The sequence below is a fragment of the Rhinolophus ferrumequinum genome, chromosome 9 (genome assembly GCF_004115265.2).
Source record: "Rhinolophus ferrumequinum isolate MPI-CBG mRhiFer1 chromosome 9, mRhiFer1_v1.p, whole genome shotgun sequence".
Taxonomy (NCBI): Eukaryota; Metazoa; Chordata; class Mammalia; order Chiroptera; family Rhinolophidae; genus Rhinolophus; species Rhinolophus ferrumequinum.
The window spans coordinates 50,413,773-50,485,861 of record NC_046292.1 but is presented as its reverse complement, the minus strand read 5'-3'; the positions used below and the strand labels follow the sequence as shown (position 1 = coordinate 50,485,861).

Genomic DNA, 72,089 nt, shown 5'->3' with positions numbered 1-72,089 from the left:
TCACGTTAGATTTTGTATACCCAGTGCCTTGTAAAATGCCTGGCATGTAGTATGCACCAATTAATACTTGTTAAAAGAAAGAGGGAAGGAGAGAAAAGGAGAGGAAAGAAGAGAGACAAAAGAAGGAGCAGAGGAGAAGACCCGCCCTGCCACTCAATATTCAACAATTTTTGGTAAAGTCATAAAGTATAAACAGTTAAAGATAAATTTTAATAAGTAAAAAACATATAAATATAAAATGAACACATTTACCAAAGATTTTTATCTAACTCATTAAATGAGGGAAGCAATAAGATGTTACAAATGGCACAAAAGGGAACTAAAATAACCACACACACATAGGTAGACCAAAAAGAATGCTGAGATGAATTTGCTTAATAGACACAAAACTGGTTAATGCCCACAGAGCAATAATCAACTGCATTTTCAGGGGATGCAATTTGCATGTCTATGGACAAGAATCATTTGCATTATTATTTCTATTATGCAACTTTATAGAATTGTTAAAATAGCTCAAATAGATGAAAAGCAGAGATAACCCAAAAGGATACACTGAACAGAAGACTCAATATTCTTTTTTTGACCATTTCAGTCCTTTACAATTTTTCGTATGATCACCTTAGAGCCTAAGATTGAGAACCACTTAACTCTTAAAGTTCATTGCCACTAGTTACTGATCGTTTTCATATAGTATCCTTTGTGGATGGTGCATTGATCTCCCTACTCATAGATATATCCTTGTCTGACAGTGAATATTATATACTGTATATAGTGTATTACATCATTCAAAACTACTTAGCAATTTATTGTCTGAGAATGATTAACAAACATCAGAAAATACCTCCCCTGGTTTCAGGAGATATTTGACAGACAGAGAACCTGCCTAACTATGAAATGGCACTTGCCTACTGAGCATGAATGTTCCTGCTCTGGCAGGTCTCGTCCTGCCTCCTACTTGAGATGCAGGAATTATGTAGGTGGTGGAGAATCCCAGAATGATGGAAAGGCCTTCTGTTCATCTGCAGCTTATTTCGCAGTCTGGAAAGGGGAAACCATGGCCAGCACATGTCAGCATAACACTAAAAGTTATGTATGAGTAGCAATTGAGGGGTTTTTCTATAGCAGCTGCTAGAGAGCTGCCCATCTAGGATTTTGCTATGCTGGTTTTGAAAAGACACTACGAAACTTTATGCCAGCAATCACATTAGGCTATTGGCAGCTTAGGGATTATTCTGTTGTCCTAGAAAATAATAGGAACACAATGGAAAAAAGCTCTTCCTATTTTACCACAGTGGCCTCCTCAGCACAACAGAACACTCTGGCTGTGTTTGTTGAAGTGTGTCCAGATCTTTAGGAGAAAGATACTTCAAGAGTGTTTTAATTATGCATAGAAACAAAGGTACTTTGAAAAATTGAAAGTCTGGATGATAATAAATAACAGTTACTGTAACGTTATTTTTATTACCACACAATTTCTATCCAAATATGTCCAAAAAGGATTTAAGATGTTTTTAAATTAATTCAACTAGCATTGCGCTGAATATAAATATGGTGTGGTCTTCCTTTGAGGAATTTGGAAGAGAGAGTCATAAACAAACTAGATAAAGTACCAAGGGAAGGCAGAGAAGACAGAGATTAAAGCTGCGCAGAGATAGTCCAGGAGGGCTTCACACAACTGATCTGAACGTGTAGGATGAATACAGGTGGAACAAAGAGGAAGGAAGGCTTCTCCAGACATCTCCAAAGTGAAGGGTGCATTGAGGGAACACAAGTGTAATAGTCGCATCAATTAAAAGTAGTCAGGGTATCTGATCACAGAACAGGGAGCTGGAATGGAAAGGGGGATATAATGCCCAAAATCAATCGGGCATTAATATAAAGGGCACTGAATGCCATGTTAAATATTTTAAACCTAGGCTATTGGTAATAAGGAGACACCAAGATTAGAAAACCAGAAGAGGTATCTAGAAGCTGATAAAGAAAAGATTTAAGAAGGGAGTGGATAATGGTACCAAAGGCCACAGTGTTCATGGAGGGAACATACGTATTTTGCTACTCAACACCTAAAGCACGTTTTTTATTTGGGGGGAAAATTCAGCTTTATGTGAAGGGCAAAGGGCCATGTCTCCACTAGAGAAGGTAACGTACTGCCAGGGTTTACTGAGACAAGTGACCCAGGTTCAGGCAAGTGGATATTCCAGGACTTTCCATCTCAAGTGAGGATGAGAATGTATAGTGACAGCTCATAATTCACACTTAATGGCTGTGAAAGTGTCCAGTTTCCCCCAGTATTTAACTGCAGTGTGACGTGGCCATGCGACCTTTAACTCAGTTTCCTTTGCTTCTTGTCAGTTGTCTAGTCCTCATTCTCCAGCATTCCTATTGGTTCTGTGAGCTACCCAAAATCCTTCTCGGAAGTTTCATTTTGGTTTATGTCAGCAAGAGATTGTTTCTAATGCTTAGGTCTACAAACACATAGCAATACCCAAGACTGAAAGTAGACTTTGGTTGTGATAGTTAGAAAAGCATCGATTTCTTTACTGATAGCTGTTGCAGTAAGTCATGGGACACTAACCAGACTCAATTGGAGTAAGAATTTAACAGTCAATGGAGGAAAATGGGTGCACAAGGGTAGACCACTTTTTCATGTAATTTGACAGTGAATGGAGAAAGGTAAATACGAAAAGCCAAAGTTGAAGGACACTTTTCTCCCCCTCTTTTTTTCCAATAAAAAGGTTTCAGCATTTTCATAGGCTGAATGTAGTTAGAAGATACTGATTTTAGAAGAGAGGCAATATCTGATTACACGAAATTCCAAAGGAAGAGTTGGAAAATGAATGGTTAGAAGGCTCTTATGGAAATGTTACTCTTCAAAAAGTTAGAAGGATAAATGAAGATAAAGAAAACTTAGTAGTTCAATGAGGTAGACTTAAGAGAGTTTTCACACCTGATTGAATCTATTTTATCTGTGAAGAAGTGAGATAAAAAAGGAAGTGCATATATCTCAATTAAGGAAAGTAGTAAAAGGTTAAAACCGATTAAGACCAAAAAAAATAATAATAATATTTGCTAAACACCACTCATATTGAAAAATCAACATGTGATACTGACCACAAACATTTTACAAATAATGCAGCTATATTCCTCATATAGTCATTTCTTAAGAAAACCTATGACCATAATACTGAAACAATCCAGTGAAGGCATTTTTTTTTTTTCAGGAAATTAAGATCATGCAGTCTAAGCAGATTTCTAGACATCTAACTTACTAAAAGATAGAACTTAAAATGAAAAGAATAAAGGAATCATATGAAATTTGCCTCATAACATTTTCTCCTCTCAAAATGTCTTCACGCTGAGCACCTACAAAATTCCTATTCATTCTTCAAGAATCAGTACAAGTGTGGCCTCTTCTCTATAGAGACTTTTTCTGTCCATGAACGACAGTATTTGTCTTTCCTCTCTAGTGTCTTTGTGGCACTGTGCTCAAGAAATAATTATAATACTCATTACATGACAGATCATTACTAAGTCTCCATCCCATCACACAGTAAAAAACTCCCCGAAGATAGGGACGTCAAGGAAACTCAGTATCTACTGTAGCACCCAGCACAGAAGAGCAGCACAACAAGTGCCATTGGGGTGGGTTAAAATGTAGATGAAATTTTATTGACTATCATTTATGCTAATCAAGAGATTGACAGCATCTGTCTAAAGAAGGCGATACCTTATGACAGGGATTTAGAGCACAGATTCTCTGCAACTCACGGACGAAGGATCCATACTGGCTCAGTGGTTTTGTCCTCTGAAGCTCTGGAAGGTGCAATAGAATGTGTTCTGTTAGTGCATATTAAGGGTATTAAAATGCTGTAGCTTCAGTAAGGAATATAACTGTGACTCTAACATCTTGGATACAAACTCTATATATCATACAGAAATAGCATGTATTCTACTTTTGCTACAGTGAGTCCAGCTTTATATCATAAATAGACATCTATACAGTAGCCGGTTCTGCATTTCTGCATGGGAGGAGCTTTGGAGCAGCACTCTAGTTGGGTGACTGCATGTATGTGGTGAACAGAGGGTAGGCTCGAAGGGACTTGCCGGAAACTGCCTGCACTCCACACATGCTGCTTTCATACAGATTGTATGTTTATGTAAGGTGGTTTGGGTGAGATATTGACAATCTGGAAGATACTGTCACATCCCCATGCAAATGGTAAAAAAAAAAAAGTCACCTTTTGGGGATCATTACATCTATAATCAAGACCTTGATTACACTCATATGCTAATATATATATAATAAGTGTATCTCATCTTTATGAACAATTATCTATTTTATTTTAAATCTTTTAGACGAAAAGGACGACTACGGGAAAGGATAAAAATATGCTTTCCCTGTATTAATGATAAATGTAATAGAGAGCTTGGTTAGTAACGTTGTGTATTTGTAGCACCTTGTACTTCTTTACACCTTACACCTTTACACCTTACTTGCTTAATTTCTCATTTACTTGTTAGCCTCTCCTACTAGGTTTTGAGCATCTTGAAACAGAGACTATGTCATATCTATCTTTGTCTCCTTCATGCTCAACACAGTCCTTGGCACTTAGTAAGTATTAAGTAATTTTTTTGAGTGATCAAATATATATGGTAGATGTCTTTCATCAAGTAAAAAAAAAAAATGGCCAGCATTGATTTTTTTAAAGATGTGTGTTATTTGAATCTTTACTTGGCCTTCCATTTGAACACTAAATTCATTGTTATCTAACTCTGTTTGCTCACATTATTGTTTTATCTTTTCATTCTTTACATCTTATTTAACCAGAGTGTCTGCCATGTCTAATCAAAATATAAGGAAATCCAATGTTTTTTTTTCTCTTCCCTCTCTTGATAAAAACGCTATGTTAGTAATAGAAAAATCATTACAAATGGCATGCATTTGAAAAATAAATAAATTATTTAATTTCTAAATTTAGACATCAAAAAATTGATAATCATGTAAGTCTATGCAGTCGTCACACAGAGGTTGCTTCAGGACCCAAACAAGAATTTGAGGTCACGGTCACAAACATCACCTCTGAAATTATAACCAACAAGAACAAATACAAAATGGAAGTGATTAGGCATCCGCAGAAATAGCATATCCCATAAGGTTCTGATTCATCTGCATACTTGGAATAGTGCCCCTCGGGCGGCTGATAAAAAACCCACTAAAATGGTACAACATGGGCAATGACCACTGTAGACTATCTGCCAGGTGAACTTCTCATGGGAAATGTAACAAAGAAGGACTCAGGTTTATATTTCATTCTCTTCTGAGAACAGTTAGTGGGGTGGGTTCCCCCAGAGTATAATCAGCCCCTCGCTGAATTGATAAGAGGACATTTCTAAAATTGAGGAATGCATCGTGCACCCATAGCAACCCCACTGCCATTCAGACTCCTGTAAGCTCAGTCTACATCTTTCCACACTCTCTCTTACCATTTTACCTTCAATAGATTATTAAGTCACGGAACAACTGGGTGCAGAGAAAAGTGTTCCCTGAGAAAACAGCAAAGGCCCTGCCGAGAAAGGTGGGCCTTCTCATCACACCACCACCCCATTTGAGAAGGTGACAAAGGAATTTATTTCCTCCACTAAGCCTGTTTATTGTAAAACTTAATATTAATGGAAACTGTACTTTGAACAGGCAACCAAAAAATCTTAATTGCCTAAATATTTCAGTAAATCCACGAAGGTCATGAGGAAACTAAATAATTTCTGACATGTTAAACCCAGATCTCTCAGAGTACAAAATGTAGCTTGTTATATTCCTTCAATATTTTTTGATCCATGGGACAGATTGCGACTGACTACAGTATGCGTCAAACTGCATTTCATAATTTTATCCTATGACTCATCCTCTCAACAAGATGGTTGCCTCCAGACAAATGAAATGGTTTTGAATTCAAGGAAACACACGATTCACAGCTTCCAAGCAACACCACATTTTGTTGAGCATAACAGAAAATCCGTTCCTTTGCTAGGGGTCCTACAGTGAATAGAGGCTGCCTTGATGGACATCCTTAGAGACACTGGAGAAACGGCATGGCCATCTGTTCTGGATGAGGCAGAAGAAATTACTGCATGCAAATAGAGGGTCACATTAGACAACTTCCAAGTTGGCTTCTAACTTGAAATCCGCTAGAAAAGGTTACATAGAACATAATCAATGTAAGTGCAATTTAAAAGGTCTCTGCTTCAAGATAAATATCTATATCAACTTATGAGGAAACAAATTACATGGGTCAACCCAGTTAAAAGGGACAGTAGTTTGAAAGACAATATCTAAAACAAGATTCCCTTAAGAAGGGAGATGAGAATGTTTCTGCCTTGCAAAGATCTGTTTCCTAAAGAAGAAATGGCACTTCTCCTCAGGAAACACTGGCACTGATGTTTCCTGCTCTTTAAAAATAACATAAATGTGTAGGAGTCTTTTTTCTTTATGAAACTAATGTTTTATTGTTAGGTCTCCTTGGAGAAATATAATTTTTTACGATTTCAACTGGCATCTGAAATCTACTTTTGTGGCTTAACAAGAGAAGCAACACTACCATCATGTGGCTAAAGAGATCAATTAAAAAAAAAAAAGTTCCAGTTAGACATGAAATTTAAATCCACAAATAAAAGTTCTACCCGATGCATATTCACTTTTGTATCATTTGGATAACATTCCTGTCTCTCATGAAATAATTTGAAACTTGTAATAAAGGCAAAATGTATACAAAAAAAGGAAATTGTGATTAATTTTTCTCATTTAAGTTAGACTGTTAAGAGTGGCTTCCTGTTTCCGTGGGCATTATCAGTAAAACAAAACATAAAATTGAAAGGACAGAGAAATATCACTGATTTTACTGCAACAATGCAGTAATAGATGCTTAAACAAGCAAGCAACCAAGCAAAGAACTCTAGAAAGATAATCAAGCAAAGAACAAAAGATAGATAGACACATAGGTAGGTAGATAGATAGATAGATAGATATAGATATAGATAGAGAGGTACTTTCACATCAATTATCTTAATTGATCCCAACAACAACACTCTGATGTCATTATTAATATCCCCATTTTACTCATGGAGAACCTAAGATGCAAAGATAGTAATTTACTCCTTCTGGAACAACAGCTGTCACAGGGTGATGCTGTGGCAACAGAGGCCTCAGCACATCCTAGAAGGAGCTCTGGAGCCAGGATGGCCCTTCAGTGCTGTCCCACATTGAGATCTGAGACGCTGTGTCTCTGTATATACCACTGGGTGCAGGCTGTCCCCAGGGAGAGGTGTAATCGAGGGCAAGACAACTCCCTTCTGCAAAGGGTAATTCCTAGAGAGGGTACGTGTACCACCATCAGACAACACTCACAACAGCTGGGGAAAGGAGAGATTTGGTCCAGCAGAGGAGATCTGGGCAGTGTATCTCTGCATCAGCACTGATCAGTTCTTTTGTTATGAGAACTAATTATATATGTGGAGAGACATTCTCACCGTTATTTGTACTTTGTACTTTGCTTAATACTTAATGTATTGAACCCATATCTCCATTAACCAAATGCTGAAAACCAATGTGTCAAGAATTTAAACAGTAACTACGTATTTTACTCAATAACTCCTCTCAACAATTTCAACTGCTAGTATTAGGCTGAGTCACCAAATACTGTTCTTCAAACAATTAGACAAACAAGCACAAATACAAAGATTACAAACTCAGCTTTGCACAGTATGCCTAACAACGTAAAACGTCAACAGCATAGATATAAATTATGTCTTTATTATTCCCATACCTCCCAGAGGTATTGCTTTATTTATATTGATAGTTCTCTAGGATTTCTGAATCATTATCGTTCTTTAAGTTTCTGTCATTTGGTTTTAATTTTTGAAAGTTGGTGTCTTTCCCAAAATGATGTGTTCTTTTAATTTTGCATAACTGACAGTCCCTAACTCAGTGTCCTTTTATTATAATTATCAATACAAAATAATTTTGTATTTTTGAATACCTGCATTTACTATTAGTGTTTTATTGTGATTAGCAGAGACATTTAGAGATTTCATCTTATAGGACATAAGGAATTGAATCCCTGTAGTGAGCTCTCCTAGCAGGATACTTGACTAATTTGTCATTTTGGAGCATCATATTGAACTTTCTTTATAGTACTGAGTTTTCAACCCGCAAACGTGGTATATCTTTTTATGTATTTAGGTATTATTTAATAACGTCTTTCAATAAGTTGTGTTTTTCCATAGTAATCTTAAACTTTTTTGTTACAATCAAAAACATTGTGTTGCTATTTCAAATGACATCATCTTAAATTACACTTTCCAGTTAGTTGTGATGGAATATAAAAGTAAAATTGACTTAAATATCAATATTATATATTACATTCTTGATAAACTCTCACTAATTTTAATGATTTTTCTGTAGATTCCTTTTGCTCTTTCAAGTATACAATTATATTTGCTGAAAACAATAATTCAGTTTTTTCTATGTATTCTAAATGTTGTTCTTTTAATTGACTTATTGTAAGGCTGGCAACTAGAAAAATGTTGAATTAAAGTGATAATACCTGGCATCCAAGTCTTGTTTCCAAATTTTAAGGAAATTCTCTTGGGAGTGATATTTGGTGTGAATTTTTGTGGATATATTTATCGGGCTAATGAAGTTCTGTTCTATAATTTGCTTTCTAAGAGGTTTGTTGTTTTTTTAATACTGAATACGTGTTACAATTTTTCAATTACAAGGTGTGATCAAAAGATACAGTGAATGTTTAAATTAAACAATTCGTTATGGTAAAAGACACATTGTCATTAGTTACCCTCAAAATACTCCCTCTCACTTTGAACACACTTATCCAATTGTTCTTGTCACTTTCTGAAGCAGTTCTGGAAGTCCTCTTTCGTGTCTTTACTTCATCCTCAATCATGACAACACTTTGTGTCACACATCACTTCTGGTATATGACAATTTCTATCAAATAAAAACATTACATTGTGTCCTCATGCACCTTATTCACTGGATCTGGCACCATGCAACTTCTGGCTCTTCCCCAAAGTCAAAATGACCATGAAAGGAAAACGTTTTGAACTAATTCAGGATATCGAGGCAGCCGTGACAGTGCAACTAAAGACACTCACGAAAGACGACTTCCAGAACTGCTTCAGAAAGTGGCAAGAACGATGGTATAAGTGTGTTCAAAGCGAGGGGGAATGTTTTGAGGGGGATTAATGGCAATGTGTCTTTTACTGTAACAATTCTTTTTATTTAAATATTCACCATACTGTTTGATCACCCCTCGTGTATTTTGTATCTTGAGATGGATGCTTGTATCATTCTTGTCATTTAAATGGTTATTAGAGTGAAATACATTGATTTTATAATTCTGAACCAATACTGTATTCCTAGAATAAATCCAATTTCATAATGAGGTATTAGCTTTTGATAAATTTTATTCATTAATATTTCCTTATTTATGTTTTGTGTGTTCCTGTGTGAAACAGGTCTATAATATTTTTGTTATGTTTTTCTCATTTGGTTTGGTAACAAAAGATATTGCCAAGTTTACAATTTTATATTTTCATGGTAAATAGAAATCTATATCAAGGTATGCTATTTTTCCCCAGTAATGATTTGTATTCAATTTTATCTTGTCTGATATTTAAGTAGCAGGCAGTTTGTATGAAGAAAGCTCTTAGTGTGGCATCAAAACATAATAGATATGAAATTCCAAAGTCAAGAGAACATCAAGACTAGATGAATCTGAAAACTAGTTTCACATATTTAAAAATCATTTGCTCACAAGTAGGATCAAAGCATATCAAAAGTGACACATAGGTAGGATTTAAAGAAGATAATTTTGAAATTACAGTATTCATTGTACTGCTATCACAGTATTCATTGTACTCCCACTATCACCATAGGCAAAAAAACAAACAAAAAAATAAACAGAAAAAAACACCCAATGTTAGAAACAATTCTCTATGTATCTTTTCAGTTCTATTCTTCCATCAAAATAATTATGGGTAATTTGAATCTCCCTGCTCTTCAAAAGCCAAGCTTTCAGAGTTGTTATTTAAGAGACATGCTTTAAGGAATGTTGTTTCGCTTTTTTTAAGATTCTTCAAAGTTCCTCTATGTATGAAGGCAAAGCTTCATTAAAAGTAGTGTTCCTGAACCACTACTTTCTCTAGTTTCCTCTTGCCCCATCCATTCACCAGCCACTAATCACTTCTGCACAGATCTGCGATTTCTCACTATTTCATTGCCTTTCACTGAAAGTCACGCTAAAGAGCAGTAAGTGGAAAAACACCATTGCACATCTTTTAAAGTTGTCCTCAAATTCATTTTCTCTTATGCTACTTATGTTCCATACCGCAAAGACCTTTAATGATAAATTTATCTTAGGATTCAAGGCCAATGAGGGGGATTTTATGATCTACTAATATATAATTTACTAGTAAATGAGAACTACATAGTTGAGTTTCTAACAATGAGATCCACTGTGCGTATCTTTAGTGTCAGAGTACATTAGTGCCATATAAAAAGGAAGGTTTAATGGTAGAGGTACTAGAAAAAAAATGATGGAAGAATTGAATCTTCACCGGAGAGAAATTAGTAAAAGATTCCTCTGTTTATTAAAACTGTTATTCCAGAATAGTGTTACTTGCAAGAATGCATAGCCCCTTTCTCAATTAACGTTGTTTTGTAATAAGAACAATATGAAACATTAGTTCCAAATCTATGTAGCATACTTCTTGCTCCCCCATATCATTTTGAGATTGCACAATTGTAATCTCAAATTGTTGGAATGCACAATTGTAGTCCTAACATTAAGTATTATCATACAAAACTTTAGGTAAGTCTTTCCACTTAGTGTCTTTTCATCTTATGCCCTAGTCTCTATTTGTATAACAGTGCTATCAAATAAAAGTTTCTAAAATGATGAAAATGTTCTATATTTGCACTGTCCAATATGATAACCACTAGCCACAAATGGCGACTGAGCATGTGAAATATGGCTAGTGAGACTCAGGAACCGAATTTTTAACTGCATTTTATATTAATAAATTTAAACAGCCATATCTATCCAATGACAACAATACTGGACTGCACAGTCACGACTTATATTTACGTATTTCCCCCATAAGATGTGATCTTCTTGTGGAATTTTATATATTTTACATAATGACTTAAACACACCAAGGCACATTCATGAAAGTTTAAACAAAAAGTAAGAAAATAATATATATTCTCTGCAATGGACTGAATGTTTATGTCCCCCAAAATTCACGTTTAAATTTTAACCCACAATGTGCTAATATGAGGAGATGGGGGCTTTGAGGGTCATTAGGTCATGAGGGTGGAGCCCTCATGCATGAGGGCTGTGACCTTATAAAAGTGACTCTACAGAGCTCCCTTGTTCCTTCTGCCATATGAGGACACAGCAGAAAGACGGCTGTCTGTGAATGAGGAAGAGGGCTTTTCCCAGACATCAAACCTGCCAGTGCCTTGATCTTGGATTTCCCAGCCTCTACAACCGTGAGACATACTTATTGTGTCAGCCACCCAGTTCAGCAGCCCAAACATACCAAGACATTCTTGTTCTATGAAAGACCATTAAACCATGAAACATTATGAGTTATTTTTACACTTAATGCAAATCAATACACCACTATGAGTTCTTCATCTATAAAGTCCAGATTTAACGTGATACCTACCATTTTTCACAAAGGTACGTTAAGAGGTGATACTGCATTTTATTACTATGTTGGAGTTAGGACAAAAAGTAATATTCAGACAGTAACATTATTATTGTGCTATGACCTCCCTTTTATGGTTTGAGTAATGAGTTATTTAATTACCATAATATTACACAATTTAAATAAAACTTCTGGAGATGGCTAAATTAAATGGTTTGATGGCATAATACTTAGAGTTAAGCAATTGAATAAAACTGTAGGGAGCATCTGTAATCAAGCCAGATTTAAGTAACATCTGATGCACATTTATGGAATAATAGCCTTGATGATAAGCTAATTTGAGAAAAGTAGGTCCAGCTGTATATCCATTAGAAAGAAAGAAAACGCTCCAGCTAAAACATAAAGCAACACACAAGAGGCAATCTAATAAAATATCCATTAGCTTAAGGGTATGTATGATTCCAACAGCAGTCTTAGCACCATCATCAACTAAGCAAGTTCATTTCAGTTCCTTCTTTTACGTTATTGCACCTCAGAAAAAGAGAAGGGAACAATATCCCCACATTTCTCTTGCATATTTCATGACTACATTGTGATTATAAGCTTACTGATATAGAAACAAGGAATAAGGCATATTGAATATTGTAGGCAATGCGTTACTTCAATTTATTAGGACAGGAACTTTGAAACTTTTCAAGCCATACGTACTGCAAAAAGCAATATGTTATCATTAAAGATGATATCTCTAAGCAGTTCAAACTTATGTGCCCTTACTGACTGTAATAAGTACCTGAAAAATTCTTTTAACACTGTAACAACTTCATTCTATGTTTTCAGAATGCAGTTTTTTAAATGTTTACAAATCTGTAGTGAGGTATGTGGAATTCTTCACTCTATTCTATACAGGATCACAATGTGGTATATTACAAAGATGGGTTTTACATACCACATAAACTTGAGTTTGAACTCAACAAATAGTTCAAGTTACTTAGTAATGTTACCTATTCATGCATGTTTTGTCATCTCTAAAATGAGTGTTATAAACCTACCAGTGCGGTTTGGAGGATTAAGTGAAGAGTGTATTTATTTAATATCTGGCATGACATAGATACTTATAGATATCTTCTTTATTATTAATTCTAAAGTCATTTACCAATTTGTTGTCCCTTATTTCCATTGCTCTGCATGTTTCATTCTCTTTCTACACCACAATCTGATCATATGATTTGATCACATAAGGGTGTTTGAAAATTCGCAAGAAGTGGCAACAGGCCTTGGGGTGTCCCGGCTTTTTGTGGAGCTACCCTAGGCCCGATACTGGTGGCAGCTGTCCTCGGTTCACAACGTGGGCTCTCTCATGTGCCTCCATGTTTAGCACTGGTAGCAACTAACCACATATCACTTTGTAGCTCCTACCATATAGTCCCACAGGGCCACAGGCAGTGGCTGACCTGGCCTGAACAGGAGCCCCCTCCCAAAAGACCCCAGAGGGAACAAACCTGTTGAACCACAACAGAACACAACCCAGTTAGCCCCACAGCAGTACACCCAAAGAGCAGTCTCACTAGATACAAGAGCCCACTGGGGCAAATCCCACTCTGTGCGGTAGGATGTGGATGTGGCCAAACCCGACAGCCAGTCATCCTGAGAGTCATCCCACCCACCGACATGCCAAGAGCAATCAAAGTTCAACTATAACGAGAGGGCACACACAACCCACACAAGGGACACTCCTGAAGCACCCAGTGCAAGTGACCAGAAAGACTGTGCCACTGGGCCCCACAGGGCACCTACTACATAAGGCCATCTGGCAAGATTGGGAGATGTAGCAGATCTACCTAATACATAGAAACAAACACAAAGAGGCAGCCAAAAAAAAGACACACACAAAAAAAATACATCCTCCAAAAAAAGAAAACAGGAGAAAACTCCAGAAAAAGAACTAAATGAAATGGAGGGAAGCAACCTACCAGAGACAGAGTTCAAAACAATAATTATAAGGATGTTCAAAGAACTCAGTGAGAAGTTCAACAAAGAGATAGCAAGCATAAAAAAAAAAAAAAGACAGAGAAACCATAAAAAAAGAACCAGTCAGAAGTGAAGAATACAACAACTGAAATGAAGAATGCACTAGAAGGAACCACCAGCAGACTAGATGAAGCAGAAGATCAAATCAGTGATTTAGAAGACAAAGTAGCATAAAACACCCAATCAGAACAGCAAAAAGAAGACAGAATCCAAAAAAAATGAGGACAGTTTGAGAGACCTCTGGGACAACATCAAGCATAACAATATTCACATCATAGAGGTACCAGAAGGAGAAGAGAGAAAGCAAGGGATTGAGAATGTATTTGAAGAAATAATGACTGAAAACTTTCCTAACCAGGCAAATGAAATAAACATACAAGCCCAGGAAGTGCAGAGAGCCCCAAACAAGATGACCCAAACACACCCATACATCATAATTAAAATGCCAAAGGTGAAACACAAAGAGAGAATCTCAAAAGCAGCAAGAGTAAAGCAACTAGTTACTTATAAGGGAGCTCCCATAAGATTCTCAGCTGATTTCTCAACAGAAACTTTACAGGCCAGAGGGATTGACACAAAATACTCAAAGTGATGAAAAGCAATGTTCTACAGCCAAGAATACTCTACCCAGTAAGGCTATCGTTTAAAATTAAAGGACAGAAAGCTTCCCAGACAAGAAAAAGCGAAAGGAGTTCATCACTACCAAGCCAGCATTACAAAGAATATTACAGGGACTTAAGATGAAAATAAATAAATAAATAAATAAATAAATAAATAAATAAATAAACAAACAAATATAAAAAATATGAATGATAAAATGGCAATAACTACATATCTGTCAACAATCACTTTCAATGTAAATGGATTAAATGCTCTAATCAAAAGATAAGACAACAAAGTCCTTACATATGCTGGATAAGAACACAAAACCCTTACATATGCTGCCTACAAGAGACTCACTTCAGAGCAAAAGACACACACAGACTGAAAGTAAAGGGATTGTAAAAGATATTTCATGAAAATGGAAATGAAAAAAAAAAAAAATCTGGGGTAGCAATACTTATACCAGACAAAAATAGACTTTACAACAAAAGATAATGAAGGACCCAGTAATCCCACTTCTGGGTATTTACCTGAAGAAACCCAAAATGCTACTTCGAGGGGACATGTATATCCATCCATATGTTCATTGCAGCATTGTTTACAATGGCCAAAATGTGGAGGCAGCCAGGGTGTTCGTCGATGGAAGAATGGATAAAGAGAAAGTGGTACATACATACAGTGGAATATTGCTTGGCCATGGAAGTGAATGGTTCTTTGCCATCTATGATGGCATGGATGGACTTGGAGGGTGTTTTGCTGAGTGAAGTATGTCAGAGAAAAACAGATGCAATGTGATTTTGCTTATATGTGGAATCTAAAGAACAAAATAAACAAACAGAAACAAAATCATAAAGAGAACATTTTAATGGCTGGCAGATGAGAGGGGCTGGGTAAAAAAGAGGAAGGGATTAAGAAGTGCAAATTTGTTGTTACAAAGTAGTCATGGGAATGGAGGCTATAGCATAAGGAACATAATCAATAATATTGTAATAACTATGTATGGTGTCAGACAGGTACTAGATTCATGGGGTGATAAATCGGAGGAGGTTTGGGGGGAGGGGTGAAAAAGTGAAGGGATTAAGAAGTACAAGTTAGTAGTTACAAAATAGTCAGGGGGATGTAAAATAAAGCATAGGAAATATAGTCAATGATATGATAATAACTACGTATAGTGCCAGGTGAGTACTAGACTAGTCAGGGGGATCACTTTTTAAATTATATAAATGTCTAACCACCCTGCTGTACACCTGACATTAATATAAAAGGAAAAATGGAGTTAATAACATCCCATCTTTCATTAGCTTCAATGCAGTCCTCATTCCAGCTGTTAGACTGATTTCTGAGAAGGAAGGTAAATTCAATGATGGGATCCTGTCTCTATCTTTTTATTATTTTGAGACCAGCAGTCCACTACTACTGGAGCCCTCTCCCCAAAAGAAAGGAAGGAAGGAATAAAAGAAGGGAGGGAGGGACGAAAAGAGGGAGGACAGAGGAGAGAAGGGAGGAGAAAGGGGAGGGAAGGGAAGGAAAGAGAAGGGAAAGGAAGGGAAAGCAAAAGGAGAGAAGAGAAGTATATCTTCTCCCATTTGGTTGGTTGCATCTTTATTTTGTCGATGGTTTCTTTTGCTGTGCAGAAGCTTTTTAGTTTGATATAGTCCCATTCATTTATTTTAGCTTTTAGTTCCCTTGCCTTTGAAATCAAATCATAAAATCCTCTTTGAACCCAAAGTCCATAAGTTTAGTACCTATGTTTTCTTCTATGCAGTTTATTGTTTCAGGTCTTATATTTATTTAGGTCTTTGAGCCATTTTTAGTAAATTTTGATTGTGACAGATAGCAGTCTAGTTTCATTCTTTTGCACGTGGCTTTCCAATTCTCCCAGCACCATTTATTGAAGAGGCTCTTTTCTCCATTGTATGTTTTTGGCTCCTCTGTCAAATTATCTGTCCATATTTATGTGAATTTATTTCTGGGTTTTCAATTCTATTCCATTGGTCTGTGTGTCTGTTTTTCTGCTGGAAAAAAAAAAAGAAAAAAAAGAAATTCACAAGAGAGTTTGAAGAGAAAAAATTAAGTCACTTTCAGGTTCCTTTTTGGATTACACCCATGGTTTGGAAAAGCTCATGGGCCAAACTCACCCTGAAGCTTGTTTTCGTATGGCTTATGAGCTAAGAATAGGTTACAAAGATAAAGGAAGAGGACAAGGAGCAAAAGAAATAAACGCAAGAGGAGGAAAATGGGGTGGAAGAGGAAGGTGAGAGGAAGACCGGGAGGAGAAGCAGATGTGACAGACTACATGTGGCCCATGCCTAAAATAGTTACTCTTTGGCCCCTAAATGAAAACATTTGCCAACTTCTGGATGATATCCTAAAGTCTTTATGATTAAAAGTACCCTCTTATTGTGTAGCACTGGGAATTCAGCAAAATTAGCTTTAAGGAAATAATAAACAAAAATTTGGATGTGGAAATAACTGTGTTTATTAACAAAGAGAAAAACAAAAGAAGATTAAACCTGCGATTATAACAAACCTGTGATTATTTTTAGATATTAGTAAAAGTAACTCTTAGTTACCTAGAGTCTGAGTTAAGATTAAATTCATTGGAAATATTGTTTAAATTATTGGAGGGCTTCCAGTTTTGCAACCAAAAAGGCTCACTGCATCATATATTATTTGAATATCATGGTAATGAAAGTGAGAGATGCTTAATTAAAATGCCTGAACGGCAATATTAGTAGTATGTATTGAACCATTTCAGAGCTTTGGAGGAAATACACTTTCTGTCGTAAGCAGGCGATAAAAACCCCAGCATGGAAGTCAAACTTCCAACTACCTCTTGCTCCAGCAGAAGCTTAACTTTCTTGCCAAACCCATTTGATTTTCATATATCCAGGCATATGGAAATGAGCACAAGACTTAAAGTACAACAGAATCAAACTGTGGGCAAGAAATGTTTAGAAAATGAGAAAGGTAACCTGTAATATTAGTGCTCTTCAGTCTTAGGGATCCTGGTGTGCACCGTGAGCCCCTTTCCTGGAAACTGACTGACCACACACAGTGTGACCCCCTTACAGCCCTGCTTGTCCTATACGATCCTGTCAGCCTGGCCGTAACTCACCCAAATAGAGTCAATCAAATCCTTCTCCTAAAATGGAGTTTCAGATTCATTCATCAATCTCTGCTAACTGAGCTCCTGTAGAGCTAAGAGAAGGTCACTTTTCAGCAGTATGTATAGAGAAGCAAGGAAACAAATGCTTCAAACAAGGAAAAGTTCAGAATATTTACAGAGCAAAGCCAGGACACACCATGCCATCCCATATCTAGAGAGGGTCTCATCATTGCCCCTCTCTCCTGATGGCTTTTCTGTTTCTGTTTCCCATCCTTTAGGAGGCCCAGCTGACTTTCCTGTTCCCCACTTGTGTGAAACACTATGGATCCATACATAGTATATCTACATTTGTTCTGTGGCACTACTCCCTAGAGTTTCTGATTAGTAGGCCTGAGAATTTGTATTTCTAAAATGTCTACAGGTGATCCTTAAATGTGGAAAGAGGACCACATTTTGAGAATTACTACCCTAGGGTTATAGGTACAAAAGTCTTGGATTAGAGTGATGGGATGGGGTGGTTTCCTAGTTCAATGAATTAGAGAAAAGGGACTACAGTCTTTAGTTAGAGATGTGATATGAATTGTCTGATCATCCAAATACCCGTTTACAGAGTACTGTTTTTACCCACTCTGTAATAACCTAGGACTCCAGAAACTACTGCTAGATGTCTCAAGCAATGACTTCTAGTGCCACAATCCACTCAGCCTTACAGAAAAATCATGACTTCCAAGAACTAGAGAAATGGAGGGAACAAGATGCTGGTCCGTATTCCTCCCAAAAGCCTGCCATCATGTGTGACACCCAAACTCAAGGCCTCTAACATTGCCTTTCACAGCCTGGACCACTTCCATTGGAATCCTTCCCAGCACAAAACAATTTCCATTACCCCGATGGCCAAAGTTTTCAAAAACAAAGGTTCTGTTTCACGTTCTGTGAAGGCAAGAGGCTGAGTTGCTGGAGGAGGAGGGAAAATCTCTGAACATAAAATGCAGGTAGTAAGTTTAGACAGAAACTAAAGTAGATGTACAATAAATCTGTATGAAGCACAAGCTTCATAAAGTACAGCGTCTGTCTCCCAAGCTTGAAGAGAAAACCCACCCACAACTCCTTCAAATCACAACTTTACTGTATCAAGTCGTCTTGGCCTCAAAACCAATTCCTGAAGATGTTTATTTATTTAAGAAATATTTGCTGGGCATACATATTGCAGTGGAGGATCCAGGTTTTATGAAGTTTTCATCTATACAAGTTGGGAGAAAAGGGGTCTCTTTAAAAATACAGACACACACACACACGCACGCGCAATTATAAATACAAAATCATCTAGAAGAGTATTTATTTGGAATGAGAAAATAAATCACAACAAATTACAAATGTTATCAAGTTGCAATACCAAAAACACAAAATCAAAAACATAATGCCCTATTTCTATTAATTAGCTTCCTTTACTAAATTAACTTTCAGTTTCATAATTTGTCACTGCTAACACCATGCAACCTGTGAGTATTGTTGTCATAGCTGGGAAATTCTCAGTCAGGAAGAGAAGACTTTTGAATGGGTGTTACTGAGCATCCATTTCTCTACTTACATTCCATTCAAATTAGCTTCTGGCTGTGAACATTTCCAACTTGGCTCTCTTCTTCCTACGTACTTTACATACTGAAGCTATAGGATGAATTCATATTATAAATAACTGCCTATGATGCACTTTTATGTCTCAACCCTGCTGAAGTCAACCCAGCAGGCTATAGTAATATTCCTAGAAAACATCTCTGCATCACCATGGCTAGCAGGAATTTAACAATATGGGGGAGTGAATTCAAACCACATAAATAAATTTCATTAAATCAAGTGTACTGTCAAATAAGTATCCTTTAAATCAGATCGCAAAGCTGCCCACAACTACTGGTATGCCAAAATCAATACAAGGGGAAGTAAGAGGTGAAGATGCCGTGGAAAGATTGATTATAAACAAAACAAACAAACAAAAAAACTTGCTTTAAAAAAATATTGCAAAATTTATCAAAAATATTTGAAGACTGTTAGGGCCTCTTCCAAGACTTTGGAATGAGACCATGCAAAGTGAGGGGTCCCGAAACTATGCTTTCTTTAATACACGCTAAACCTACCTCTGCATCTTATTACAAGCAAGACCAGGAGTTAGCTTTACTTTAGAAAAACAGGTGATGTGTAAAGCACAAATACTCTGGAATCAAGGAGACTGAGAACAACTTACAGATTCCTACTAAACCCTGTTGGCCACGGGTCATGCACTTGACTAAAGTTTCCTTATTTCTAAGATAAGGTTGGTGACAATATTGTCTCCCAAAAGACATAATTTAGATGAGTGCAGTTTTAAACTATAGAGTCCTTGATAAATATTTATAATCATTTTTAGTAACAGTATCGGTACTACTGTCAGCGATATTGTTAGTATGAATAATCAACTTAAGATTATAAATTTGCTTTTGCCCTTCTGCATTCTTAGCATCCAGTTTCTACAATCTTTGCTCCTCTCTGGCTAACCTAGATGAAATGAAAACAAAGCAAGATTACAGCCTTTCTACGTATGGACTCCTAGTACACAATTTTCCTCTTCCAATGAGGAAAAGGTTTCCCTGGTAACTTGCATTACCAACCCCACTCCCCATTGGTACCAGAAATAGCCGAGGAACTGGCTGAGAATACAATTTACTTCTTTAGCAATCTCTGTAAATTCCTAGCAATTTTTTTGAAAATGACATTGTAAAAAGGTTGTATCTTTTTCCCTCTTCTTAAACATTGTTTAAATGCATTGGTACAGAACCTTACGATTACTATTTGTGTTTTTAACAAAGTTTATAAAGGGATGTGCTCAGCTCAAGTGACCAAGCTAACATAACTCTAGATAACTCATGGTTGATCTTTCAGGTAAATCTACTTGGGAACCCAGTAATATTCCCAAAATTTCTAAGGCATTATAAAACATACCATTCAGTATTTTTCATCAAATTTTATTCATATTTATCTAACACACTAAATTTAGATTTAAATTTTCTCTTGAATACTTTGCTTGGAAATCAAGTTTTGAGAAAAGAAATTTTAAAAGCTAAGAAAAGAATCTGCCATTTCAAAGTGAGTATAAAACTCTTACAAAATAAAGTGAGTATAAAACTTTTACAAAATCACATAAGTGCAAAAGGGTCCATTTTAATGTGATTTGGAAAAGAAGGAACAAAAATAAAAATACTTATTGGACTGTGCCTTTTAATAATCATGAGTAGATTTTAGATAACTTAATAATCACTATATTACAGCAGAACTCACTGCAGAAACACAGTAAAGATTTAAATATATTCCCACAGTTCTCATAAAGTAATTATTTAATAAGTAGAGAGTGAAACCAAACCATAAAAGTATAGAAATCCACACAATAAACACAATGGTATCAAAGGGACCAATTTAAGAACTTTAGGTGTTATAAAGTAGTAAGATGATGACATGAATTTCTGTATTTCCCTATTTCCAGGATCGTGCCTTTTCTATCTATTGTGTGCCACAGAGCTTAGGATCAGCTTTTCTATGTATTATCTTTTGCTTTTCATTCAATAAATATTTATGGAGTATCTACTATATTGCAGATGCTATGTTAGATACTGAGGATATAAAACGAGAACAGAACAATGATGGTCCCAGATCTGTAGTACTGACAATTTTTAATGGAATGTAACAGAGGTCCATCTGAGATTTTTGTCCTGTTTTCCAGGAATTGCTGCAGATGCTCAAAATTATACACAAAACATGCAAAGCTCTTGCATTCTGAGCTCAGAGATTCGCCAGCAGTTGCGGCCAGACACTTACTTGTCTTTAAGACCTAATGAGAGGCAAGAATCCAAGCATCTTCTCTATGACACCCAATACCCATCAGTGCTGATAGCCGAAACACATAGAAGACTGAAGGTAAGAGAATGAACTGTCTTTTCAGAAGCGCAGTATCCAAGGAGAAAGACCATTTTCTTTCTTTCCCAACACAAGTCTACAGGAATGCCCCTCTTTCCAAAAGCTACTAGATATGGGGAGCTTCATGAAAATCACTTATACCATAGTGGGATTTCTACAAGAAAAGGAGAAAAGCATTTTCTTCCCCAGTTATATGCTTGTATAACCAGCAGACTCACTAATCTGCCCTGGTGAGTCTGAGAAGGAGATAGGGCTAAAAGAGCGGGAAGCGGTGGAACTACACTTACGAGTATTCCGTTATGGCTGAAGCAGTAAACACCTCAGAAGGTAGCTGGGTTTGAGCTATCTTGCAGGAGCTTCTCCTAAGAGGAACACCAGAAGCGAGATGCTGTGGGACTAGCCAGGAGCTAAGGGTGCAGGAAATGGAAAATACCAAGCCAGAGCCAGATCTCCCATATTGAGGAATCAATAGGAAATCTGAACAGGGCCCTCCCTTTTCCCCTGACAGAAATGACCAATGTAAGCCAAAGACCTCTCATCAATTCACAAGTCACTGCTTCCACTTTTTTCCTCTCCTTCCTCTCTACCAGAATCTAACATAGAAGCTAGCACCTAGCAGATGGGGAAACTCTGCTCCAAGCTACTGAAGACAGATAGTCCCAGCTATGTTTTAAAGAGAAGAGAGAGCTTTGAATAGAGTTTAAGACAGAAGTCTTAACATATACAAAAGTGGAAGATAAATGCTGAAATAGAACTATTCTAATAACCGCAAGTGCCTGGAATATTAAAGAGTCTATTCACAATTCCATCAGGCAAAGTGAATGGCCTGGCTCTCCCCAGAGTTTGGCCCAAGTCACGAGCAAATCTATCAGCAACAGAAATGGACTTAAGCAGATGAGTCACTGAAAGCTACATGTGGGGTTTAAACAGGCTGAGTCCCAGAAAAGATATCTGAACTGAAGGTACAGATTTGGAAGCTCTCAGCACTTTAAAATGATAGTACCGATAAGTAATAATATTAACAAAAATAGGTATTAACAATAACATTTATTAATAATAATTCATATTTATTGACCTCTTACTATTTGCCAGGCACTATACTGAGAATTTTATATGGGTTATATAATTTAATCCTTAGGACATCTTAATGTACCTAAGGGTACCACTTGTGTGCCCATTTAACACAGAATGAAAATGAAAATTTATAGAATTTAAGGAACTTGCCCTGGTTTCTTGCTAGCAAACAACAGAACAGGTATCTAAACTAAAGTAATTCTGACTCCAATGGTCACTTACTTAATTTAATTCATGAAACTGCCTTCTCAACATTTTCAACAGGATGACAGTAGATGTTATCATTTTGAGAGACATAAAGTGAGAGTGAAGGAGAGCTCTGAAAAACACTTAGAGCAGAGAAGTCAGAAAATGGATAAAAAGTAAGAGAGATTTAGATCTTTTGTAAGATGACGATGGTGAAATGATTACAGAAATATGAAAGGTTTGTTTTTAACCCCACCCACCCAGTACTGAAAGCCAATTTAGGATGGAGAACATAAAATTAAAATAGCACCTGCTTGGCTGTCGATATGTCCTCACAGGTAAAATGCTTGTTTTCTTTAAGAAATAACACTTCATCTCTCAAAACCATTCTCTCTCTATTCCTTGATAACAGCAGCACAGAATAAGGTACGTAATTAATAACTTTGTTTTACACACACACACACACACACACACACACCCCCCTATATGGTAAAGGCACAACTAGTGAATGGGCATACACATTTTTTAAAAATAAAAATATATTATGTGAATCACATTCTTTTAACACCATTCATTTCATAGGTTACAGAACATTCTGTAATTCCAGTAAAATGCAGGAAACTGAACTAAGACTGTTGAGGTCCATTTTGTAGCTAAATACCCAAAACTATTACCTTCACTATCCTTCTTATTTTACATAGCCATACCTCATTTCACTGGCACTGCTCGGGAATGCCGCGTGCAACATAAATCAATTTCCCAGGTAGCTGAAGCTTACCCAGTGTAGTATCAAACTGTTTCTATGTTACTGGATTTAATAGAAAAATAAAAATGTTACATACTTTCAGTCCTTCCTACAGAAGGGACATTACATAAAATTTATCCTTTTCTTGATGGTCTAGAACAGGGGTGTCCAAACTGCGGCCCGCGAGCCAACGGCGGCCCACGATCCATTGTTAATTGGCCCGCAGCAAATTCCAAAAATATATTTAGTTTACTTAAATAAACCAGGTGAGGCAATACGTACTTCACCTTGAGTGAGTGGCCCGGCTGTTTGTGTATTTTACCGAATATGGCCCTTGGTAAAAAACGGTGAAAAAAGTTTGGACACCCCTGGTCTAGAATCACTCTTAAAAACATCAGTGTTGGTGCTGAATTATAACATAGCAATGCCCTGAGGAATTATTCAGGTAGTTTTCCTTTTGACCAAGACCACTTCAGAGTTGGCATCATTATTCTGAATAAAACAAAAGCACAACAAAAAAAACACCATCTGCCTTGGATCCATCCATAAAAGGATTAAAATCTTGGCTCTCCCATTTAAGAGTTGGATTACTCGTTAGGTAAGTGATGGATCACTTATGAGTCTTTGTTTCCCCATTAGCAAAATAGAGGTAAAATAAGAGGTGATGCTGAGTTTACAAAAAGCGCTGGCCACTGTGCTATCTCTGGTCTTGACTCCAGAATGAAATGCAGTATGTATAGTACAGGCATTAAAAACACAGAGTCTGGAGCTGAACCATTTCCCTGCTCTATGACATCTGGCACACTACTTAACCTCTCCATGCCTTAGTTTCCTCATGCATAAAAATGAGATCATAAAAATACTTTTATGGAGTTACTGTGAAAGTGAATATATTCAAAACAGAGGAGTGGCTGAATCCTAGTAAGCACTGAGTAAATTATGATAATGACAGCTCATTTAATCCTTATAGCAATCCTGAGAATTAATATTATGATTCCTTATTTTGAAGATGAGGAAACTGAGGCTCAGAGACCTTACATTACTTGTCAAAGTCACACACCATTAGTAAGGAAATGCTAACTCCAGATGCCAGGACGTACCCGCTGAACATGGCCACTATGTGCACATTCCAACACGTGCTGCTCGCCCTGTCAGCGACAGCCCAGACGTCATGCCGGACACAACCTCACAGCTCTGTGAAACAGCCCTGCCACTAAGTCTGTCTCCCTATTTCATACAACGCATTGTGAAAGTTAAGTGCGAGTCCAGAGGCACCCAATACAGTATCTTGCACACAGCCTTTCAATAAATTACAAGTGCTTGTCGCTCTCCATGCTTCCGTTTCTGTCAGGCCTTTTGGCTACATCCAATCTTGTACACCCTGAACCTAATGAGAAATGAGGTAACTTGTCAATTCAATAATTAATGCTAAGCCACTTTCTGGCCTGAAGGATACACTTTTATCTCCTACTAGGAAAAGTTCATGACTTTTTGACAGATATTTTATTCTGGGTGTTGTAGGCAGTTTCTAACATGGTCCCCAATAATCCCCACCTCCTACTCTTTATGCCTTTGGGTATCTCTTTCCCTTGAATGTGGGGTCAAGCTAGTGACTTGCTTCTAACAAACAGAATAGGGCAAAAACGATGGGTGTCACTTCTGAGACTGTGACTCCTATCTTGCTTGCACTCCCCTCTTGCCCTCTCACTTCCTCCCTCTGATGAAGCCAGAGGGCATACTGTGTGGGCTGCCCTATGGAGTGGTCCACCTGGTGAGGAACTGAAGGTGGCCTCCAGGCAATAGCAGTAAAGAACTGAGGCCCTCAGTGCAACAACTCACAAGGAACTAAATCCTGCCAACAACCAGTGTGCCTAGCAGCAGATCCACCCCCTGGCAAACCTTGTGGTAACTACAGCCCAACCTTAATCGCAGACTTGTGAGAAACCCTGAGTCCCAGGACCCTCTGGGCCAGGCCCATGCTCCTGCTCCCAGAAACTTCCAGATAATAAATGTTGTTTTAAGCCATTAAGTTCTGGGATCACTTGTTACATAGTAATAGAAAAATAATATACCAGGGCTTTTTCTATTTAGGTTCAATGCCCTGTTTGTGTTTCACATGACTGACCAAGACCACACTACTAAAAATAATCTCTGACATAACTTTTGCTACACAGTATTGTAATAATCTGATTCTTTTTTGCCTATCATACTGGACTATGAGCTCCTTGAGAGCTAAAACTGTATCTTTTGCCTTTATTTTCCAAAAGCAGGAGGCTCATTATTTTATACTGAAAATATCTGGAGCAAGGTCAAAAGCCAAAGATGAAGTGCAAGCTCAGGAAATATCGGAAGGTATGGGAAAGAGAAAGAGAAGGCTTTGATCAAAGAGGGATGTCAGACTTTGAAATCCTACAAAGGGAACAATGGGAATGATGATAACATGTGAAATGTGACAGCACTCTGCTGGGCACACAAGTCCTTTTTAACTAGCCCAATGAGTAGTAGCTTGTCAAAGGCAACAGCCACGTGAGGAAAAATTAGTGGTGAGCCACGCTTTCTCCATTTTGAGAAAGCAATCTAGAGCTAATGCTGACATCCCAACGCCCCTCTAACATTTCTTGCCCTCAGGAATGAGAGTTTAGGACCAGAACATTACACCCAGGTCCATTTCCAGACACAGCATGACGCAAGGATTGGGGGGCAAAAACCTTGACACGTCACTTAGAGCAGTGACACATCACTGATTAAAAACAACAAAAAAAAGTCTATACAAAGTCTCATGAGAACTTTGAATGGTTAATATTACGTTGCATGAAGTAAACCAAACTGTTCAGCGTATTTTATCTGCCCAAGTTGGCCTGATCTTTGATGAGAATTCATTTTCCCTAACTTTTTGGGACTAAATCAGAAATGTCATAAGCAGTTTTTAATAAATATTCTACTTTTAACAGCTTAACTAATTCCTTGCTTTGTTGCCCTTGTATTTTTGCACTTTCAATTGAATAGTCAGCAAAAATATCAGAATATCTATGATTTTCTATTTTATTATTTGTTACTTCTATAAATAAGGGATAAAGTTGGAAAGAGACTATATTCTATGAATATAAGGCAGATCAGAGCCCAGGGGATTTGGATTCAAGTCTGTCAACCCATGGTCGTTGCCAATTCAACGCCAACAGGAATCCCCAATTTGGAGTGTGGTGAAGAAGTAAACTTTATTCAGTGCAAACAGGTCAACTGTGATACAGCACGGCTGTGAGAACAACATGGCTGCAGAAGAGCTCAACAGTGTTACAGCTCAATTATGTGACAGCATGGCTGTGGAACAGCACAGCCGTGAGGCAGCCCTGGGTGAGGAGGCCCTGGGGCAAGGCGGCCCTGATCTGCTCTGGTCCACTCCGCCTGCTCTGCTCTGCTCCTGCGAGACTTCCTTGGTGTTTCGGCTCCAGCCAGGAAATGCAGTGTTCTGTCTTCAGTGGAAAGGGAAAGTGCACTCTCTGAGCCTGAGGGGAGCTGACTTATGTAGTCAGAAGTCCCTTCCCCTAGTACCTGACTGGCCTGTCCTCATGTAAATGAGGACTCCAAATCCTTGCAGTTTGATTAGTCCATAAAAGCACTGTCCTAATTGTTCAGAATGGAGCTGCTCTGATTGGTCAGTGAAGATGCTAATATGATATAGCTGCGCAGCTCCGATTGGATGGGGAAAGTCTCAGTCTTATTAATTGAAATACAATTCCAAAAACTCCTTTATAAAGGCTGGCTCATACAGCAGGAACACAGTGCAGCAAGGCAGTTCAGTGCAGGAGGAAGGAAGGCAGCTTAGTGCAGGCTTCTCCCTGAAGTGCAGTTTATAAGAGAGGCCCTTGTTTAGAAAAGGTGCTAGGCTCTCCTTTTAAATTTGAGCCCCATTAGCCGCCAGGAGCCCTTCTTAGTGGACTGTTTTTTCTCCTCAGAGTCCATAAGTCTCAGATATTTAGTCAACAAAATGTGTCCTTAGACAGTACTTGACTTCTTTATGGCCTAGTTTCCTTTAATTACTTCAATTGGTATGATAACTGATACAAAATTTTTGTCTGGATAATGTGAGATGATAAATGTGAAAAGCCTTTGATAAAGGATAAATGAGTTGTTCAATGCAAATTGTAACATAGATACCAATCTGCTTCTATGACCTCCTTCAAGAAAGAACTAACTCATCGTATTGAAGAAACGTTCTCTAAACTCCAACTTTACCGGCAATTCATCGCCACTAGAGTTCTTCTCCTTCTTGTGTGGTTTATGTCATCATGTGCTCATTTATAATAATTTTCACTCATGATGAAGATACAAATGTAGAAAAGGTTTTACGTAAATATCAAAGTGGAGTTTCACCTTCCCATAAGTAAACGTGTGCCCCGTGTAATTTGTTAAACTCTCCAATAACCTGATACGGTGTTATACCTTTGGATATTGCACAACACCATCTCTCACCACCAGCAACAATTGGCCAACACTTTCAGAATCATATTTTCCAGCATGCGCAATAGCATTATTTCCAGGGAGCTAGAGTTTATGGGAAAGCAAAACCTCCAAGTTTCAGGAAAATCCCTACAAGAGACAAGACCGCATGAAATGATAAAATGTAAAGCAATGTCTCATTCTGGCTCCAAGAACCCCAGGTCCTTCTATCCAACTATACCTAACACCTGATTGGTACTGGGCCGTGGTATAAGATTCCAACACACAAGTCTACCCTGCCTAGAAGTCCAGGCAACTGTGAGTACATCATGCTGGACACTTTTGAGTGTCACCCACAAACATCCCAGTAAGGTAAACTTTGCCGACTAGAGAGCCCAACATTAGCAGGTCTTTTTCCTCTGCTGTGGTGGCATGAGCTCCTCTCACTATTTTCTCCAAAACTCTTCTCCCTTGTATCCAGGGAGTCTCTCTACATTCAGCACAGGTAAAAATGATTAGAAACATTTCTTAGCTTAAGTAAAACTCAGTTGATGGAGATTTCATCTCTACTCTTTCTTAGGGCTTCTACTCCCACTACTTCATTGTCCTGGATTCACTTTCCCATCTTTTGGTGACTGGTGTGGTAAGAGACAAGGTAAAAAGGAAAAAACTGTATATAGCCCACCATCTCCACAAGGATACCTATCTGAGGATCCTACCTCACCAGGAACATTACAGAGACACTAAATCACTAGGTCCTCAGCATTGCAGCCCCGCAATTATAATCCTTGATTACTTCTCTGGCATAAAATCATCTGCCAATGCTTTCCAAGTCACCCAATCTTCTAGTGTAGGTACTCTTACCCCAGGATACACCAGTCAGACCCCACTATTATTCCAGCTTCTAGAGAGCATATAGTCAAGACCCCAAAATCTGTGCTCTTTCACAAGACAGGACACTATTCCGAGGAAAACAGCACATTCCAGCTGAGGTTAAGTCTCTCTTATGATCACCTACAGTGCACCGTGAATGCCCTTAGTAAAGCTGCTATTATGGTATTTTATTGAAATTATCCCAGTTTTCCCCTTTAAAGTGTAAACTCTCTGAAGAAAGGTACCAGATATTAGCATTGTTTTTTCAGAGTTATACATCTGTTCATGCCTTTTGAACTGAATTGAACTAAGTGAAAGTAATGTTCTGGAAGGTTATAAATCTCTGGGTTACACTTGCTGTATTTCACATGATCCAAATAGAAAATGCTCCTAAAAACTTCTTTGTAATGAAAATGTTAAGCAATTTTCAAACATGAATGCTCTAGGATATTGAATTTATAAATGTAAAACTGTCTTATGCTTTAGTATTGCTCTCATTAAAATTTTCAAAAATATGTACATATCTTAATATCAATGTACACTCGGATTGTAATTATTTGACCTAACTCAACTTTGTTTAACTTTCATAACAAGATTCTCTCACTAAAACAGAAAACCTAATACTTCGCATGAAACAAATACGATAATAGTACAAAATTAGATTATAAAAGATTGTGAGTGCTTGGATAAGCAGTGATTACGAAGCATTATATTTTCTATATTAATTATGATTTAAAGAGAAAATATTGAAACAAACCAACTGAGTAACATAACAGAAATTACTTTAAGTGAAAAGCTAGTCATCTCATTTTTTGTTTTAGACCATTAATCATAGGCTATTCTTATGTGTTGATTTATATTAATAGAACTTCTCATAATAATAAAACAACACAAATTCAACCCTTTGTAGTGATTGCTGATGGCCCCTTGTTTTCAGAGTAGACAAACTTCCTTAAATTATGTCTGTAAAACTGACCATGCTCATAAAGACCAAATGTTATCCAAGTGTGTTTCTCTCTCCAGCATTGCTCCAAACTACCCACCCAACCACAAATATACATAGAGAACTTCCGGGACACAACTTTTATTTCACATGAGTACAAACTAGTTCTCTCTAAAGAGACAGACAAGGTTACCTTTTGAGCAACTATTGCAATTCATGCCATGTTCCTTAATTCAGTACACAACATTTATTGAATAACCACAAAATGTCAGCCAACTCCTTCATAGAATCCAGTCCAATAAGCACATCCCAACATTTGAGCTCACTGCATGCTTGAGACTGTGGCCATTCAAGCAGAACCTAAGCAACTTCTTGTATTCTTCACTAAGCGTTCCACTTAGTAGAAGCCCATCTACTCGTACCTTTTGTAATACCCAAGTTCTCCATCACCGTATCTAGGTCCTCATGTGCTGTCACTATTCCAGAGGTCTGGAGTTCACCTGCAAATAACCTAGAAATAAATTATAATATCTTGACCTCCCAAAGCCCTCTTGTCCATGAAGATAGAAATACTCATTTCTACCATCACCTTTCAGTCACACTCTTTCTTTCCTGAAGGCTTTGGACTCTGCAGCCTATTCTCTTCTCCATTTATTCGTGTTGTTCAGCCAAACAAAAGTGTTTATTTTTCTCTCACTATTCTGCAAGAATGTGTTTAGGAACCAACTTGAAGGAATAAATTCAGAAATGAAACACCCAGTGACAAGGAGAAAAGAAAGCAAAAGATATATGAGGACAAGCTAGTACTAGAGACATTAAATTAATATATCATGTACTTGAAGGCCATGCTGATTTGTCTGGGAAACTGAGGATAAAAATCAGTAATGAATCTAACAAAAATGGGACTGAATTTCACAACGGCATTTCACAACTGATATTTCTTATCCTTTATTCATAAGGTATAAGAAAAATGGAAGGGCTCTGGAAATAACACTGCAAGACAAGCAAATATATATGGGTATCCACTATCAGATGAGAAAACAGTAAAGGAAAGCTGCCAACAGATACCATCAAGAATCATTATAGAAAACTATGCAACAGCCATCATTGAGAATCACCTGAAGTCTAGCTGAACTGAAGCCCCATAACTACTGACATACAGAAGAGGTCACCACAATACTGGTAGGAGGGGCAGAGACATGGAACAAGCTGGTCCCACACCTGCGTGTGATCATACAAGGGACATACCTGGAACACCCGATTCTGGTGACCAGGGAGACTGCACCACTGGGTCCCACAGAACACCAAATACATAAGGCCACTTTACTAAGACCAGGAGACATAGAAGCCCTACCTAATATGAAACAAACACAGGGAGGCAGCCAAAATGGGGAGACAATGAGACATGTCCCAAATAAAAGAACAAAGCTCCAGAAAAAGAACTAAACTAAATGGAGACAGGCAACCTATCGGATGCAGAGTTCAAAACACTGGATAGCTGGATGCTCAATGATCTCAGAAAGAATTTCAGCATAGAGATAAGATATATAAAAATGGAGATAGAAAACATTTTTCAAAACCAGTCAGAAATAAAGACAACAATAACAGAAATGAAGACTACATTAGAGGCAACCAACAGATTAGATGAAGCAGAGAACTGAACCAGTGATGTAGAAGATAAGGTAGCAGAAATCACCCAATCAGAATAGAAAAAGAAGAAAAAAGAATCCAAAACAAAAATGAGGAGAGTTTAAGGGGCCTCTGGGACAACTTCAAGCATACCAACATGCTCATCATAGGGGTAGCAGAAGAGAAAGAGAAAGGAATTGAGAACCTATTTGAAGAAATGACAGAAAACTTCCCTAACCTGGCAAAGGAAATAGACATACAAGCCCAGGAAGTGCAGAGTCCCAAGCAAGATGAACCAAACAGGTCCACACCAAGACACATCATAATTAAAATGGCAAAGGTTAAAAACAAAGAGAGAATCTTAAAAGCAGCAAGAGAAAAGCAGTTAGTTACCTACAAGGGAGCTTCCATAAGACTGTCAGCTTATTTCTCAACCGAAAGAGATTTGCAGGCCAGAAGGAATTGGTTGCAAATATTCAAAGTGATGAAAAGCAAGAACCTACAACCAAGATTACTCTACCCAGCAAAACTATCATTTAGAATCAGATACATAAAGAGCTTCCTAGACAAGAAAAAGCTAAAGGAGTTCATCACCACCAAACCAGTATTACAAGAAATGTTAGAGGGACTTCTTTAAGAAGAAGAAGAAAACAAAGATCAAAAATATGAAAAATAAAATGGGGATAACTACATATCTATCAATAATTACTTTAAATGTAAATTGATTCAATGCTCCAATCAAAAGACATAGTGTGGGTAAACGGATAAGAAAACAAGACCCTTACTTACATATGCTGCCTACAAGAGACTCACTTCAGATCAAACGACACACAGAGGCTTGAAGGGATGGAAACAGATATTTCATGAAAATGAAAGCAAACAAAAAAATATCTGCGGTAGCAACACTTATACCAGATAAAATAGACTCTGAAACAAAGGCTATAACAAGAGACAAAGAAGGACCCAGTAATCCCACTTCTGGGTATTTATCTGAAGAAACCCAAAATGTTACTTTGACGGGACATGTGCATCCATATGTTCACTAAAGCATTGTTTACAATGGCCAAGATGTGGAGACAGTCTGGGTGTCCATCGATGGGTGAATGGATAAAGATATACACATATAGTGGAATTTTGCTTAGCCATGAATGGAAATGGGTCCTTGTCTTCTGCGGCAGCATGGATGGACCTGGAGAATATTGTGCTGAGTGCAGTATATCAAACAGAAAAAAACAGATGCAATATGATTTTGCTTATATGTGGAATTTAAAGAATAAAAAAACAAAACAGAAACAAACTCAGATACAGAGCACATTTTGATGGTTGCCAGATGAGAGGCGGGTTGGAAGTAAGTAAGAAAGGGGAAGGAATTAAGAAGTACAAATTGGTTGTTGTACAGTAGTCATGAGGATGTAGGGTATAGCATAAGGAATATAGTCAATAATATTGTACTAACTATGTATGGTGTCAGATGGTTACTAGCTTATTGGAGTGATAGATGGGAAGAGGGTTGAGGGTCAGGGTGAAAAAAGTGAAGGGATTAAAAAGTAAAAATTGGTAGTTACAAAATAGTCACAGGGATGTAAAGTAAAGCATAGAGAGTATAGTCAATAATATGGTAATAACTATGCATACTGCCAGGTGGGTACTGGACTAGTCAGAGGGATCACTTCTTAAACTATATAAATGTCTAACCAGTATACTGTACACCTGAAATTAATATAAAATAATATTGAATGTCAAAATAAAATTTAAAAAAAAAATAAAAAGCAAAAAGCAACATAAAAAAGAATCATTATAATAAGTTGGGTTTATGAGGATGTATACATACAAAATTATTTATTAGTAATTGGTAATGATGCATGATAACATTTATTTATGATCAATCACTCTTTACTCATTTATATTTGATCAGAATTATATATCAATTAGGTTATTGACATCACTGAGAGTAGAGAAAAAGTATATAAACTTTGCCAGGCATTCAGTCTTTAGAAGATATAAAATAACATTGAAGCCGAATAATAAAACATCACTATTTACAGGCTACAGGTCTCAGGAGATCACCTTATACAGAGTTACCCACGAGTCGAAGAAAGCTTCTATCGTAGCTTCATTTGGATTTTTCTCTCTGAACATTCAGTGCTTTCCTGGGCCTTCTTTGAGTTAGCTGTCCTTCTCAGGTACACCTGCAATATCTAATACTTATCCTACACAATACCAATTAAACCTTATTTTATTAGCTTGTATTTCCTGCTAGATTTTAAATAATTTTCAGTGAAATTGTTACACTGACTCTTATAGCCCCAGATCTAGCCAAGGCCATAGTAGGCAGACAATAAATATTTTGAAGCAGAGTCCAGTAGTTCCTTTCACAGTGTGCATAACACCTTATTTCCTATATTTAGAATTCCTTCTAATGACTCCAAGCCCAATAAGACTCAAGGAGTCTCTATGTACAGTTAAGATGGAACAATATGTATTCAATGTTCATGAACTTTAAAGTACCAGCTACAACAATCCCCTTACAATTGCTTGTAACTGCTCCTTGTAAATGTTTTACAAAGGAACAACCAGAACTAAGTTAGAGTTTTGGTCATTTTGATACATATGAACACATTGTATTTCCCCCTCTAGTCCTTAATAATACCCAAGTAGTGGATTTATAGTTATAAATCCTTTCATTTAATATAAGATTAAAGAGTGATTTTTACTCCTTATGTCCATCATACAAGAATTTCATTTTAAATCTATTTTTTAAGTTATAAGAATTAATCTATCAATTTTACGGAAAAGGGAAGCAAGTATAGTAACATACAAAATGTTATTTTATTGCATCGTAAATTTTTAAAGAACAAATGTTACTGAAATGGTTAGAACTAATAGATAGGATATTTTGTACTATGGTGGTTGGTTTTATCTAGTTTAAGATTTTGACTATTTCTCCAGAAACACTGAAGTCTTTGTTTCATTTTGAATTATTAGAACACATAAAAATCTACAAACAAAAATGTACACTTTAAAACACTAATCAGACTAAAGAGACACATAAAACAGAATTTTTTAAAAAAATCAATCACATACTAAACCTGTAGCAAATTCTTTGAGGAGTAAACAATAATGTAAAGAATATTATTTCTTTCAGGATAACAAAGAACAAATTAGTTAATATCTAGAAAAGGACTTTCATAAGAGAGAAATTAAATTTCCCTTCCTAAAAGAAAATTAATTTCCAAAAAAGATTTCATTCAAAAATTCCTAAATTGAGAAGCTATGATAAGCTCTCATCCATAATCAATCAACCAATTATTTATTAGTAATTCACTACTACACCAAATACAGCTATAAACCTGAACAGAGTTTATGGGGCAGATACTTGAAGACTGTGAAAGTTAAATTATAGCAAACAGATTGGGAAAGAAAACCAGAAATCAAAGCACCACTGAACTGGCAGTAAGTTTACAATAGAATGCCGTTGCCTAGACTCAATTCAGCCTGAAACTCAGAAATGGAATTTGGTCAAGAACAGAGAGACTGCCAAGAGAATCCCTGCTGTTCTAGTTCTAGGAGCTCAAGGAACAGGAAAGAGGTCTCCTAATACTCGGAAAGAAAGAGCAAGAACTCCATTTTCCTTCCTTTTTCTCCATTTTCCTATGCCCCAGCCCCAAGAAATCCAATGGTGTTTCGGTGACCACACAAAAGTACAAGAGCTGAAAACTCTTAAATAAATAGAACCGTCATCGCCTGTCAGGTGATCTGTGGCCCAAAGAGGGCAAGACAACTCCTCCTCACCTGCCTCTGTCGTCCTGCTGCTTTGCACCAGATGTGGACAAAGTCATAGGAAGTGTGTGAATGGAGTAAAGAAAGACCCACATTTCTGACCAGAGAACCTAAAACATTACATGCCCTGGGAAACATTACAACATAAATTATTTATGAACTCCTGTGATCAACCCCTAGATACATATGTGTGTATTTGACCTTAAACAACATACCAAAAACTCTGAGAAGTGAACCCTGATTTAGACCACTACTCAGATCCCATACTGGCCAGTGTGAGTGATGCACACACAAAAAGGATCTTTTGCACTTCAAAAGCTTTGAAAACAGAACTAACATGGAAACCACAACCTGCAGAAGGCTGGTTGTAATTTGTGGTCTGAACCCAACTTGGCCCACTGCTAGCTGAAACAAAAATATCAATACTTTTTATAGGATTCAAATATGATCCAGAGTCTCATAATATTCAAAACGTCCAGGATATAACCCAGAATTATTACTTGGCATATGATGAACTGGAAAAAAATCTCAACTCACACAAGGAAAGAAAATCAACAGATGCCAATGCTGAAATGACACAGATTCTGTAATTATTTGACAAAGATTTAAAACAGCTTTTATAGAAACATTCCAAAAAGTAAGAGCAAATAATCTTGAAATAAATGTAAGGATAGAAACTCTTGATACAAAATAGAATACATAAAAAACTACCACATGAAAATTTTAAACTGAGGGTTGCTAGATGGGCGGGGGGGTGGGGGTAAAGGGGAAGGTGAGGGGATTAGAAAACAATCAGTAACCACAAGATGGCCATGGGGTTTGAAAATTAATCTGGGGAACGTAATTTAGTGGTTACCAGAGGGTAAGGGGGTTGGGGGGTGGGAGATGAGGGTAAGGGGGATCAAATATGTGGTGATGGAAGGAGAACTGACTCTGGATGGTGAACACATAATGTAATTTATAGATGATGTGATACAGAATTGCACACCTGAAATCTATGTAATTTTACTAACAATTGTCACCCCAATAAATTTAAAAAATAAATTAAAAAAAAAATTAGAACTGAAAAAATGCAATAACTTAAAAACTGGATTGGCTCCATAGCAGAGTGGAGATGACAAAGGAAAGATTAGTGAATTTAAAGAAAGAGCAATAGAGATTATATAATCTGAAACACAAAAGTAAGATTTTAAAAATTAAATAGAACCTCAGGAATCTGTGGTACAACAACAAAAGACCTGATATTTGTGTCATCTGAGTCCCAAAGTCAAGAAAGAGAACGTTTACATACAAGTAAATTCATATTTTATATATACACACACACACACACACACATATATATCAAATATATCACATATGTGTATTTGAAGAAATAATGGCTGAAAACTATCGAAATTTGGAGGAAAGCCATTCCTCCAAGTTCAAGAAATTAAGTGAACCCAAATAGAATAAACACAAAGAAATGCATGCCAAGACCTATCATAATCAAACTGCAGAAAACTATAGACAAAGAAAATATCATAAAAGCAACCAGAGAAAAATAATGCACTACTTATAGGGAAACATTTATTCAGATAGCTACAGCTGTCTCATGGAAGCCAGAAGAAAATGGAACATTTGTAAAATGCTGAAAGAAAATAATGATCAACCCAGCATTCCATCCCCAGAGAAAATATCTTTTAGGAATGAGTGAAATCGAAATATTCTTAGATGAAGGTAAATAAAGAACGAGAATTTTCAGACAGCAGATTTGTTTCAAAATAATTGTTAAAGTAACTTCTTCAGACAGGGGAAATAATGCCCAAAAGATGCCTGCAGCATTGAGAATGAAGGAAGGGCAATGCAAGTGGTCAATATCCAGGTAAATACAGTAGCTATTCTTACCCTCTACAGTTCTTTAAAAATGGTTGATATTTGAAAGCAACAATTACAACGCTGTCTGATGGGGTTTTCAATGTATATAGATATAATACAAAAGGTAACTGCAATATAAGGGGAAATAATAAAGGGAACTATATGGTGAAAAGGTAACTGGATGCTTCATGGAGGATAAACTACAGGGAAACATACAAAGTATGTGTAAAGATTCCAATTGCAATGTGACTTGTATGCAGGGCAATGACTTTTAAAGTCAGAAGCAAGATTAATCAACAATAGATTGAGGAGTGATGTAATGTCAAATCCTTACTCAGCATATAAACATTCTCATGATCTGATCCACACTTACTTCTCAAGCTTCATCTCACTCTTCCTTTCCTTGCACTTTATACTCTAATCATATAAACATTATTTGCAATCCCCCCAAAATTCCATACTTACATACCTCCATAACTCTGCATAAGCTACTCCTTCTCAGGGGACTTCCTTCTTTTCTTTTGTCACCTGGTTAACGCCAGTTTATTTGTCAAGATTAGCTCGGGCATTTCCTTCTCACACAGGCTCTCCGAAAGTTAGGTTTCCCTATACATGGCTTTCCTATACATTCCTCGTAGATTATGGTTGCCACAGTGTGGCAAGAATAAGAAATATATTATCTGTTTATTTATTATAGTTAGATAATACATTAACATATGCCCAATATAAAAATTTCAAACAACAGAAAAAAAGAAATCTTTATAGACACAAAGAATAAAAATTTTTATATGGAGTAAACATTTATATATTCCTTCATTTCTCCGAGATTGGTGTGTGTTCTTCCAGGTTTTTTAGTATAAATTTACATACACACGTGTGTGTATTTATAATTACACACACAAATTGGGTAATACTATATGCATTCTTTTGCAACTTGTTTTTCACTTAAAAATATGCCCTAGATATCTATATATCCATGTCAACACATACATATATATTCCAAAGCATGAATATGGCTGGCGTATTGTATGTAACCTGTTCCCTTTCTGATAAAAATTTAGTTTACTTTCGATTTTTTCACTACTTAAAGAATGCTCAAGTGAACATCTTTGTGCATAAAATCAGGTACACTTGTAAGCTACATTCCTAAAAGTGGAATTTCTAAGTCATAATGCGGGCAATTTCAATTTTGCATGAACTCTGCTGTACTGTACCAAAAATCCAAACCATTCATGTATTCAACAAGTGTTTGTTGAAAACCTACTCTGTTCCAGGCACTACTACTACAGGCACTGAGAATTTAAGCAGTGGACAAAAATATTTGAAATCCCTTTCCTCATGGAGTTCACATTCCAGTGGATCAAAGCAGATAATATACAAATAAACATATACGTTGATGCTGATAAGATCTAAGAACAAAAATGAAACAGGATAAGGGGACAAAAAGGGGTAGGATTTACAATCATTCCAAAACAGTGTCCCTTTTGCCACACTCTGACTTACATGTGAGATCATCAGTCATCTAATGTGCAAAAACTGAAATACATTATTTAATTATCAACTCCCTGAATATTAGTGAATGGAAATTTTTTCATATGTTACCAGACCATGCAACTGTCATTATACCTGATTAATTCACTCAACAGACGATAAGCTCTTTGCAACCAATAACCACATGCTCTTTATCCCTGGAACCTGACACACAGTACCTGGCATAGGGTAGGCTTAATGGATGACAGTGTAAGCAGCATTTCATATATAAATATATTTGAAATATATGTAATGTTAATCATGTTATTATATACATGTCTGATGTTAGCTATACACACATGCAATATATACATATATAATATTAATTATCTGGTTTAAAATTTCTAAAGAATGCTATTAAATCAGTAATATAACAAAATTATAAAACAATTTGGGGAAATAATGAAAGTCCTCTTAAATCAATACATCACAAGAATAATTGAAAAATAAATGAACACATTTTAAATCATTTAGAATCAATTAAAAAATGCATTTTAAATGATCTCTACTACATTATCTTTAGTTTTATCTTGGTACCATTATTAGAATGATCTTAACCAATGTATTTAATTAAATGCCCAAAGGTAAAATTAATTTCATGAATAATATTTAATGATCTAGAAGAACAAAATCAAATCCAGAAAAATGTTTTTCAAACCACATTTATAAAATTTAGTATTAAAGTCAGTGTTAAATAAATGTGTGTTCTGGCACTGATGAATTTATTATAAATTACCGGAACTGGAAGAATCTTAGAAATCTACTTCAATTCCTTCATTTTACACAAGAGAAAACAAAGAAGCAGGGAGGACCTGAGAAGGTCTTATAGCTAATTAGTGGCAGAGGTAGGTTAGAATCAATATTCTTTGAGTTCTTCCTAGAGCAGTGCTCTTTCTTATACACTACCAAGCCTCTCATACCGTGTTTCCCCAAAAATAAGACCAGGTCTCATATTAATTTTTGCTCCAAAAGAAACAGTAGGGCTTATGTTCAGGGGATGTCATCCTGAAAAATGTTAGGGCTTATTTTCCAGTTAGGTCTTGTTTACAAGGAAACACAGTAGATACAAGAAATTCTAAACTTATGAATGGCTTGTATTTAAAAAATCCATTTATGTATGAATCACTTGCTGTTAAAACCGGGAATATATTTTTCTGCTAGAAATTTTAAAACTGGGTGGAATTCCTAAATTAGTCCCCAAATATAGGTACTCTGAGGAATTAATAGTCCTTTAATTCAACTGTCTGCACAATGAGGAAAAATAAAAATTAAAATCAGGGCTATTTTTATGGAAAGATCTTTGAACCTCACAGTCTAAGCTCCTAGAACATGCCAGCAATGATTCTTGCTATAGTTAAAAATGCAAGATGACCTGCTAATCAGGTATTACTGTGGTTCTGGCACAACTTCCTTTCATATTCTATCTTTGTCAGAATTATATTTTGGGATTCCCCCCCACCACCACTTACTTATGGTATCTGCCAAATGTTTGGTAGTTGCTGGGTATCCTCAGCTGGGTGCCTACCTAATTCCAAAACTGTCCTATAGCAGCTGGAAGGACTTTTATAAAATATGGAAGATTCAGCATTTTTCACTGGCTTAAATCCAACCCCACTAACCACATCAAGGGGAACTGAAAGCTCTTACTAGCTTAAGGCAATCCAGATCTACCCCAGGAGCTAGCAGTAGTGTATCTCCCTGAACTTACAGATCACATACAAAAGGGGTGCCTAAGAAAAATCTGGGTATTACAAGGAAAGCGAGTAAGGGAAAGGGGTGGTGTGTAATCATTAGTCAATAAATGGCCACTACACTAGGAGATGATGTTCCAAGTTCTATGAATTTCCTTCAAGGCAAAGAGTCATTTAGACTTCATGCAGTTTTCCTCACCAAAAAACAAATGCACAAACTGACCCCTCTTCTCTAAATCCCCTTCTACCAATGTTACTGTTGTCAGTGCAGGGCGGCCTGCGGGGTCTCAGCTCCCGCACCCCACATAAGAACGCAGGATGTGGCGAGGCCAAAAGGAACACCCACGGAGCCATAGGTAGGGGAGTCATACCACTAGAGTGTCACTGGAGGCTGGATTCACACGACGTGCGACCTGCTGTCCGCTTTTCTGCCAACCGACCGACTCCCCTCGACTCTCCTCCGTAGCCGAGGCAGTTATATTAGTGGCCAATGGCTCAGTGGTTACAGCTGACGGCCAACTAGCCACAGCTGACAGCTATCTACTACCTGAGCCAGCACCTTTTCACATGCGGCCGAGAGCCTGGAAACTGTTCCCTGGGGCTCTGTCCCCACACTGTCATACCCTGAGTTTACCAGATTTCCCACGTACATACTATACTATAGTTACAGAGCAGTTCACCAAAGGGTTTTTTTTTCTGATTTGGGAATTACTACATACACATACACACACACGTACACACACACTCATGTCTTAGACATGTATAATAATACAGCTGAAGACTAATTGATTTTTAATGAATCATCTTTAATTGAAAACATAAAAATCAGATTAAACAAGGGTAAACTCGTCATTTGATGATTGTATATTGCATTAGCATTTTCAACATATACTGACTGCAATTCATTAATAAATTTCACTCCCTACAGAACAGTGTAAGCCCTGACTAAGCAGAGTTAAAACAGAATAAAGAATGGGCATTAAAATTCAAATAAATGTTGAAGTCTATTATAAAAAAAAACAACAGATGATATGAAGACCAGAATTCCCTACAGCCTCCTCCCTGTTGAGCAGCTAGAGATACAGCAATGAACAATTTAGCAGCTCAGCTCCAGTCTTCAGAAATCCTGGCTCCCCCATTCCTAAGAATGTAGCCTGTACCCACCTGCCACGCCCCCCTCCCCATACAAAACTGAGGAATCCAAGGAATCAACATTTTAACAAGTACCCAGGTGATTCTAATGCAGGTGGTTTATAACCCACCTGAGAAATCCTGATGTAAGGGAATAAGGAAAAGATAATAAAGTGACTCCTAAAAACTTGATAATGAGAGAAATAAAATTACTTCCAAGAACCAGACTATGAAATTGATAAAAGTTGGTAAGAGCAGAGATATGCGAAGTTACCTTATAGAAACCCAAACATCCCCTTTTCACAAAACTCTGACTTTTAGATATTTTCTTATCTAGAGAAACCGTCAGTGTGACGGTGGATGATGCAGAGTGAGTCCATAAACAATATGGAAACAGCTAAAAACAAGTCTCAGAGGCTTTCTCGAGATGTGACACCAGCATCTCTCTGCACGCCTTTACAGAAGCAAGTGCTTTACCCCTTGGTCCCGTTCAGAAAACAGCTGTATCTCCATCTAAACCATCGTTTAAGTTCAATAGCTAAGGTAAACTCTACCGAGAGGGACCAAAGTTTTACCACCCCAAAATACGCCATTTGGGATACTGATTTTAAATTGATTACTAAGAAACAAAAGACTCAGAAAAAACCCTTGACCCTCCCCGCTTAGTTGCCTAAAGGAATTCAGGTAGAAAAACCTGCTTAAAGGAAGGGAACATCCCCTTAGCCTCATAATATTAACTATGGCAGACAGGGAGAAATCTAGCAAGCCTGTTTGCTGAACTTTCTTTTGTGTACAGTGTTTCTGGGTGGCCCAGTAAGAATTTGTTTACCACGTTTCCTCTTTTTTGTCTACCTGTATATTGCCTGCTTTCCCTTTGAAATCCCAGATCTCTGCCTCCCTCTCCTTTGTCCAGAATGGCATATAAGCCTCAACCGCCCAATGCCTCCATAGGTCTCAGATTCTTATGGCACCCCCTCCTGTACATCCATAACAAATTTTAGATATTTTCTCCTGTTGATCTGTCTCATATAAGTTTGATTAGCCCACCTAGCGCTTAGAAGGTGAGAGAAAATTATTTTTGGTGCCCTTCCACTGCAGACCATTATACTACTTCCTCTCTAGAACATTTTCTCTTACCTCTTTTTGTTACTAAGTCATAACCTTTCAAATTGCTGCTTAATTTCCAAATTCATCCTTCCACAGCTTCAAATCACTCAAGCAACCTGTCAATCTTCTGTACTAAATGACTGACTCCTAGCATCAGTTTCATGCTGGTGATAAGAGTGTCAATTACAAGTATAAAGTCTGAACTCTGCCAACAGGATCTGAGACTTTGGGCAAGTCTCCCCAAAGCTTGGAACTTAGTTTTTGTCATTTGAAAAATCGCGGATTTCTAAAACCCCGTATATCTATAATCATGATTAAAACATAACTAGGATTCTTATATAAAGATACGGTAGATTTTCTTAAGAGAAGCCATTTGACAAGTTATACAGAACCTTGCCCAAGCCCCTTCCTGTGGTTATGGATCTCACCGGCCTCTTGCACTATTTCACTACCGAATTAAGGGGAGCTTCAGCTACAGTTTTGCATTGGGGAGAACGGAATGATGGCACCTGCTAAACTGTACGAGAGTGATAGCACTGCAACAAATACCAAGGAAGCTTTTTAGAAGCAAAACCAAGAGCTTGGTTAGTTGAAAGCTACGCCCCGGGGATGCTCTGTTTGACATGCTAACCACTGCTGAAGATTCTTTAGGGCCAGGCAGAAAAGGCTTGGGTTTGTTTTTTTTCTTTTCAAATTTCAAATTCCCTTAAATCAAAAGCTGGCCTCCAAACAATCCTGTCTGGGACTAAACAGCCTCACCCGTTCTGAGTGTGGAAACATGACTCCTCCTCGCCAACCACCGCAAGAGGGAGAAGCAGCTCCAGGGAAGCCGGGTGAGGCCTGCAGCCTCTCTCACCAGCCCGGCCCCCGAGCCGACCAGCCAGTGCCAGCCACCGACTACACCAGTCACTGCGGGGAGAGGCTCCACCGCCCACGCAGACTACGGCTCGGACTGCGGCGCGTCACGTGATCGACGGCGTAGCCAATCAGCGCAGCCTCTGCGGTATTCAAATCGGCGGCGGGGCTGACGGTTGCACCGAGCGACGCCGACAGCTGGACAGCGGCTGGAATGTAACTTTCCACCGCGATGCACTGCGCCTGTCGCTGACGGACCTCTGGCAGACCACCCTGGGGTGGGCGGAATGGAGAATCGGAGTGTGCCTCCTGGGCCCTATCGGGCCACCAAGCTGGTAAGACAGCGCGAAACGACGAGACTGGCCAGCCGTGTGATGGCCGCCACCACTTTTACGTGAGAACGTTCGTAGTTTTACTTTGGGCGAAGGGATGGATCCCAGAGCTTCTTGTTTCGCTGACAAGGAGATTGAAAGGAATTAACCGGTATCGCAAAACCCTTGCGGGACGGGTCTGCGCCCCTCCCCCTCGTTCGCTCCCGACGCCCGGCGGTAGGAGCATCGCACTAATGCCTTGTTAGGCGGCTCGGGTTCCGGGGGTTGTCGGCGTCCCCTGGAATGTCATAGAATAATTCGAGTTTAGCCGCTCCCCGCGCCTGATCTTCTACCCCTATCAGGATTCGAGAAGAATTTAGAATGAGTTCCAATGCTTTGTAGGATCAGACTGGGGGCAAGGCCAAATGCGACAGCTTCGTTTTGCTGGCCCTGTAGAATTGAAGGCAGGATGTACCAACTGAATGCCACTAGGTAACAGCTGATTATTTCAAAACTAAACCCAGAATATAGCACTGTTGGTAGGCACTCTGTACAAGGACACAGGTACTTGTATACAGTGCCGCGCTCATTTAGATCTTCATCCTAGAGGATCCTGTGCCACTGGTTATGTGACATTAGGAGAGACACTTAACTTCTGTGAACCTCAGTTTCTACGCTGGTCCAGTAGGGCTGATAATACATGTCCACCCTAAGAGATTTTCAGATATGTGAAAGTGTATTATGTTCTGTAGAATAAAAAACACTTTATCCTCTGGATGAACTGCAGATCAGTATGTTTCTTGAATAAATTCATGTACAAAACGTAGAGATGTGGGAAGAAAATAACACAGTTATTGTGTTTTCGGCCATTAAATTTTACGTTGTGGTGTTGGGGACACTAGGTTAGGTAAGTGATAACGTAGCTAGCTGTGGCTTAGCTGCGGTTACAGATTTCTTGACCTCTAACGTAGGATTTTTCAATTAAAAAGTGGTGTGCTTATTCTACACCACCACCACCTTCATCTCCACTGTTAAAGCTGCTACAAACCTAAAAGTTTGGGTGATCTGAGGACAATTTGGAAAATGTGAGTGTCTTTTAAAAATATAGATATATCACAATGTCATTAAATACACAGTGAACTTAAAGCTTACTTAATTTACTCCATCTGTTCTATATTCTCTATTGGAATCTTCACATAAGAGATACGATAGTAAATATATGAACAATTTTAATATTAAAGGTATTTTACCAGTGAAACTACTGCGGGCCATAATATTTGGCCAGCATAGAAGTTACAAATACAGGTTCTAGAGTCAATCAAATCTGGGTTTGATGGGTTCATCACTTACACTAGCTGTGTGACTTTGGTCAAATGATTAAGTCTCTCTGCTTCATATTCTTCATCTAAAAATGGAATAATAATAGTACCTATTCACAGCACTGTGAGAATTAAAGTTCAATAATGAATGTAAAGAATATTGTCTGACACAAATGTTACCAGCATATTATTAATATTAGTTGAGAATTTTTAAAAAACAGGAATAAATACTTTCTCTATTGAGGACTAAAGGCAAGTTTGTTGCAGTTCTTCATTATTCCTAGGTTTTCTAGATAAGCCACTCAGACAAGGAAGTGCTTTTAGTCAAAAACTTTTACCAAAAAATATTATTACAAGAATAGAATTAATAAAAATAAATCAGTATCAGATATAAAATTTTCTATAGTACAAGTACAATGAATGATTTCTTCATGAGTTTTTATGATGTAGTCAGAGATAAAGGAAAAATTTTTTCTTTGTCATTTATTTTGAATCAGCAAGAAGTTTCATTTTTGTTTAATTTTTTAAAAAATATTTTCCTTTTTTTTGCAGTGGAATGAAGTTACTGCATCTTTTCGAGCAGGAATGCCTCTGAGAAAACACAGGCAACATTTTAAAAAATATGGCAATTGTTTTACAGCAGAAGAAGCTGTGGATTGGCTTTATGACCTATTAAGAAATAATAGCAATTTTGGTCCTGAAGTTACAAGGCAACAGACTATCCAACTATTGAGAAAATTTCTTAAGAATCATGTAATTGAAGATATCAAAGGTAGATGGGGATCAGAAAATCTTGATGACAACAGTCAGCTATTCAGGTACTGAACAAAGAAATAACTGCATAACTGAATTACGATGAAGTTTAACTCCACTTCTATTATACTTTTACTAAAATAGCAGTTTCTTCAGGAGAAGTAATGTTTTCTGTAGAGAACTGTTCTTAATCCAATTAAGACCATTTAGAAGTTAAATGTAGTTAAAGTTAATAGCTGCACAATTCAAACTTTTAAAACGTTAGAGATTATATACACATATAATAGGGAGGAAAGAGTGAGATATTATTACTTCTGCATATTTTGAAGCTGTATAACATTTCAAAGACAGATCATTATTAACCTTTAGTTTCATAGATTCAAGAATTACAAGACAAATTGTCACAGGTCCTTGCCTTCAAGTAACATATATTCTTATATAATCTAAGAATACATGTGATACGATAAATAATACCAAACTTTATATAATAAATAACAGAAGAAATATACCACAGGTTAAAGAGAATATTAAGTATTTATGAAACAAAGGCCTTCGTTTATGATTACATGTTTTCTTATTTCTAAGCAGGGTAGGTATTAGCTCCTTTTTACAGATGAGGGAGCTGAGACCATGCTTGAACAAATTATGTTCCCTCTGTCTGAAATATGACCTTCTATCTTGAAACTCTATACCCAGTTGTCAGACTAGTAAATATATTTTTTCTCATATCAGCTCTATTATAGGCTCCTCTGTTGAGCTTTTCTGAGTCCCTTAGGCCACATAATTGCTTTTTCTCTCATGCACCCAAGGTTCTTTGTTATATTTCCATTAAACTTGGTCTTTGAATTCAAATATCTGCTTTGTTTTCCTCTACAGAATTAGTACTTTTCAAATGAAATGTCATAGAAATTGATTTTTTACCTATGTTACGATCAAAGATGGTTTGTGCCATAGAAGTAAACTGCAATAAGAAGCATATGAATAGTTCATTTTGTATAACACACTAGAACTCTTTCCTCTTAATTACTCCTTAGTCACCTTTGTGGGCTCCTTTGCTGGCTGCTGCCCATCCTTTAGCTGTTACTGGTTCTCAAGGTCCTAGGCTTGTCTTCACTTCACCTCTTTCCCTGGGTAATCTCATGCCATGTCTTCACCTACTTTTCTCATAACTTTCAAACCTCCAACCTAAACATCTCTCCTGAGCTTTAGACCCATTTTTTCTATATGCCGTACTTCAAATGCAGCATATAGAAAATCACTATCATCTCTTAACCTAATATTTGTCATCTTATATCCATATCTTAATGAATTGCACTATCTTCTCTATAGTTGCCTTGGTTCTTTCCCTTTCTTCTTCCTTTTAATATGATTTCATTATCAAACCATTTCTGTTGTGCTGCCTCAGTAGTTCTCATCTGTCCACTTCTCTCTCCACTGAGAATATTTTCATTAGACCATTATTCTCTCTTACCTGGAATTCTGCATAACTCTTCAACTAGTCCTCCTGCCTCTAGTCTTTTACAATAGTAAATAAACTATGGAGTACTTAAAAATAAAATTTACCAAAAATGTGTAACACCTTACTTGGGATAATTTTTAAATTATAGTGAAGGTAATAAGTGGAGAACGATATCCTATTCATGAAAAAGAAGACTTAGTATCATAAATAAGTCACTTCTTCCCAAATTGATACATTCAGTACATTTTCGTTCAAAACCCCTATATAATTTTTTGTAGAATTTGACAAGCAGATTATAAAGTTTATTTAGTAATGTAAAGGTCAAAGTTGAAGAACAAAGAAGGGAGAATTGCCTTACTTGATATATGGGCTTAAATTAAATTAAAATAAGCACTTAGAATACAGACCCATGTAGATATGGGTACGTAATATAACTTATACGTGGATTAAATATTTATATATGAAAATAAAACTCTTATGAGAGAATATAAGAATATATTTTTAGGATAGTAGAATAAGAAAGAATCTCTGAGGTCACTAATACTTATGCATAAATTTAATGGATAATAAAAGATACCATAGAGTGAAAAAAACATTGTTTTTGTTTATTTATTAAAAGTATAAAAACATGAACAAGAAAGAAATACACTATAGGTTAATGATTTCCTCTTAGGAAGAGAGAGAGAAATAAAATAAGCAAAGAATTTCTTTCCTTTAAAGAAAAGAATGAAATCTTCAATAAAATGTAAGTTGCATTGGTTGATGGTTACATACATAGATGTTTTATATTCTGTACTTTTTTCCTATCTTTGAAATATTTTATATGAAAATGAAAGAAAGAAAAGCATTATAATCAAAAAAGTAACACAGACAAGTTCTGGGAATTAGAACAATCACAGTCAAACAAAGGGCAGAAAATAAATACAAATTAGATGACTCATGAAAGAAATTTAGAAAATGTAACATTCTAGAACCATTTTGTATGTGATACCTCTACAACAGAATTGATTCTAATAATAACAATTATTCTAAAATAAACTTAAAATATGCACAGTGTACTAAAGAAAGCAGGAAACTATTAAAATATTTTTGAAAGATTTAATGGGAAAGTCAATTTTTCGAATTTTCATTCCTTGGTGTCAATAAATGTAAGTAAATCCAATTTTTGTGTGATTTTTAAGATAAATAGACACTAAAAGTTTGTTTCTGATCTCACATTATTTAATTGTATGTTATTCTTAAACCAGATTTCCTGCAAATTCTCCACTTAAAACTCTTCCACGAAGGCATCCAGAATTGAGAAAAACCAGCATAGATAATTTTTCCAAAGATAAAGACAGTATTTTTAAATTACGAAACTTATCTCGCAGAACTCCTAAAAAGCATGGATTACAATTCTTTCAGGTAAAACATCCTTTTTACTAATCACTAATTTAAATATAATTACCATGTGCTTAATAATAGAATCATTAAAAGTAAATGGTTCATTAATATTTGAGGTCAATAGTTGAAATCTTAACCTACATTATATTCTAAAAATGTATATGTAAATTTTTTGGAACCCATAGAAACAATTAAAAAAAAATGGTAGTAAGACATACTTGAAACAGTAATAGTTTAATTTAAGCATGTTTTATTTTAAATTGATTTCAGGTGCTGGGGGCAGTTGCAAAACCAAAAGCTTTATCACCATGTTACATTATTTCTTCAGGTGACACTTACCTTATAGCTCCACAATGATGCTTTACTAAATATTAGGAGTGGTATCTGTTCAATATATCCTTAATTTAAGCATAACATATTAAACCAAATAATTCTTTTTTCAGGAAAATACGGAGTACATGAACTGTGAAATAAACAATGAAGATCAAGAAAACTCGATTTATAATAGAGAAATAAGCCAGAAAGATGTTGAAGAAGTTTGGAGATATATTATTCTGATCTAGTAAGCTAAAACTAACCTATAACCAAATACTGAGGATGTTTAGAATGTTAACTTGATGTTTTCATCAAGATACTCAAGTGGAAAAAAAAAACCAGAATTGTTCTCCAACCTTACAGTTTAACCTGTATATGTGCTTCTTAATAAATGGTCTTGTTATACATAATACTAGTACAGTAGAAATAGAATGTTTTCAGTATGATTTGCTTCTCTTTTGAATCAAAGTTGTAGCTTGTTTGGGGTCTGTTTTTGAATACTTCAAAGGTTATTAAGATAAATATATTTGAAAGTGGATACTAAATATATGCCTACAAAGTTTGATTGCAGAAAAAAAACAACAAAATATTCTGAGGGCTTTGTTTGCCAGTCAAACTCATATTTATATTCTATTCCACTTATTTTATGGAGGAAAAAACTGTTTGTATTCTTTTCTTCTATTTAGCCTGCAAACGATTTTAGGTGTGTCATCCCTAGAAGAAGTCATAAATCCAAAACAAGTAATTCCTGAATATATAATGTACAACATGACAAATACAAGTAAACATGGAATAGTTATACTACAAGACAAATCAGGTTGGTATCAATAAAAGAAGTTGGAATATTTTTAAACTTGCTAACAAAGGTTGTAGGTATTGTGGGGGTGTACAGAGACCACAATGTAAAAAGCAGAATACTTTAATTGAGAGAACATCAGGGAGACTATTGTTTTATCATAGGTACTTTAGCAATCACAGTGGAATACTACTATATATAATATATACTATTATTTTAGCTCCTAAGGTAGATTCATGATATTTTTTAAATGACAGGGTTAAATATCCAAAATGTATGTAAATATAATTAAAACTATTGATTAACCACATTTTATTGAGGACCTATAATGTGCCAGGCATTATTCTAAAGATCTAGTGATAAACAAGAGGGAAATGGTCCATGCCTTCCTAGAGCTTACATGAGTAGTTATATACAAATTTAAAGGGCTCAAGACATACATGTACATAAAACCAAAGTAACACACAATACAATAATCCCAAGCTCTTAAGACCAATATTCTAAAGATCACTGGCTTTGTATTTTATATTATGTTATGTTTTATATTATATTATATGATATTAATTACATATGTTTATATAATGAGTTGCTTTCAGGTATAAGATAGGGAAATAATTTAAGCCAGATGCATCAGAAAAGTTAAATTATAAGAAATGTATCAACAAATCTAGTCAAAATGTTGAATCATTTTTTTATAATTAGTGCTGTCTGTAGAATTAATTAACATGCATTACTTTGTGTTTCTTTATGTGGGCAAGAACTTGGAGGTTTTAATTGTAGGAGCAAATAATAAATGTTAAACTGTAAGAGTTTTATGTTGTATGTGCATTTGGCTTTGGACCATTCCCACTTCTCATTACCTAAAATAATTAACAGTATGTGTTCTCATCCAAGCTTTCTATTCTTTATAACCATACACTTTTCAAGTCAAGTGTATGTGTAGTTTTTGTGTATATATCCAAAAACTGCTAGATTTTATGCAGCATGTTTCAGTTAGAGGCAATTAAAATGTTTGAAGCAAGCCTCACTGTGAAAGTACCCTGTATTCAAATACGGCTTGTTTCAGTCATAGGTCTCACTCAAATCAGTAATATTCAAACCGTATAGCTATAGTCAGGACAGAAATGAAGATAAAGAAAAGATGGTGGTAGTGGATAAAGATGAATATTAATTTCTTTCTGAACCACCCCTCCCAAGAAATCATTAATTTTTGATTTGGGGGTAGCTAATTGTTTTATGTATCATGGCAAGAGTCAAACTCAAGATTCCTGTAACTTTTTAAACTTGTATTTTAAAATAGTGTCTTGGCCCTATGTCTTGTTAAACATATAATTTTTAATCCTGGTAATACACATATACATATATCCATGCATATATACATACATAATTATATGTAATAACTTAAGTTTTAAATACTCATATAGTATCATAAAAATGTGACTTATTAAACAATGTTAATTTTTGTTTCTGTGTAGATGACCTTCCTCATTGGGTGTTATCTGCCATGAAGTGTCTAGCAAATTGTAAGTTAAACTCTCTCTCTCTCTCTCTCTCTCTCTCTATATATATATATATATATATATATATGTATTTTATACTGCTGCTGGTATTTAACAAGAACTGAGAAAATTTTTTAAATAATTTGTTAAAGTCCTGATAAAATTAAAGTATGTCATTACTCTTGATTTTTAAATGAAAATGTGGAACTGATTACATTTCTTTGCATGTAGAGTATGTTATATAGCCCTTTACTTTTTCTATGCAAATGGTGATTTTATAATTCAAGCGCGTCATTTATGGCTCAGTTCTCATATGTCATAAAGTCATAGGCCTGAGGATCTGAAAGAATTTTTAGGTATAATCTACATCAGTTGCCTCAGTGAGGCCCAAACAGTTCAAGTAGCAAATTGTAAGTAGCAGCTTGTAAGTAGAAAGTTTCAGTCAGAAATGAAGTCTCATAAAACCCACTCATACCTGTTGCCAACATACATGACTTCAACATTCAGATGCTTCATGACATGCTTCTACTCTATAGGATATATTAATGGGACTTTTATGAAAAATGATCTGTCACTAATCAGCAAATCATTTTTCAGCATTTCATTCATCAAGCTTTTTTTCCAGTGATGAGTGATAGTTGATTTTTATAATTTAAGACCCCTGTTCAAGTACACAACCCTAATTGCTTTCAAAATCAATTTAAAAAATGTGCAGAGGTGTATGCTTTTAAATCATCAAAAGTTAAATTATATTTTAATAATTTCGTTACAAAGGTATTTTTCTAGTTCTTATAAAATTAGTATTTTATTAATGTTCAGGGTAAATATAGATTACCTTGTCTGACTGGGTTTCAATATGACAAAATAATAGACTAAATAGCAATAAAGTAAGAAATATGAGTCACAGATTTTATTTATTGAATCGAGGTAAAGATCTTGATCATAATCTTAAGATTTTTGAGTTTCTCTTTCTACCTTTCCCCCCTACCTAACTGCCCTTTGCTCTCATGTCTTCACTCATGGTTAGCAGCTCAGATAAGCATACTTCCAGAGATTTCTCTGATGGCCCATTTTCAGGGATTTGTGTCCTCCCTTTCTTCCCAGTTCATGTTACACCTAAATGATACCAAAGATATAACTTACCGGGTTCCAGTTTAATGACAGTATACCTAGACAGAAGAAATATTAAGATTTTTACTTGTTATTTAATCCCTCACAGTAATCCTGTGACATATGAGATTCAGTGATCAGTATACTATTACTAATTTTTTTCTAGAGAGAAAATTAAGACTTAGAAAGAAAGTCTTCTAGTACATTAGGAGCTATGTATTCAAACCTAGATTTTCTAACTACAAGTTCTATACTTTTAATTCCAGTAAAGTATTTTCTGTCTAAGAAAACTTTATAATTATCAAATTTTTTATTCTATATATTAAGAATATTTCTTATATCCTCCTTAGAAAAATATTTATTTTGCTCTACATGAAGCCCGTATTAATCTTTAAGCTGTTAAATGTGTGTGGATGTGATTTGTTTTCTTTAATCCTTTTTCAGTATGTGTGTGCTCATACTGGTGGAGCCATACAAAAGTTTAGACACCAAGAAGTAAGAGATCATTTGGGTTTGGGAAGAGAAAGATTTTAACTTGAAAGATAGCATAGTGACTCACACCTGAATGCATACCACAGTCACTAGAGAGACTTGCCAAAGATCAAGATTTGGTATGTCAGGAATCTTTTTCTTTCTTTTTTTTTTTTTTTTTTTTAACTATGCCTCAGAAGATTCTTATGGCCAAGATACCCAGGTCAGTGTTTGGAAACAACTGAATTAGTGAAGCAGAAGCAAATATTTTTAGGTCAGTAATCCAAGCTCCACCTCCATAGATTCTGGTCTGTATAGATGAGCTGATATTTCTATTAGGCACATTGGATGATTCTGATTATGTAGTCCATGGTCCACCCTTTAAATGTTGTTGGCCCTCAAAGTCCAAGGTGTTGCTCTCACTTTACACTGCTCTAAGTTCTAATTCTAGTTTTGCCACCAAGAGCTCTTTCATCTTTAGCAAGTTACTCTGCTTCAGTTTCCTCATCTGTAACATAAGTTCAGGTCTTCTGAGGAATACACTAATGAGTATGCATGGTGATTTCAATGTTAAGCTAATGAAACAGAATGTAAAGATAATAACTCCTTAAGGGTATGAGTCATATCAGGCAAAATTTATTCATAAAAATGTAAATTTGCAAAAGACAACTTGTAAGAATTATTTGCATTATCAAAATATTCTTTGCTTTATAAAATGAATTGTGATAAAATTCCCTTAAAGTAAATTTCCCTACTGCTTTTAAAATATATTTCAAATTTTACTTTATATGCAGTTTCTCAGATAAATAAATATTAAACAAAATGCTAGTAATTGCTTGCAGTGATTTCTGCTGAAAAGATGAGGAATGAGATGTGCACAACCCTTTAAATTTTTGAATTGTGACAGAATTTCAGAATTTATTAAACAAAGCTCCTTCATGAAATACAGGTTTTATGCTTTTTATAAGTATGTTTTTAAAATAAAATATATTTTGCTTTTTTTTTTTTGCCTTCTACCTCTTAGGGCCAAGAAGTAATGATATGAATAATCCAACTTATATTGGATTTGAACGAGATGTATTCAGAACAATTGCAGATTATTTTCTAGATCTCCCTGAACCGCTACTTACCTTTGAATATTATGAATTATTTGTGAACATTTTGGGTATGTGTGGATTTTTACTTATTATTTAAATTCATTTTATTAGACTTTTCAAATTTCCCATAATTTAAGAGATCTAAAAGTATAGGTAAATAGGAAGATGGTAAGCTATAAATTATTTTAAAATTTGGTAACACTGTTTGCTGTTGTGTTGTTTTCCCCTAATTCAGATATATTATTCCAACACCAATTTGTCACACCAATTGGGTTTTCTACAATTCAATTTATTTCTGACAGTAACTATCCAGAGCTAGCCCAGACCCCACATATTAAGGACAAAGTCCTTCAGTTCTGATACAAACTACCCAATGTTAGCACAGACGGCACAGACTAAGAGCTCAGTTCCACCAAACGGCCCTCACTTCAGGTACCAGCTGCAAATGGGGTCCTCAGGCTCACACTTCTGCCCAGCTAACTACCAACTCAGGGGTTCCCACAACACCCCACAGGTTTAATAATTCACTACAGTGGCTCACAGATTCCGGAAAGTGCTTCACTTAATGCTTCCCAGTTTATTATACAGGGTCCAAGTCAGGAACAACCAAATGGAACAGACACACAGGGTAAGGATGGGTTGTGCAGAGCTTCCAGGCCCCCTCCAGGAAGCCACCCTCCCAAGCACATCCATGTGTTCACCAACCTATAAGCCCCCTTAACTTCATTGTTTCAGAGTTTCAACGGAGATCGCCATGCATAGGCATGATTGATTAATTCATTGGTGACTGAATTAAATCTCTAACCCCTGAATTTTTGGTCTGAGATTGGCCGAAAATTCTAACCTTCTAAGCAAGGCCATCCATAAATCACTTCATAAACTCAAATGTGCTCAAATAGGTTCATTACGAATAACAGAAGACTGTTACCACTTAAGAAATTCCAAGGGTTTTAGGAGGTTTATGCCAGGTACCAGAGACCCAAAAGACCAAATATATGTTTTATTATACTATAGCTATCTTATAATTAAGAGCTTTTTAATAGTTCTAGACAGAAAGCAGGTATTTATTTAATGTATTTGACTCAATCCATTTAATTAGATTGTTGAAATAAATGTTAAACGTACTGATATCACAAATTGAAAAACGTCTAGTCAGTCTTGCACTCTGTACCTGTTGCATGTGTCCTATTTGAGTGGCTTCTGAATTAAGCAACTGCTATTTGTTGAACTATACTAACAATATATACTATAGTGATGCTTTATTTTTTTAACTTTACTGTTGTTTTGTTTTATTTTTGTCCACTGTCATACAGTTGCATCTTAATTTTTGTTTCATTTCCTGGTAGTTGTTTGTGGCTACATCACAGTTTCAGATAGACCCAGAGGGATACATAAAATCCAAGATGATCCACAGTCTTCAAAAAGCCTTCACTTAAACAGTTTGAATTCCTTCAAATCAACTGAGTGTCTTCTTCTCAGTCTACTTCATAAAGACAAAAACAAAGAAGAACCAGATACTACTGAGAGACCGCAGAGAAGCAATCATGGATTTCAAGAAAAACCCGCTAAGAAAATGCAGCTAGTTAATAACTTAAAAAACAGAAGAGCCAGTGCTAATGACGTACTAGGAGGAAGCTGTCATAGTTTAACAGGCTTAAGTAGTGTGCATGTTCTAGCCTCTAACATCAAACCAAGGTGCTATTCTTTAGAAGGAATTGTAGATTTACCAGGGAGTTCAAGTAAAGAGGTCTCCAGAGTCTGCCATCAATCTGTTCTGAACATAGAAGGACAAAATAATAAACAAGTTTTAGAGTCTAAGACCAAACAGGAATCCATAATGACTCTTCATTCAGAGGAAAGTATTCAAAAGCCACCCTGTGTTGGTTTTAAGAGAACCTCTACTTTGACTGTTCAAGACCAAGAGGAGTTATATAATGGAAAAAGCAAGTCAAAACAGCTTTGTAGATCTCAGAGTTTACTTTTAAGAAGTAGTACGCATAGGAATAGTTATATCAATATGCCAGTGGCTGAAATTATCATGAAACCAAATCTTGGACAAGGCAGCACAAGTGTGCAAACAGCTGTGGAAGGTGAACTCGGAGAGTATAGTACCACAATCAACAAAAGACTCTGCAAAAGTACAATAGAACTTTCAGAAAATTCTTTACCTTCAGCTTCTTCTATGTTGACTGGCACACAAAGTAAGCTTGATGCCTCCAATGCATGTAATACTAACTTTTATTTTTTACTAACTGTTTTGCTTACCTGGCTTTTCTTCTCTTAAATCAGTTTTTTCCCCCTCCTAAAGGAAAGTTCTTATTGTAAAAGACTCTTGTCATGGCACAACCAAGATTTATTTTACTAAAGAACTTACTTTTCCTTCAGTTTCACTTATTCTGAATCACTTACTTTGTAAGAAGTGTAGAATGTTAATACTCCAATGGGTTATGAAGAAAATGAGAATCTTAATCATGCTTTTGAGGAATGTGGAAATTTCTAGGAATAGTTAAAAGAAATACTGAAATATTATTTTGCCTTTAGGTAACTGTATATCCTGGTAGTATGAAAGCAACTAGTATTATTGATGATTTTTTTTGGGGGGGGGTAACTTTGCCTTCTAGATCTGCTGCAACCTCATTTAGAGAGGGTTGCCATCGATGCACTCCAGTTATGTTGTTTGTTACTTCCCCCACCAAATCGTCGGAAGCTTCAGCTGTTAATGCGCATGATTTCTCGAATGAGTCAAAATGTTGATATGCCCCAACTTCATGATACAATGGGTACAAGATCACTGGTAAGTCGATTTCTTAAAGAAAGAATAACCCCTGGCTCATAAACCATAAAAAGGAAAACCAAACCACCTAAATGTACTACTTGAGTGATGGTGTGGTCTTGAAATCTTAGTTTCTTGGGTTAGAAAGATACTTAAATGCTTTCCTAGCAGCAAAAATGTTGTTGTATTAATCCTTTGTGCCCAGTCTGTTCTACTGTCACATCTTGATCTTTATCTTGTATGAGGACTTGGGCTCCTCACTCATCCTGTAGCACTTCATTGTCAGACCATGTTCTACTGCCTTTTGCCAGTTCTCGGTGGTGGGGAAGGAAGAGGAGATGCAGGCAGTGTTGAAAGCTTAAGGGCACTATAACTCTGAAGCAGAGAATTAATGGAAAATAACATGTCCAGTAAGTCATAGTGTTTCAGAGATTGTGGTAATGGGAGAGTTGTGTTTGATGACTTATGTGAATTAGGATGGCACGTCCTTCTGGACACGAGGTTCGGAGAAACTACTGTGAAGCTGTGTCAGGCTCTTGAGGCTGAGGGTAGAGTGCAAATATTGATTGGAAATGAACTTTTTACTATATATAGTATGTCTATTCTCTCTCTCTCTCTCTCTCTCTCTCTCTCTCTCTCTCTCTCTCTCTCTCTCATATGAGCTTCCTCTTCCTCACAGTGCAGTTTCAATTTACAAGAGGTTTTCATAGCAAGAAATCTGGAGCTAAGGTCTGTTTTTCCACTTATTAAGGGCAGTTCTTTAACAATGATAGACCTAATACAGAGGAAAAATTATTCTTGAGTAATTGTAGCACTGTTGAAAAGCATAGGGAAGTTTATAGGGGAAGCTATTTTGAGAAACATGAGTAGAAAGGAGGTAATTCTGGTTTTACACTTTTTGAGTTTGATATTATAGGACATCCAAATGATATTTATCCAACAGAATGTTGGAAATGTGCGCCTGGTGAATAAGGGTCAGGGCAGAAGGCAGACTTTTTTGGAGAGGTGGTACCGTGTTTCCCCGAAAATAAGACCTAGGCGAACAATCAGCTCTAATGCGTCTTTTGGAGCAAAAATTAATGTAAGACCAGGTCTTATATTATGTAAGACCGGGTGTTATGTTATGTTATGTTATGTTATGTTATGTTATGTTATGTTATGTTATGTTATGTTATATTATACCTGGTCTTACAGTAAAGTAAGACTGGCGCTTATATTAATTTTTGCCCGAAAGACACATTAGAGCTGATTGTCCAGCTAGGTCTTATTTTCAGGGAAACACGGTAGTTGAAGCTATGAGAGTAAATGAGCTCCACAAAGCTGAGAAAAAAAGAATAAAAAGTTAAGGACTAAACTTGGAAGGAGATGGAAAAACCTGCCTGACATGTAAGAATAACATCAAAAATATTTCAATTCAGTATGCTCATCATATATTACATGCAAAATACTTCAAATAGAATTCTGAAGTTCTAATTATTCTAGAATGAGGTGTGTGTGGGTGTGTTCCTTACAGTTCATAGGTCATATGGATATGAAACAGAGTAAATGAGTTTTGAAACATAAAATTTATCTCAGAATTTGAAAATCCCTTATGATGAAATTGAAAAATATATGTATTAATTACATAACATTAAAAACTATGTTCCAGAGTTTCAAAAGATAAATGATGCCAACCCTGTAACCACTAACGTTTATGTGTTATATATTCTCCTTATGTGTGTTTTTGTAGGGTCCACTTAATGCAACAAGTAACATATCTATATGTTATTAATGGAACCTATCTTATTTTCTGCTAAAATTGTGACAAAAATGGAAGAAAACCTACGCTTTTTATAATCCTTTGGAATTATATTAAAGAAATACTTAACAAGTACTTTACAAAGAATAATAGACATTCTCACCTTTCTAATATAATAAATTATTGTCCTCATTTTTAAACTGAAGTCTGCTTATCACCTTATCTCAATACTTCAGCATAATGCTAGAAATTACTGATAATTCTAACTTATATAAAACCTCAGGTTTTTAATATGTTTCTAGATGATACACACTTTCTCTCGGTGTATTCTGTGCTGTGCTGAAGAAGTGGGTCTTGATGAGATCCTCGCTGCAAGATTAGTTTCTTTCTTAATGGATCATCATCAGGAAATCCTTCAAGTACCCTCTTACTTACAGTCTGCAGTGGAGAACCATCTTGACCACTTAAAAAAGGGCTGTGTATGTATTACAAGTCTTAAAATTCTCTTGATTTGTCAGTTGCAAGTGGGAAACTCATCTTGAACTAGCCTAGTCAAAAAGAGGCACTTTATCAGCTCACATAAATAACCTCTGAAAGTCAGGAATAGACAGACTCTGGGGACTCAAACAGCAATAGGACTATGTTTCCATCCCTCCATCTCTTATTCCCAGTTTGGTCCTTTATTTGACAAATAGCCCTTCACATGTTGGGCAACATGGTTGATTAAAACTCTTGAGTTACATATTTAATGTTTGCAACCCAAAGGGAAAAAGAGCTATGCTAACACTTCCATTTTGAAAAGTTCTTAATATGGACTCTGACTGGCCCAATCTAGGTTAAATGCACATCTTCTGGGTGGTTGAGGGTGAGTGGGTTGGAGAGAGGACCATAAATAGATGGGAAGAGAATCTGTTCTTCAAAAAATATGAAGATAGAGGGGTTACAAAGGGAAGAAACTGTTTTAAGAAGGAGGGAAGGAATACTGAGCAGCCAAAAACAACAGCTGTTTACTATCTTCGATGTTTGGATGCCTAGCACATATATTCATGTTTCTTCCCATATGTCCCATTCTAATATTGCCCTGACTTATCATTATTATGACTACCCCTACGATTTCTTTCTCTTAGCAGCAGATGTATAGGCTCTTCCCATGCCCCTCAAAAGCAGTAGATGAATACTTTAACTGTTACTGTGTTATAACATGTTTTAAGAGGAATTCACGTACCACTTCTATTGTTATTGCTTTCTAGTTAAAATAATAAAATCCATGGTTAACAGTAATGATGATAGCTACCTTTGTTTAATACTTACTGTATGCTAAGCACTTCATGTACATTATCTCATGTCATCCCGGGACATTGTACAAACCAAGAAAAGTTAAATAACTTGCGGAAAGTTACAAAGCTAATAGGTTGTGGAGCTGGTATTTAGACCCTTCTTAATGTGTTGAATGTTTCGTAGCAAAATAATAGGTACTAAAACCCATCAAAAGAACACTTGACCAAATAGGAACATGACCAGAATTAATAGACTTGGATTGTTTTATTTTGTTTACTACAGATTAAAAATCCTAGAGATGGACTGATTGCTCCTTTGCCAACGTATTCATACTGTAAGCAGATTAGTGCTCAGGAGTTTGATGAACAGAAAGTTTCTACGTCTCAAGCTGCAATTGCAGAACTTTTAGAGAATATTATTAAAAACAAGAGTTTGCCTCTAAAGGAGAAAAGGAAAAAACTAAAACAGGTAAGAGAATGAGCATATTCTCAATCATTGAGAATATTTGATTTAGACTATTTGACTATTTCGAATAAGCTATTGCTAGTTATTATTTCATAACACTTAGAATTTAATTTCTCATGTAAGTATTTTGGATCTTAAATATTGGATGTATAGGCTACATATGACCACCTGCCTGGTTTTACTCTTTACCCTTAAATTTTAATAATAATAACAGGTATATGCCTTTACTTCTGGTGTTTTGTATGATTATAGCTTGGATCAGCCTGGGAAAACAATTACAAAATTTGAATTATGTTACATAATTTTTAGTGACTTATCATTACCGTTTAGAATTTTTAGCTCTATACCAAAAACCAGTAGCCACATAAGTTTGGTAAGTCCTCCAGGTCTGAGACACTCAAAGAAACATGAAATATGCTAGATCCCTGTGATCTTCATAGGCTTTACCAGTGGGAAGGAAGAAAGTCTGGACTTCAGGAGGATATTTAGCAAGAGAAGAGATCCTAGAAAGTTAATGTTAACTGAGATCTAAGATACCTTACAGTGTACCTTTCATATATGAAAAGGCAGGGAGAAACCAGGAGAAACTGAAAGGACACTCATCTTTGTAATATATGTTGAGAAAGGCACTGAATTCTTTTAAAATGTTGTACACTAGCGTCAGCTAGGGTAATCATGTTAAATATACTCTGAAGTCCTCACCTTGTTTTTAAGTTTCAGAAGGAATACCCATTGATATATCAGAAAAGATTTCCGACCACGGAGAGTGAAGCAGCACTTTTTGGTGACAAACCTACAATCAAGCAACCAATGCTAATTTTAAGAAAACCAAAGTTTCATAGTATAAGATACTAACTGAATGAAAAATTACGGAATACTTGTGGAACTTTAGTAAATGAAGCCATACCTAAGAATCCAGCTACTAGAAACGAAGTCTATTTATTAGTTAGGTTTTTCTAAATAAAATACATATAAGGATGTGCCAAACAAAATAGTTTTTATCAATTTAAGACTGCTAAGAAACTGGTGGATCCCAACTGAGAGAAAATAACAATGGGTGATACCAAATATTTTAACCAGAAACAACCTTTTGTTTTTTGTACAGCTACCATGGAAAAGCTATTATGATGTGTGCTAAAATTATATTTACTTGAATTTTGAAAACTGACACGTGTTCAGCAGGATTTAGTTCTAATTCTGTTTTAAAAGAAAACTTAATCGTCACATGTGTTTATGGATATTAGCTTAAAGAACTAGTTGTTTAGAGTTACTTTTGTTTCTACTGTGTTTCCCCGAAAATAAGACCTAGCCGGACAATCAGCTCTGATTTGTCTTTTGGAGCAAAAATTAATATAAGACCTGGTCTTATTTTACTATAATCTAAGACCCAGTCTCATATAATATAATAACATAATATAATACTGGGTCTTATATTAAGTTTTGCTCCAAAAGACGCAGTAGAGCTGATTGTCAAGCTAGGTCTTATTTTTAGGGAAGCAGGGTAAGTGTAAGAATGTGAAGACTATTTGAAAACAATGAATTAACTCTCAACTGCTAAATGTTGCACTCATATCTTTTTCTACTTTTGATCTATTTATGTATGTATGTGTTTTTGAAATATGTATATATATATATATATATATATATATATATATATATATATATATAATAAGACTTTGGTTTACCTTAAACATTTATCCTAACTGCTTTAGTCATTTAGTTTTTTCAGTAAATATCTTTTGCATTCTTATGTTCATGAACCTAGAAGATAGAGATATATAGAAGTATAAGGCAATCATGTATTCATTCAAAAGATATTTATTTAGCAACTGCTATGAGCCTTTCACTATTTCAGATTTATTGAGACAATAATGAATAAAACAAAATCTCTTCCCTTATTTATTTTCTAATCAACAGAGATACACCTAACCAGTAATTAAAATAACAGTCCAACCCCCTGAAATCAAGTCATGGGAATTCCTTCAGTTGAAGACTGACCTCTTTGATTATGGAACAATTCTCTAAGTTAGTATTTTTCAAACTGTTGCATATTAGAATCACATGGAGAGTTTTAAAATAATACATGCTGAAGCCCTACCTTATACCAAATAAATCCAAATTTTAAGGGATGGTATATAGGCATCAGTTTTTCAAACTTTCTAGGTGATTCTAATATCCAGCCAACTTTGAAAACCAGTGCCTGAAATACTTTTATAACGTAAATGTCAAGCTAGTGGTACACTGGCTTTTTTATTGGAAGAAAATGCTGGTATAAATGCCTCTCTTAGTACAAGAGCTCCAAATTCAGGTATGATTAACTTAACACAAACTTGAAGCAGGTTTTCTTCCATATTTTACTCTAGGATTGTTTAATATCCATTCCTTAAGTGTAAAGATGTACATAATGCCTGGGATATAATAGACAGTGTTCAGTGACTGTTCTGATTTCTCAGTGTCGTACTATAAAATGACAATGTTCCATTTGAAATTACTATTTTTATTAAAAATTTGAACAGAAAATGAAAACTATCTTTTGCCCAGAAACCTTAGCTATAAAATTATTGGACTAAATTAGAATTCTTTCCACTATGTTTGTGTGCTACAACTTTTTCTGTTTAAAAGTGTGTAATGTGAATGATGTTGCATATTAAGATAAAAATATTATGGGTTTTGTAACAATTTTGTTTTTGTATTTATTGATTGGTATTAAATATATAAACATTATAAAAACATAGTAATCATCTGCATTAGTGATGAGATCACAAAATATAAGGTGTGTCACTTTAATAATGTGAACTTTGAAGTCAGTTTTGAATCCTGTGCAATTCACTATGTATCCTCAGACCAGTTACTTCTGTGAGTCCTAGTCTTCTCATCTGTAAGATAAAGACTATTAATAGTACCTCTCTTCCAGGATTGGTGTGAGGATTAAATAGAATAATGCATGTGAAGTGTTTAGCACAGTATCTAGTATAGAATAAGCACTCTATAAATATTAGCAGTTAATAAAATTACTTAGAATTAAAGCACTAGAGGAGATCTCACAAAAATAAAGTACTCTCAATTGCTTTGGGCAGTCTAGAGGTTTTTGTTGAGTACTAATTGGCATAGGGCAGGGTGAAGGAACTCAGCCGAGTATTAATCCACAAGGCGAAGGAAAGAAAGACTGGAAAGCAGTAAACCAAACAATCCCTGGAATTCACAGAGCTGGGAATAGGTCATGTTCCCATCAACCAGAATGGAGAGAACTTAAAATACCTGAGGCATTGGGTAGCAGGTTTAGAAGAGTTGTGCTTTTGCAGTGCAGCCAAATCAGCCCTATAATAAAAACTGCAAAAAAAAAACTGCTAGGGATTCAGGCCGGCCCGGTGGCTCAAGCAGTTAGAGCTCCATGCTCCTAACTCCGAAGGCTGCCGGTTTGATTCCCACATGGGCCAGTGGGCTCTCAACCACAAGGTTGCCAGTTCGACTCCCACAAGGGATGGTGGGCAGCGCCCCCTGCAACTAAAATTGAACACGGCACCTTGAGTTGAGCTGCCGCTGAGCTCCCAGATGGCTCAATTGGTTGGAGCGTGTCCTCTCAACCACAAGGTTGCCAGTTCGACTCCCACAAGGGATGGTGGGCTGCGCCCCCTGAAACTAGCAACAGCAACTAAACCTGGAGCTGAGCTGTGCCCTCCACAACTAAGACTGAAAGGACAACTGGAAGCTGAATGGCACCCTCCACAACTAAAATTGAAACGACAACTTGACTTGGAAAAAAGTCCTAGAAATACACACTGTTCCTCAATAAAGTCCTGTTCCCCTTCCCCAATAAAATCTTTAAAAAAAAAAAAAAAACAACTGCTAGGGAGTCACCCTCATAAATTTTAAAAACAAGCCTCAAAGTGTTTAAATTGATCTTCAAGTAGCTTCCTGTGTGCCAAAACAAACTTCAATACTTTAAAGAAATACAACAAAATCCCATTCAACAATGTAAGAGTCACAATGTTCAGTATCCAATAAAAAATTATCAGACAGGCAAAGAAACAAAAAAATATAACCCATAACCAGGGAGGAAAAATCAATAGAAACAGCAATGACAGACATTTTAGCAAAGTTGTTATAAATATATTCTTAGATATAAAGAAAATCATGAATATAGTGATAGAAATGGAAAATGTAAAAAAGATGTAAATAAAATAGAAATTCTAGAGATTAAAAATGAAATACACAAAATGAAAACTACATGGAATGAAATTTAAAGCAAATTAGATACAGCAGAAGAAAATATTTGTAAACTTGAAAACAGCAATAGGAACTACCCATAATTAAGTATGGAGGAAACAAAACTGAAAAAAAAAAAAAGACTCAGTGAACAGTGTGAAAATACGAAATTGAATAATGTGGGTGCAATAGGAGACTAGGAGTGAGAGAAGAAAAAGGGAGGACATAAAAATTATTGGCCAAAAATAATGGCTGAATTTTTTCTAAATGTAATAAAGACCACAGAAGAGCAAGTAACCCTCAGCAAAAGAAACAAAACTTCATGGAGGCAAATATAACTCAGTTGCTGAAAACTACTGATAAGGAGAAAAATATTAAATACATGCAGAGAAAAACACATTTTAGACAGATGAACAAAAATAAGTTATAGTAAACCTGTAGAAACTGCAATACAGACAAATAAAATGATTATTTTAGATTTGATATCTTGGCTGGGAGTTGGTACCAGTTCGCCACCAATAAAAGTTTTGGCAGGACCTATAGATAATTGACCACCCATCAGTGATAATCCTTTCATTACAAGGCAGCCATTGGTTGAGCTTCAAAATTCTATTTTAGTCAGCTTCCTAGGATTTGTGTTAATTCTGTCTTTTATCACATTTCCCATAATATTGAGACAAATATTTGTGTATTGGAGGTTACTGGAAAGTACACTTGGGAACAATACTTGTAAGTAAGTGATGAAGTTGGGATGGGGCAAAAGAAAAAGTTTAACTGCTCTGCATTTGTACCAGAGGCCTCAGCTGATCCTATAGAGGACTCTGGAGCTGAGGTGGCCCTTCAGAATTGTCCCAAATTGAGGGAAGGGGCTGGGCCTCGGTACTTCATATAAACCAGTCACTGATTATGGGTTGACTCTGGTGAGGAGGTGTAACCTTAGCTGAAGTAAGTCCCTTTAGCCAAGCACAGTTCCTAAAGAGGAATGCAGCCAATATTCCTGGGAGCTGGGGCACTGAATGATTTGACACTGAATGGGGATCTATGCAGAACACCTCATATTCACTACAGGGGATCCCTAACATTAAAACAAACCAAAAAGAGGTTTGTGTTAATATGAGAGTGAAGTCACGAGAATCAATGTTTTGAATTGTTTTTACTTTAGTGTTTATTGATTTCTCTTATTAAAAAGTAATGTCTATGTATTATAGATGATTTGGAAATGAAAGATTAAATAATCTATAATCTTACCAATCACATATAACTATTAAAATCTTGGAATATTCTGTCTCCAGAGCTGTATGTCTCTTAATGACTCAAGAGAAAGTGGCTCTCGGTCTAAAGCTTATGTGACTAGCTAGGGTTAGAGATTAGCAATAATTTTTCTTAAAAAAAAAAATTGTAATAAAGCTACAAATAAAGGGAAAAGACCTGCATTCTTGTTCACTATATACAATGTTTCAGACTTTTGTATGTGTGAGTTTTCATCAGCTTTCTGGTTTATAACTTGGAAATTCTAAAGACTACATCCATCTTTAGATTTCATCAGGCTCAGTCTGTCTCCTGACTTAAGTGATCTGATTTGTCAGACAATACTTTATGCTCAAGCAAAAAGTCCACATTTCATTTTCTTCTACCACCTCATTGATATTCCTGTGACCCCGCCACTCAGATTTGTATTCTGCCTGTTGCCAGGCTGCGACACTATAAAGCATTATACTCATTGTTCATTAAACTGAAAATGGAATTTCAACACCAAACCATAAATTGGAAGGAAACTACACGCCTTAAAAATCACTTAAATGTTGGTTGGAACTTACCTTGGAATCAGTGCTGTATAATTCCTAAAGCGACTCTTTATCTGTGCATTTATTTTTTAAGAAAGCTAGTAGTAAGTTAGAGTTGGGTGACTTCTGAGCAGCAGTGCCATCTGCAGGCCTCCTCTGATGCAACTCTCTTTAGTTTCTGGGGTCTCTTCTTAAAAGGGATTTGACACTACTGAATATTCGTGGCTTTATAATGTCAAGTACAAAGTGATATTAATCACAACTTTAAGAAGGGTGAATTCACAGGTACAGTTACCCACTAGGGATTTGTAAACCACTGAGCGAGCTAATAATATCAACTGCCATATCTACACTTATAATAAAAATATGAAACACAATAAATAGGACCTAGAATATGTATGAAATGAGCAGGGATATTGGAAACATGCAGAACTGGGTTCTAACTGTGTCTCCATCATCAGTTGTGTGAAATTAAAAATTTTACTTACCTTCTCTGAGATGCAGTTTCTTTATTGATACAATGGGGTTATTGTTTATGACATCAAATTAGATGACATGTAGAAAATGCTAGCAGAGTGTGCATACAATATGGCCCAAATCAATAATAGTTCCTTTTCCCTTAAAACAAAGAAAAAAATTTCAAGGCCATTTATTGCCTTTGCACCCAGTGAATGTAAGAGTTATGAAACATATCATTACCTTTTAGGAGAAAATGGACTTAGAAGGAACTGTCTTCCTAGGATACTTATTATCCATCCTGTCCTATATCTCTTCATTTTGATGACTTTCAAAATGTAAACATAGTTATATATGAGATAACTGCATAGAACATTTCTGCAAGATATTTACAAGAAATTTATAAACAGTGATTGCTCTATTTGGGGGCTATGAACGAGTGTTATTTTTTTAACGTGTATGTCCTTGGAGCTGTTTTAACTTCTATCATGTACAACATTACTTTCTTCAAATGAAAACACTAATAAATAAACATCTAGAAAAGGAAAATATATAAGATTATCCTATGTAAAAAAAATGAATAATTCTCTCTTCTCCCCATCCTCCCTGCCCCCCAAAAAATCTTTGCTTCTAAATAAAACAAGACAGAAAGGAAAAGGTTTAACTGAGCAATTCAGATTTTGGATAAACTGTCTCTGAAATCATGATATCTACATACTCTAAGGACCCTGCCTACAATTTTTCTGAAAATTGACAAGAATAGAATAAACTGACTAAGACCTCTCCTCTCAGGAAGCAGAGGCTGAGCTAGATATATTATTTAACTACTAGCTCTGCGATTGTATAGTCGATAAGGATTTCTATTTGCAGACTTTTATACAAAGAACTCAGAAAAGTCTTTGCCATACTGAGAGCTTGTCGTCCATGTGGAAAGCTGACACAGATGTAGTTACCTTGACAAACATTACACCAAGACAACATCCTTTACATATCTAACAAAACATTTAAAACACGTTGCAGGCATTAATTATATTATGTTGACCCATAAAGTCGATGTTGAGCTGAAAGAGATACAGTAAAATCTGTGTTATCTGGAAGATACAGGCTAGAATAATTGGTAATCATCTTACTTCTTATTCCCAAAGACTTCTGAATCAAATTAATTAGCCTTTGTTAACATCTACTATGCTACCATGTATTATTCACAGTAACAGTCACCAATCCCTCCCATCCTTCACCTGACGATATTAGACTATTTCCTTAGTACTCGGCTAAGGCATTCCCTCCTAAGTAGTTTTCCTTGGAGGCTCCCAAAGACTCTGCCTATGTCCACTACTGAACTTACCGCATTTTGTTAAAATAATTTGTTTATATGTCAGTCTCTTTTATTAAACCATGAGCTCTGGAGGCTAGGTACTACCTCGTTCGTTTTTATTGTCTCCAATACTATCACAGTGCCTAGCAAATAGTTACCGTATTTCCCTCAAAATAAGACCGGGTCTCATATTAATTTTTGCTCCAAAAGACACATTAAGGCGTATTTTCAGAGGATGTATTTTTTCATGTACAACAATCCATATTTATTCAAATACAGTCATGTCATCTTCTTCTGGAACATTATCATAATGTACTAAATGCGACTGTCTGGCTGAAGATCTTAACTGGGGCTTATTTTCGGGGTAGGTCTTATTTTGGGGGAAACACGGTAGGAGGTATTCAAGAGATGTGAAGTGGAATAAATGACTGGTTGGCTGGCTGGATCGATCTCAGGCTTGAGGCACCAAAGTCTCCAAGTGAGAAAGCGTTTCAAATGTTTCTGAAAAGCCCTCTTCTCCAATGTATGATTTTCACAAAACCAATCAGTACTTTGATCGAAATAAGAAAATACAATTGATCCTCATTATTCACAATTCCATATTTATGAACTCGTCTACTCACAAAAATTTATTTGTAGCCCTCAAACAAAACCTTGCAGCACTTTTATGGTCACTTCCATGGCCAGAGTGACATAATATTTGAATCACTTGACATGTATGTTTCTGGTTGAGGATGAACAAGAAGATGACGCTCTGCCTTCTTGTTTCAGCTCTCATACTGTAAACAAGTGGCCTTTTCACAGTCCATGGAGTGCCATGTTTTTCTCATTTTTGTGCTTTTTATAGGTGATTTCACTGCTTAAATGAACCCCAAGCACAGTGTTGAAGTGCTGCCTTTTTGTTCCTAAACATGACAAGGTTGTGATGTGTCTTAGGGAGCAAATGTGTATGTTAGGTAAGCTTCATTCAGCTGTGAGTTATAGTGCTGTTGGCTGTGAATTAAGTGTTAAGGAATCAACAATATATATTAAATAATATGTCTTTAAACAGAAACACACAAGACAAGATTATAGATTGATTGGATGATGAAAATAGTGTGACCAACGGGTGAAAGGAATCTAACCCTAGGAGTAAAGGTTCAGTATTTGCTAGGTCAGCATCTGTGGTGATTTTTTTTTTCGGCCATCCTTTTTAATTAAATTTTATTGAGGTGACAATGGTTAGTAAAGTTACATATGCTTTCAAGTGTACAATTCTGTAATATATCGTCTATATATCACGTTGTGTGTTTACCAGCCAGAGTCAGTTCTGCTTCCATCACCATATATTTGATCCTGTTTACCTCTTCTACCATCCCCCTCCCCCCTTACCCTTTGGTAACCACTAAACTATTGTCTATGTCTATGAGTTTTTGTCTATTTGTTTGTCTTTTTCCTTTGCTGTTTTCAATTTTGTATCCCACATATCAGTGAAATCATATGGTTCTCGACTTTTTCTGTCTGACTTATGTCGCTGTGGTGACAGAGCCCCAGAGATCAGTTTCCAGGCTCTCGGACTCATGTGGAAAGGTGCTGGCTCGGGTAGTAGATGGCCATCAGCTGTGGCTAGCTGGCCGTCAGCTGTAACCCTTGAGCCATTGGCCACGGATATAACTGCCGTGGCTGCGTTGGGGAGGGGAGTCGAGGAGAGTCGAGTCGGTCAGTTGGCAGAAAAGCGGACAGCAGGTCGCACGTCGTGTGAATCCAGCCTCCAGTGAGACTATAGTGGTGTGACTGCCCTACCTATGGCTCCGTGGGTGTTCCTTTTTGGCCTAGCCACATCCTGCGTTCTTATGTGGGGAGTGGGAGCTGAGACCCCGCAGCCCGCCCCACGTGACAGTTGCTTAGCATAATAATCTCAAGATCCATCCATGTTGTCGCAAATGGCAATATTTCATCTTTCCTTGTGATGATTTTTTTTTCAGAACACCACTGTGAATAATGAGAATCAATTGTATTGTTGTATGTTTTCAAAATAGTGGAAGTATCATGACTGACTTTTTCCCCTATACATTTCTTCATTTTCCAGAGTTAGTCTCATGAACATGCACGTTTATTACAAAGAATAAAATGTTTCAAAATATATACATTATTGGAGATAGAGTGGTAGGAGTAAAACACATTTGATTTAGCAGTCATCTGGGCTTGAGTTACTATTCTGCCACTCACTGTGTAACTTTGGAACATTTACTTATCTTTTCACAGCCTATTTTCCCATCTGTAAAACAGGGATAACACCATGTACCTTGGAAAGCTACCTGAGAACTAGAAACAGTGTATCTAAATTGTCTAGCTCAATATCTGGTACATAGAACTTAATGGAAGTCAATAAAAATGTAACTATTAATAATAATTTTTTCCTAAAACTAAATCACAAAAATCCAAGCCTCAGAGGCTTACAGGTCTTTGGAAAATCATGATTTTCATTTCAGTTATCTCTACTCACAAGCACATATTTGATAGATTTAATGCCTCAGCTTCTCTCCACTTACGTTCATCCTATCAACTATTTTTTGAATATCCATGATGTGCAAGAACTATTCTAGGGGAAAATAAAACAACATCTCGCCTTCTGGTGTGTTAATTCATGAGATTTAGGCCTTTGTAGGAGAACTGTAGTGACTTTGATCTCCATTTATACTCAGATACCCCATCGAATACCGAGATATGGAGGCTGGGACAATTAATCTGAAAATACAGCATATCCTAGAAAGTGCTTCCTTTTTGAATCGAGTCCATCACATATTTGCTTAGTACAGCCCCAGCTATTTCTCCCTTAAACTGTTTCATACGTGTGGCTTCATAGTATTTTATTTTCCTTCTAACAATAACTCACCAAAGCTTGTTCCACTCGGTCCCTTCTTTTGAGAGTTTATAATATCGCCTCTCTCTACTGACGTGGTAAGATTTAAATAGAAGTACATTAACATAGGTTAGTCTGAGATAGTTAACAGCATCTGACTATTATACAAATTTGGAAAATTCCTGATATGGAATCTCTATTTCAAAAAGCAGTTTTTGAGAAGAGCTGAATCCACATCTTGGATGAATTTCATAAGGATGATTTGAGTTGGACATAATTCATGAATTTATGCTTCTAAAAATAAACTACACAAATGGGAGTTACACTTGGCCTCCCGTAAAGGGAGCAGTGACAATGTCTTTCTGTTTATATCCTTTTCCCAGTCGTGATCTGTCAATAGTGTTGTCCTTTTCCTTAGGGTGCTTGAAATGTCACTACCTATGTTCCCGTATGTTGTCCAAGAGGCTGACAAAATCCCCCCACATATGGCCCAGTGTCTCATTGCTGCCATTACTAATGCAGCTTCACTGACCTCACCCATATGCTGGCTGCCCTTCTGCATTTTTCTGTTTTATCTTGTCTCTGCTTTTATGTTGCAGTCTGCTTTTCTCTCCTGCACACTGCAATGTCCTCTCTGTGCATCCTCTACTCTGCTTCAGCTCTCAGCCATGTTGGAGAGAATATTTACCTTTGGGAAATAATTTTATTTTGCCACCAGAAAATAACAACTCCCTCCCCAAGTGTTTCTTCTATTATACACCCTGAATCTGGGAAACAGGAAAGAGTAAGTAGTTTTTCTTCATTCTAGAACATCCTGGGCCATAGCTACACAGCAGGGATCAAAGCAGGCACACATCAAAAGCACCCCAACCGAGAGGAGCGGCCCTGAAGCTTCAGTGCCTTCGGCTCTTATTATCATCACTGCCTGTGAGTCCTGTAGGGCGCATGTCATCTTCCCCGTCTGCTGTTCCTTCTCCAAGCTTAGCAAAGAAATCTGTTCCTTACCAAACTTTCTTAACACCTCAAGATAAAAACTTTTTTAACTTCACCTTCTTTCTTCCTTCCTCTCATACTTAGCTCATAGATAAATAATTTCAGTGACACTCTCTTATTCATTCGACATTTCTTAAGCCCTTACTGTGCCCTCTACCATGCTAAAAAAGTGAATGGCACACTCCCTCCTCTCAGGGAGCTTTCGACTAATGGAGCAAGACAGCCAACACATAAACATATCTTCCTAATATAGTGCGATGAAGTCCATGGTAGAGGTAGGCGTAGGATCTTTGGGGGAGTAAATGGAAGGGGTACCATTTCTCAGATAAGATGATACCCTAGCTGAGTATTTTGCTAGACAGTAGAGGGATGTACGGAAGGAGTATTGGGAGAATAGGGCCTTGTACACAGGGGCAAATCACAGGGCTGAGAAACAGCAGATGTGTTCTCGAGGGGTGGGTAATAGAAGCAAGTCAAGATTT

The 72,089-nt window shown here is 36.4% G+C and overlaps 1 protein-coding gene across 2 annotated transcripts; it reads left to right on the top strand.

Moving 5' to 3' along the window:
- The first annotated feature begins 43,414 nt into the window (after positions 1-43,414).
- On the top strand, positions 43,415-61,630 carry DEPDC1 (DEP domain containing 1). 2 transcript variants are annotated; one of them, XM_033113164.1, is made up of 12 exons: positions 43,415-43,579; positions 45,427-45,692; positions 48,334-48,490; positions 48,913-49,031; positions 49,471-49,601; positions 51,056-51,103; positions 53,685-53,825; positions 55,104-55,958; positions 56,379-56,551; positions 58,571-58,747; positions 59,829-60,014; positions 60,726-61,630. In XM_033113164.1, exons 1-12 carry the CDS (start codon positions 43,532-43,534, stop codon positions 60,864-60,866), a joined length of 2,442 nt encoding a protein of 813 aa, XP_032969055.1. In that variant the 5' UTR covers positions 43,415-43,531; the 3' UTR covers positions 60,867-61,630. The 2 variants fall into 2 exon arrangements, with proteins under 2 accessions (XP_032969055.1, XP_032969056.1); XM_033113165.1 differs by lacking the exon at positions 55,104-55,958.
- Positions 61,631-72,089: the final 10,459 nt, after the last annotated feature.

Coding starts and splice junctions, on each gene's coding strand:
- DEPDC1 (XM_033113164.1), top strand. CDS start 43,532: ATGGAGAATCGGAGTGTGCCTCCTGGGCCCTATCGGGCCACCAAGCTG. Junction 45,693..48,333: donor GACAACAGTCAGCTATTCAG/GTACTGAACAAA, acceptor TTCTTAAACCAG/ATTTCCTGCAAATTCTCCAC. Junction 60,015..60,725: donor AAAGGAAAAAACTAAAACAG/GTAAGAGAATGA, acceptor CTTGTTTTTAAG/TTTCAGAAGGAATACCCATT.